Source organism: Adiantum capillus-veneris, chromosome 11 (genome assembly GCF_014529385.1).
Source record: "Adiantum capillus-veneris isolate H3 chromosome 11, ASM1452938v2, whole genome shotgun sequence".
Taxonomy (NCBI): Eukaryota; Viridiplantae; Streptophyta; class Polypodiopsida; order Polypodiales; family Pteridaceae; genus Adiantum; species Adiantum capillus-veneris.
In genome coordinates this window covers 1,487,153-1,559,241 of record NC_140941.1, presented here as the reverse complement: position 1 = coordinate 1,559,241, position 72,089 = coordinate 1,487,153, and the positions used below count along the sequence as shown (strand labels likewise).

Genomic DNA, 72,089 nt, shown 5'->3' with positions numbered 1-72,089 from the left:
AATTGTAGCATCATTGTGCAAATCCAAACTGGTGAAATCAATCACTCTCTCTTCTACTTGATTATGTTCAGACATAGTGATGGTGCATTGTGAATCAGAAGTTCCTTGTGAAATATAACTATTCTGTGTGAACAATTGCAACTATTCCCCTTTTTTAATCAAGATAAATCTCTTTGGATCTTACACACCCTTGGTTAAAACTCTTTATGCTCAATCGTAAAAACACCCTTTCTTCAAAAAGAAAGAGACAACCTAGATATGCTCTAATACCAATGTCAGAGAATTGGGACTAAGATGCAACCAAAATTATAGATTAACTACAGTAATCAATCAATTGTGTAACATTGAGCATATTTGAGCATGACAGTTGTGAGCATGCAATAACTTAGATTTAATCACACATCACACACATGTATTGAAACTGTAAAGAGAGAGAGAGAGAGAGAGAGAGAGAGAGAGAGAGAGAGAGATTGATTATCGTCCTTGGAGGTCAAATATGACCTATGGGACCAAATACTTACTTACAAAGATAGCTCCATCATATCACTAGTACAACTCAATTGGTTGGTGTAAAGACTCGATGTGGGAGTACTAGCTTTTAAGGGGTCATACAAATGGGCACATGAGCGGCGTATCCTAAAATGGGGAGGAGAGGGACAAAATGACAAAACAAGGGGGAAAAATCTAAGTGGTTACTGTTGCCGATAGCAACGGGGCCAGAAGTTCAAAAATCCTGAATGAGAGCTCACCCATCTCGAGCGTCGTGCATTTTCTTGAGCTCGCTTGCTTTGAGTTTGAGTTGGTTCATAGTTAAATCCTTAGCAATCCAAAAATTCATTCCCTTGAGGAGGCGAGATTGGCGTAAAAGCCTCAACCGCGCCTCTTTCTCCTTGAAGGTAAGTGTGCATTGCCCAGGTGGCAAGCGTCTGTTTGTGTTGTTGAGCCAAGAGACTGTGTCACAGCTCAATACTAGTGATTGGCTACAGGATGTCATTAAGCTTGATGATCGCTTCCTCGAGAGTGTCCTCGGTGGTACACCATGGTGATGGGAGCCCTCCGATCCTCACTTTAAGATCGAGGGATTCTCGTAGCTGGCATTCTTGGAGGGTGGCCTTTAACTTGGTGCCGATCTTCTGTGTGATGCCATCTGTGACTTCTCGGACTTCCTTTTGGACCTTCGTGACAGACTCCGCAATGGAGGCTTCAACCTCTCGTGCTTTTGTAAGGAGATTCTGGCTCTCTTCTTCCTTTACAACCTTGAGCTTGTGTAAGCATTTCTTGGGGGCTACATTTTCCCTAATGAGCTCTTGGATTTGGGTCTCAATAGCCGATATTTTGGATTCTTCACGGGGGAAGGAGTCCTTCCTAGGGGCAGCTGCCACAGCAAGACACTTTGCGTGCACATGAAGCCGGTGTGCTAGGAGTAGTCATCATCGCAAAAGTGTGTGACAGCTAGTGCCTTCAGGAAAAAGATCCAGTAGGTCAAATGACCTAGCCCAAAAACAAAGGAGCCGAGCGATGGAGAGGTCAGCTGAGGCGGCGGACACAGTTTGTTGGCTGTTGAACCCGATTGAGGCCAGTCGGTTGTATCTGAATCTGCAATGTTGCTCGAGACTGGAGCAGGGCATAGTAGGAGTCGTCAGATCTACACGGTTTGGGATGAGAACGCAGGGCATAGTAGGAGTTGCCAGAGCCGCAGGGTGCTAGGATGACAGCTCGAGTACAGCAGTGCAAAGCTTACCTTAACGCCCCCCCCCTCAGGGTTGCCCCTCGCCCAGGGGGAGATTGTGGGAGAGGAAGAAAGGCTAGCGTTAGCGTTGAGCTGAGAGAGAGAGAGAGAGAGAGAGAGAGAGAGAGAGAGAGAGAGAGAGAGAGAGAGAGAGAGAGAGAGAGAGAGAGAGAGTTATATTATCGTCCTCGGAGGTCAAATATGACCTATGGGACCAAATGAACATGCCACGTGGTGTGAGTGGAGGTCATAAGTGACTCTTGATGCTCAAATTTGGCTGAAATGAGCATCGCAATAGAGAGTCCACATCGTGGTTGGGAGAGGAAGGTATGTAGGGAGAGCTCATGGACGAATATATGGGGAAAAGAGGACCTAATGTGGTCAAAAGCTGAGCACTCAAGTAGTGTCTGGTACTCACTCTCTCGCACTTGACGAGGGCATAAGGTCCAGAGTCGATGATACTCTTGGGCAGTGTCCCTACGTCCTTTCTCGCAGCATAGAGAATGGAAGCTAAGATGAATGGAGGCAATGGTGCGGATTGCACTCAACGGAATGGGATGGGCTCAAGGATGTAGGTATTGTAAGGATCGGGAGGGGAAAGGGAGCTCAAGGAGGTTCAAAGTTGAAAGGCTCCATTGTTACACAGTGAGCTGCACACACTTAATAAAAGATGCACTACCACTAAAGGGACAAATTGATGTACACACAAAAGTAGGATATCATATTGCATAGCCTATACTATATGTAGAGCACAAGGCTTTATATAGGGCCTTGATATGACACGGCTGGCACAAATGCCTATACATGGCTTATTCTTGTGTATACAGCAAATATACTAAGGTGTCAACATCAATTCAAATGAGGTGTAGAGGGATGTCCCATGCCTATCTCAACAATCCTCCCCTTAGGCATGGACTATACTGAATGAAGCTGAATCGAGACCTAAGGCCACACAGGCTAATGGTCACACAGACCGAGGTAGTCTCATAGACTATAGTCACACAGACTAAGTGGTCTCATTACATGGTGTCACACAGACTAAGAAGTCCTCCCCTTAAACAGAGAAGGTGGAAGACTATTCATTTTACAGTACATCAGTATATTCGCAAAAGTAGTTGGGGGCGGCACACACATGGAGACAATTCTCTTCCTGTTCAGTTGTATCTCCGTCCTTTTCTTCTGCAAGATTGACTCTATTTTTGTTGCTTCCTTGGCACTTTGATGGTGGATTACCTTTGATGCCGCAATTGCTACAATATTTGTTCTTGTAGCAGTCCTTGGAGAAGTGTCTAGGCTTGCCACATTCATAACACTTCTTGTTATTTAATCTAGGTGATGATGATGACGCCCTAGATGATGATGATGTGAAATAAGCTCCTCCCAGTGATTCAGATTTCTTCTTATTTTTCTTTTCTTCTTCATGGATTGCCCTTGTAACATATTGCAGAGAAGGTATGCGTTCCTTTTGTTCTAAGACTGTTACTATGTTGTCAAAACTTTCAGGTAGAGCTCTTAACAGCACAGCGACTTGATCTTCTTCTGGGACTTGGCACTAAATGTAAGTGAGTTGCGTGATTATGCTCATTAGTCTATTAACAAGGCTTGAAACATCCTCCCCTTGAAGCATAGTAAGTTTGTAAAGATTTTTCTTTAAGCTAATCTTATTTTGCTTTTGTTTAGCACCGAAGTTATGTTCCAGAATATCCCATGCTTGGATTGCAGTGGTACAGCTATCTGTAAAATGCACATAATTATCATGCAGTGATGTGATAATTATGTCGAGTGCCTGTTCATCTTTAGCTTGTGCTTGTGCGATTTGGGCTCTAGTGAGAGTGCCTTCAGCAGAAGTGGATGGTTCGCTTATTCTCGGTTTTACAACAGACCATAGTTGCTTTTTCATAAGATATCCTCGCAGCTTGGTCTGCCAAGTGTGGAAACCGTCTCCATTGAATTTTTCAATCCCCTTCTCTCCCATGATGCAAAGTGCTTCCAAGCGCAGAGGATCTCGGTCTTACCAATAGAGATACTATCTCTATGGCAGTGTCTTGCCCTTTACAGGAGATAATATGAATGCCGGATTATGCTTAACTTGCGAAGTCACTCTTTGCAAGTAGGATTTGCAAAGTTCCTCTTCACAAAAAAAAAAGGTTTAGCCTTGAAGTCGAGGGAGAGCTTTGATTATCTGCTTTGCACTAGCTGCTTGTAGGGAATTTACAAAAGCTTTTAAAAAAAACTTTGTAAAAAAAAAAAAAGCTTGTCGTTTGTTGCTATGTTGCAGAGTTTGTCAAGCTGCCACGAGATGAGGATTTTCTTTGCAAGAGACTTTGTAATGCACAATGCATGTGGGACACACCGCTTAACGAGATAAGTGAGCCAAGGCGTGGGCGGCCGTTTGGAAACAAAATTCACCTTTTTAAATTTTACAAGGAGTTGATAAATTCAAACAGCAGCAAGCAACGAAGGCAAGCAGATACCGTCCAAGAAGGTTCAATGGCGTTCTTCAGCTATTGAGTGGTTTGAGGCTTCAACTGAGGTCGCCTTGCTGTTGAGCTTACATCCGCGAGGTACCAAGTGGACAGGAGCTGCCAGAGGAGAGCCTTGAGTGGCCGCGAGTGTGTGTGTAAATAGCGTTGTAGTAAAGCTTCCGAATTGCATCAATTTGCTTCCAGCTAATTGCTTTGCATTGTGTGAGTGTATAAGGCCAGCGCTGCAAATGAGCTTTCGAATTGCATTGATTTGCTTGAAAATCAGCGCGGAAATATGGTGTGGGCTCACGAGCAAAACAATAGCAAGATGAGGGGTGGTACAAACCAGGTGATAGCGGGCTGCAGTTGAGCTTCGATAGATGCAAGTGGGTGAGATACCTGGCTCGTAGCGGCTCACAAAACAGCTCGGTGTGGCTTGCGAAGTTGAGGGGTTAATAAGCAAAAGAAATACTATGCCAAAGAAAAAGAAATTGAATAGCGAGAGACCTTGGAGTAGCAGACACCGTTCAATTGGTGGAGAAGCTTTATTTTCGATCGCAGTACTCACAAAGCATGAGAGGGGGGTCGCCTTGGTGTGAGCAAATCATCCGCGAACTCCGATTCGATTAATTTAATGCCAGCTTGTTGTTTGAGGCAAATAAGGACGCCAATTTGAGCTCTTAATCACATCTTAATAGATGATTAATTACTTGAAAGACAAGATATTGGGATTCTCTGCGATGCTGATGGGATTGCTAAGCTTGTAGTGGTGCTAACCGGCTTTGATACAAGTTGTAAGGATCGGGAGGGGAAAGGGAGCTCAAGGAGGTTCAAAGTTGAAAGGCTCCATTGTTACACAGTGAGTTGCACACACTTAATAAAAGATGCACTACCACTAAAGGGACAAATTGATGTACACACAAAAGTAGGATATCATATTGCATAGCCTATACTATATGTACAGCACAAGGCTTTATATAGGGCCTTGATATTACACGGCAGGCACAAATGCCTATACATGGATTCTTCTTGTGTATACAGCAAATATACTAAGGTGTCAACATCAACTCAAATGAGGTGTAGAGGGATGTCCCATGCCTATCTCAACAGGTATGGGTTCGGTTACCTCGTTCGGAGAAGCAGAGAGATTTGTAGTTTGGGGCAATATGTGTGGTGTAATGGCTGAAGCCAGAACCTCCGGATTTCTCCCAAGCCGTGATACATTCGCGTTGTAAGAAGGCCTCATTAACTTGGGAGTCGATTGACGCATTCATGACCATCTTCCAAACTATTTCTTCATGTCAAGCATCCACCCCGAACTTAGTATTTTGCTCTTGCATGTCTTTTGGACCTTTTGACTTGCTTCATATGCGATTCTAAGAAGTCGATGCAAAGGGCTACGTTGTGTCTTAAGCATGTACTCCACAACCCTTTGCATACCCAAGACCTCAATGGGAAGCGATCCGGACTCAAGAAGTAAGAGCATGTAGGGTGTTTGTGTCTTCACTTGGAGAAAGTTGGTGAGAAAACACTTTTGAACATTCTCAAACTCTTTCCAAGTAGACTTCCCAATGCTTCCACCCCACACCTCCACTCCATAAAGAAGCACCGGTGTCACCAATGTGTCAAAGAGGTACTTTTTGAGAGCCCAACACTTGATCTCTCCAGCATTGCACATGTTCTCAAATGCATACTAAGCCCTCTTTCCAGCTTCCAAGCGACGCATTGCACAATTCTTCCATTTATGATTGGATGGAACCTCAAGGTCAAGGTACTTGAAGTGATCTACTACTTCAAGTTGCTCATTGTTGTATACAATGCATGGATTTTCGTCATTGAGGATTCTTTACAAGTATAACCTTGGTTTTGGATCCATTCACGATCAGCCTGCTATGTAGGCAAAAGCGTTCCAAGACACTCATAAGCTTTTGTGCATCCTCTAAGGTATGTGCCAAGAGCACTATATCATCGGCATAAACCAAAAGCATGATCACCGCATTTCTGATCTTAACCTCTTCTATGCTTTCTTGCTGCATAAAATCAACAACCATGCATTCTAATTGATCAATGAGTAGCCCAAAGAGGGTTGGGGAAAGTGGGCATCCTTGTTTGACACCAATGGTGCTTGCAAAAAATTCTGAAATTCCATCTCCCATATGTAGTCGACATATCACTTTTTGGTAGATGCGAAAAACTGCATGCATAAATTCTCTCGGCACTTGAAGGTTTTGCATACGTCTCCAAAGATTTCCTCGCGGTACCATGTCGAAAGCTTTTTTGAAATCCAGAAAGCGACAATACAACTTTTTTCCTTTCAATCGAGACACTTCCATAACAACTCGAAAAGTGACAAAGTGATCAATAGTGTTGTGATGATTTTGAAAACCTGCATGGCCAAGCGCACGTTTGCCATTCTTTTCAACCCATTCACTTATCTTCATCTCCATGATACATCCAAATAACTTTGCCATCAAAGAACCAACCATTATAGTGCGATAGTTATTCACATTGTTTACATCTCCTCCTTTGTGCAAACGTTTGATTCAATTTGCACTCCAATCATGAGGCATGCCATGCTAAAGTGCAAGGTTAAACATATCGCATATCCAATATCGTGTTTTCTTGCTTGTCCATTTAATCATTTCAGCCTTGACACCTTGAAGGTCCCCTGCCTTGCGAGTAGCAAGTTTCTCCAGCGGGCGACATACATCTTCAATGGTAAATAAGGGAGACATAAACTGAAGGGAGCTACAACACTCCATCTTATCAACATTGGGTTGCTCATGGAGGTTCTTGCAATGCATATACATATCCTCAAGAGTCAAGTCACCAAAGCTCTCAACGCGCTTGTCTTTTAGATTTTGCCAAAACTTGCCACATGCATGTGCTTTCTCTTGCACTAAAAGAAGTTTTTTTTTACTTCCCACCTTCTCCTCTTCTTTTGAACAAGTGCTTTGTATGTATGTGAACATTCCAAGTAAAATTCCTTGTCTTTGCTAGCATCCAATCTTAGCAAGTGTTTTTGGGCTTGACTACATTACATAAACCATTTCTTCTTGGTGCTACCCTTCTTAGACCTTTTGCAAGACATGTGTTTCATTGAAAAGCATTCCTTCGCACAAGAGCAAATTACTTCTTTGAAAACGTTCCACTTGCATTATAATGTTGGGCTCTCTTGATGCTCTATCATGCTTAACATTTGGTCCACCATATCAGCATGTATAAGTGCTCGTTTGAAGTCTAGACGTAGGTAGAAATGATTCACATCATGATTGGAGGCTACATGCTCTGGCCATTTACCACACTTGAGGTCAACACATAACATCCTATGATCCGATTCCGGATTCCATTCACCAAGTGTAAAGCTTTGTATGCATTCTAGAGTGGCTTCCGAGAATAATATATAGTCAATCACGCTATCACCATTGTGCTTTCTACATGTAAAGTCATCGGTGCCTTGCCATAGAGATACACCATTTGCAATGAGCAGTCCGATACTATTGCACATATGTAGAAGTGACTTTCCATAGTGATCCAGTTCTTTTGCATCATTAGAACTTTGATTATACATGTATGAGTCATCCATTCTTCTTGAGACATGTGGCATGTCTACTTGTTGTGTGTCGTGTTGTAACGTATTTGTGCGAGCATTCATTTCTCCAAAAACAATGACTTCACCTTGATCCTTGTAATGAGCAATGTCTTCCTCTAGTTCAACAAAGGGTTGATCTCTATCCATATCCAAGCGAGCATAAAAGTCGGAGTCATAGTGAGGAATGTAGCAACCAGCCACAAATATGACTTGACCATTTGGTGGGCTGATTTTCAGCCATAAGTAGCGTTTATACTTATCTTCTTTGACAATGGAAACATCTTTCAAACCCTTTTTGGTCATACATGCTACGCCTCCTTGGCCTCTTTGTTGCTTTATATTTTTGGCCCACATCAAAGAATGCACATCTTATTTGTCAAATCCAAGAATTCATTGCGCATCATGCTCCCATATTTCGACAAGAAGTATCACATCGGAGTCATTGGTAAGCTCATCAATGCCAATTCCTGCATTCCATGGATACCCGTTACAATTCCAAAAGCTTATTCGCAGAGAGAGAGAGAGAGAGAGAGAGAGAGGGGGGGGGGGGGAAGAAGAAGAAGAAGAAGAATTCAACACCAATTGAGGGCCGGACTTTTTGGAGCCGACCCCCCCTCCAAAAGGACTTTGTATTAATAAATTCTTCTTCTTCAGAAGAGCTTCTGATCAATACAACTGACTAATCGCAGTTTTAGTTGCATAAATTGAAGAGATGAAATCTCTAAAATTTGGCAGAGTTAAGATTATAATTTTCACCTAAAACACCTCATTGAACTCAATCCCAAGGCCCTAAACACCTCGCGGGTGATAGGATCTTTTGGGGATTAAGCAAAAATCAGGTTGAAAAGAGGATATGTAAGCATTAAGAAGTAGTAGCTTGCATAGTTAAATAGTATAAACTTGATCAGCCATAGCTATAGACTTGTGTGTGTGTGTGTGTGTGTGTGTGTGTGTGTGTGAGAGAGAGAGAGAGAGAGAGAGACAGAGAAGATGATGAGCCTTGAGGAGAGCATGGAGAGATTGTTTTGGCTAAGGATTGCATAGAGCTTCATGAGACACGAAGACAAAAGTTTCCATGCTCTCTCTAGCAATTGGCAAGTGTGGATAATATTACTTGGCTCTCATTCCCACCTTTTGGTTATCCTTTTTACTTTGGAGGCTTTTGGGATCCGTTTTGGACTCTTTTGGACTCGCTAATATCCCGTCTTCACCCCATAAGATCCCGATTGAATCCTTATCAAATTCTATAGCCACTTGTGAAGAATGCATTCAAATTTTGAAACTCTCCTAGTACACAAACACATTCCTTTGCCCATTGCACATAAGTGGCCCATCTACTATTTTTTTCTCTCACTAGAATGGTTAATTCTAGCAAGAGAAAATTCATTTAAGTAGGCCATAAATGAAATTTGGTGACACTCGGCCATGTCTTCAGGTATCCCAGTGCAAAAATGTCGTTTTTGTTCTCCAAAGTCTATCTTTTGGTAGACCGTAGCTTTAAGATGTAAATCAAAAAACTTGTCCACATACTTGTGGATAGACTCGTTGAGAGATAGCTTCAAGCTTCGCCATTCGGTAAGAACTTTGTCTTTGGCTCATCTCTTCTTAAGCAAGTAAAGAGAAATCGATAGCTCTGATACCAATGTAACAGAATATGGCTAATAACATTGATTGTAGCGAAATTAAAGTGACAGTAGTGAGCATTTCCTTAAGAGAATTCTTAGGGAGAGTACTTGATTGAAGATAGCAAAATAAACATTATACCTAGTTAGCTTGGCATGAACAATACTTACGAGAGAGAGAGAGAGAGAGAGAGAGAGAGAGAGAGAGAGAGAGAGAGAGAGAGACAGAGAACTAGAGAAATTGACAACAATTAAGGACCGGATTTACTTGGATGCGATCCCCCTCCAAAAGGCTTTTTTATTATACGCTCTCCCATAAAGAGAGACTTGGTACAATACATTCTTTGTGTTCCTTGAGACCTTGTTGATGCCATGAAGATGGTAATATTCATGCACCAATACTATGCCGTAATTAACTTGCAATAAACATAAACTTGTCCCCGGCCTCAATCCCAACACCTCAAACACATTCAAAGGTGAAAAGAGCTAGTAGAGAGTGAGGGAAGAGAAGAGAAGAAGATGTATTCTTACAAGAAAGACGTAGTCTCCTCACATACCATCACTCTTAGAGCATAGCATAGCATAGTAATGGAGATGAAGAAGATGATAAGCATTGCTTTGAATCTTGACTCTTGGTTGGATTTGCATTTCATAGCCAAGAGCTGTTGGTGTAGGCTCTCTACTTCTCAATCTTGGAGAAGGAGATGGAGTTCTTGCTCAACACATGAGAGAATGTGTGAGTGTGTGGGAGAGTATGCCAAAAGTAAGAGCTTCCTCTTGCCTTGGTTGACCTCTCTCCCCCCTAGCACTAGCTTGCACCCCATTGGTCCATGCCAGGGCCTAGCCAATCAAAGGCTTTGGCCATAACTAGCAATAGAGGTAGCATTTAGACACGTGTCCTTCTTTCCCCCTTTGAGATAGAGAGCTTAATTAATTATTTAATTGAATCCAAATTCTCATTGGACCTTCCTAAAGGCCATCCAATAAGATTCAGGTACACTATGTGGGCAACATGGCTTGGCGCATGACATGTGTCCTTTATGCCTCTTGAGTCTTGGGCATGCCTTGTGTGTGTGAGTGTGTGTGTGTGTGTGTGTGTGTGTGTGTGTGTGTGTGTGTGTGTGTGTGTGTGTGTGTGTGTGTTCTCTCTCATCCCCTACCTTTAGGGATCGCCCCCTCCTTTGTAGGCATCATGTTTGACTTGAATACCTCAAGCACCTTGGTCATCAAGCACATCAAGCATCTTAGTCCTAAAGCACCTCAAGCACCTTAGTCACTAAGCACCTCAAGTACCTTAGTCACTAAGCACCTCTAGCACAGGCCTAACTTGCCTAAGGTCTAAATTACCTAAAGGTCCTAGGTCTAAGGACTTTTAAGACTAACCTTTGGAGGTCTTTCATGAAGCTAACCCTAAGGTCTTTTAAGCTCCATTATTTGCACATTGTTCTTAGTAGACCATCTCCTTTTGAACCCCTTTTGAGATGTAACCATCTCTCCTTTTTCGGTCTGTGTTGAGGTAGGTCTAACAACACATATCTATGTTCTAGCTCTTGTTCCCCTTTTATCTTCCCATATTAAATGATCAGTTTAACATGAGAAAATCATTTTTTAAAGTTAGATATTAGATTTTATGACATAATATTTTGTACCCATGGAGGTCTCAAGGGTGATGGCCCTCATAACTGCCCTATGGTAATAGTAAGATCCCATATTTGAAGATGAGAGCTCATTTTGTGTGGTATATAAATAGAGTTGGGAGCTCCGTTAGGTATCACAATTGAGTGAGAGGAAGCTCCATCCTCCCATGAGCTATGGTGTCATCTCCTCCTTGCTCATGGTCAAGCACGCTAGCACCTATGTGGGCATTGGTGGCCATGATAGCGGTAGCTTCCCGATGGCATTGTTGGCACGCATCCTTTGGTGTCTTTCCGTTGGGGGGGGGGGGGGGGGGGGGATGGCCCACCCCTTACCCTCACCAAACAAGGTGGGCATGCGGATGTTGTAAGTGGACTTTGATGGTGGAAAAAGTGGGGGTAGATTTTACAAAAACACTTTTTCTATTTTTGGATGGCACGAAGGCATGAATAACAACCGGAAAAAGAAGCCCTCTTACAGAAGTTTTTATGCAGCATGCAAGTTTTGTGAGAAGAAGGAGCAACAAGTAGAGATAGAGAGAGAGAGAGAGAGAGAGACAGAGAGAGAGAGAGAGAGAGATTTTGAAGAGAAGTTTTCAATGAAACAAGTGAGGAAAGAGAAAAGTGTGCCCTTCTTCTCTTTCCTCACTTGTTTCATTGAAAACTTCTCTTCAAAATCTCTCTCTCTCTCTCTCTCTCTCTCTCTCTCTCTCTCTCTCTCTCTCTCACACACACACACACACACACACACACACACACAATCGAAGAGCACGAAGCCCTCTACGCATTGATGTAAAGATAGAATTTTTCTGTTGGGAGAAGAGGGGGAGATCGACCGCTTAAAATATTCAACAAAAGCTTTCAAGCAATCACCATCAACCTGTCCACCTCTTCTTCCAATTTCCAAGCACACACACTCACCTAGACTATGACACACACACACACACACACACACACACACACACACACAGAGTAAACATAGAATTGACATAGACATGCTTGTAAGAGAGTGTAAGAGATGTGTAAGAGATGGAGACTAGATTAGAGAGTATACAGTAAATAACCATAGCATAAGAGAGTAGAGAAGAGAATCTGCAAGAGAAAGGCCTAAATCTAGCCCCAAACACCACAGCACCTCTCTTGTGGAGTTGGTATTTAATATATTATTTTGAGTTTAAGGTGCCAAAAATTGAGGCCCCTCTTTTTACAACCACTTTACGTTTGCAAATGAGTGAAGCTCATTAGTTTTTGCATGACCCATAAGGAGAGTTCCCACTACAACTATTTACACAGCCATAGTGGCTTATTGCAATGATGTTCTAAGATACTGTGCAAATATAAAATGGCCAAGAGTAATTGCCGTCGCCCCTTCATCAACTCCCCGCATTCCACTCTACAAAATCATCATCAACTCAATTAGTAAAATAAATAGACAGCACATAATTAACCATTACGCCAGCTATCCCAATTGCATCTAACCACTACAACAGGAGGGTGCCCAATCTCGTAACATCCCTCCCACCAGGAATAGCAATTGTCCTCAGTTGCTCAATAGAGAAATCAACTAGACCGTGAGTGATGGAAAGTGTGGAGAAGGTCGAGAAAGTTGCGAAAAAAAAATTCAGGCATCCATTTGGCATCCTCTCTAGGGTGGCCCTTGAAAGTGAAAAGGTAACGGTTATAAAGCATTCCAGTGCGTGTAGTGGTGGTCTCATGGTCAACTATTTTATCAGGGATGAGTTTCTCTTCTTGGTCTATAAGTGAAGGTGGGTCTTCATAAATGTGGTGTGTAGGTAGGGGTCCTCGGAATGGGCATAAGAGACTGATGTGAAAGGCATTGTGAATGTGCCAATGTGCAGGTAGTTCTAAACGGAAAGAAACATCATTAATGACAGCTGAAATTTTGAAGGGTCCATAAAAACGAGGAGCAAGCTTAACAAAGACATTAGTATCAACACTTTTGATCCTTCGTTTTTCGATGCGAAGTAAAACATGATCACCTTCTTTGAATTGGTGTGCCTTGCGGTGCTTGTTAGCATGCTTGGTGTAAAGTTCTTGTGAGTGTTTAATGGCAGAATGCACGCTTGCATAAATATCATGAAATTCAATAGTGAAATCATCAGCGCAGGCACAACATTAGAAAGACGTGAAGCAGGAGTAGGAAGAGAATGACCATATACAATTTCAAATGGAGACTTACCCGTGGCAGTGTGAGTGGTGTTGTTGTATGCAAATTGCAAAATATGTAGGTAATCATCCCATTTCTTAGGTTGAGAAGAAACATAAGCCTTTAACAAGTCAATAATAGTGCGGTTGGTGACTTCGGTTTGACCATTAGATTCAGGATGAAATGCAAAAGTGAAGTCAAGTGTAGTGCCAAGATTTTCAAACACAGTAGTCCAAAAAGCACTACAAAATTTTGAATCTCGATCACAAATAATCACTTTAGGCAAACCATGATGTGGGAAAACAATCTTAAGAAACAAAAGTGCAGCTTGATGTGCTGTGAGTGTTTTCTTACACGGAACAAAATACGCTTGTTTAGAGAAACGATCAATAATAGTCCATATCATGTCATGTTTGTGCACTGTGAGTGGGAAACCAGTAACAAAATCCATTGAAATATGTTCCCAAGGCCTTTCAGGAATGGGGAGAGGGTGTAAAAGTCCCAATTTCTTACCTGTAGAGCTGCTTTGATTTTTTGACAAATCAAACAAGTTGAAACATACTGTTTAACATCCATTCTCATAGTAGGCCAATAGAAATCATGACATAAATTTTGAAAAGTTGCAGCGAATCCTCTGTGTCCAGCATAAGGTTGTTTGTGCAATTCTTCAATAATTAATGTATGGAAGGGTTTAGTCACACACAATTTTTGTTTGAAATAAAGGAAGTTTTCTTGAATAGTGTATTCGAGAAATGTGTGTACAGAATTATCAAGCATGTGCAACCATGTCGTTTTGAAGTCATCATCATGTGCATAAGTGTCAGGCATAATGTCAAATGAAGTTCCCGTAATGGTTGATAGATTATTAAGTGAGGGTCTTCTACTCAAAGCATCAGCTACAACGTTTTCTTTACCAGTTTGGTATTGAATGTTGGGCTGAAAACTTTGAATAAAAGCGGCCCACTTAATATGTCTATCATCTATTAAGGGCTGAGAAAGTAAATATTTGATACTTTGTTGATCAGTTTTAATGATCAAGTCAATACCCATTACATAGTGTTTCCAAATTTTCAATGCATGTACCACAACAGTCAACTCTTTATCATAAGTACTGAACTTGGTTTCTGATGGTTTGAATTTATGACTTTAGAAAGCAATTGGATGGTTATCTTGCATAAGGACTGCACCGATACCTTTTCCACTAGCATCAGTGACTACCACAAAGAATGGTCTTTCAAAATCAGGCAATTGCAATACAGGTGCATTAGTCAAAGCATGTTTAAGTGCATTAAATGAGCTTTCTTGCAAATCAATCCATTCATAAGGCGTATTTTTCTTCAACAAGAGCATCAAATAATGTGATTTGTAAGCAAAATTACGAACAAATTTTCTATAATAGCTACAAAGACCAATAAAAGATCGTAGCTCATGCAAGTTTTTGGGTCTAGGCCATGATTGAATGGCTTCAATTTTCTTTGGAACGACATGTATTCCCTTACCTGATACAATGTGTCCCAAATATTCAATTTCAGATTGGAAAAATTAACTCTTTTCAGGATTCAAATACACGTGATTTTGTGTAAGCAGATCGAATACACGTATTAAATGTTGTTTATGTTCTTCTTCAGATTTACTGAATACCAAAATTTCATCAAAAAATACAATCACAAAATCTTGATGGTCAATGAAAATTCGATTCATCATGCGTGTGAATGTAGCTGGTGCATTTGTCAAACCAAATGGCATGACAAGAAATTCATAGTGTCTAGTTTGTGTTCTGAAAGCAGTTTTGTAGACATCATGTTCAAACATTTTGACTTGGTGATACCCTGATTTAAGGTCAATTTTGCTAAAGATGTTTGCCCCTTTCAGTTTGTCTATTAGATCATCTACTCTAGGAATAGGAAACCTATTCTTAATGGTGTTCTTGTTTAAAGCCCTGTAGTCGATACACATACGAAAGGTTCCATTTTTCTTCTTGACAAGAAGTACTGGAGCTCCGTATGGTGAACTACTAGGTCGGATTAGGCCTCGGTCAAGTAAATCAGTGATTTGAGTTTGTATTTCCCTATGTGCGGTAGGATTTACACGATAAGGTGCTCTACAAGGAGGTTCACTACCCGGTATGATGTCAATTTTGTGGTCTTCTGGACGTGATGGTGAAATTCCAAGTGGCAGATCATGCATGAAACAATCTTTAAATTGTGGGAGAAATTCATTGTGGGTGGAGTTACATGAAGTTTCCATTTCAGCAGAAATTTGATTTACCAACACTAGATATGTATTCCCCTGTTTTCGAATTGATCGTTTGGCTTGAGTGTGAGAGAGGAGTGGAAATTTTTGATGTGCCAGTGTTGCTTGGATGGAGAAATTTTTATTATTATGAGTGAGAGACATTGTACGTTTTTTATAATTAATCAACGGGTCAAATTCATGACGAAATGGAATTCCCAAAATCATATCAAGACCATGCAATGGTTCTACCAAAAATGTACGTGCTTGAGTGAACTCACCAATGCAAACTTCAACAGTGACTTGAGTTTTACAATTAAAACGTTGATTATTAAAAACAGTTTTGACCTTGTGAGGTGATGAAATTTCAGAGAGTGATAGTTGTTGTGCCAATCGTGTGGAAATGAAATCATGGCTACTACCATGATCTAATAGAATGGTGTCATTTTCACCCTTAACAATGCCTTGCACTTTAAACAAAGTGTGAGGAGATAAAGGAGTACCTGAGGATGGGTTGTCATCGTTATCATAATCAGGATCATATCCCTCACCGTAGTTAACTTCGACTTCATTGTCGTCAGGTGTAGCATCTTCAATGAGGTTAAGAGTAGCTCCATTGGGGCGGTTGTTGTTGAAGGGTTTTTGACTTGAATTCCTGTTGAGTCCATTTGAATGGCCATTGGATTGACCATTGCCCTTAGCATGACCATTTGGGCACTTATCTGCATAGTGACCATACTGAAAGCATTTAAAACACTTCACCTTTTTGTTACCATTAGAGTTTGGAGGAGAATGCTGGTTGAAAGAATTTTGGTTGCCTCGTTGCAGGGTGTTGTTGTTGTTGTTGCTCGTATGAGGTTGAGCAGTTGTAGGAGAATTGTCGAATCTACGTCTTTTGAAAAAAGTACGGCTTTGGTGTTTGTTTCTGTCAAAGTTAGTAGAGAAAGGAGGTCTCTTGTTGCGGTTAGTGTTAGCAGGTTGATCAATGTGAGAGGAATGTCCACCTTTCTTCTTTTCTGCGTTGAGAGCCAAATTAATAGCCTTTGACAGAGAATCTGGTTCGAACATATCTACCTCAGCACTAATTTGTAGTGCCAAGCCTGATATGTACTTTCGCTTTAATTTCCTGCGACTAACATGTTCAATGGCTTGCAATTGAATTAAACAATTCCAAAAACGGTCAGTGTAACCCTGTACGTCTTCATTTCTACCCTGTCGAATTAAATCCCATTGACGTCGTGCTTTAGCTTTGTACTGTGTGGGCAAAAATTGGGGTAAAAACACTTTTTTAAATGCATTCCAGGTGTGTGGTCTTCTTCCATGTTGTTTGGTGGCGTTCCACCACAATGCAGCACTGCTAGTGAGATAATTTGATGCACACTTTAACATTTCACGCTCGGGAAAGTCTTCATCATGAAAATAGTCATCTAGTTGACTAACCCATGCTAGAACCGTGCTAGCATCTTTAGTGCCATCAAAATCCTTGAAAGTAAAGGCTTTTCTGCTAATTTTGTTTTTCTTGGGTACCTGTGCAGATTCGGTGCATGCAGAATGCAATAATTTATCTTCAAGTTCTTGCCTTCGCATGCATTCATATGTGAGGGACTGTTGCAGATTTTGAAGTTGTTCCGCAATCGTGGGTGCCTGAGGAAGATGTGCCATGATTGCGTGCTTTTTTTTTCTTTTTTTTTGTTTGGTTTTTTTTAATTGATAGATAATACTGTTTAAAAGGGCTATTTGATGATATTTATAGATGCATTATGCGGAATAAATAAAAGAGAGTAAAATAAATAACAGAAATGAAATGTACTTAGCTGAGAATTTGCGGTGGCGCCCAGTCCGGAATGGCGATGTGCTAGGAAATTGCTAGAAGAGTGAGCGGTCCGATGGTGCGTCTGCGAGTCGGTCGAATTTCGTGGCTCCCGATCTCCCGTATCCCAAAAGCAATAGCAATCGGCAATATGATGGTGAATTCAAGACCAAGTAATCACCACAGTTGTCCCTTGATATATATATATATATATATATATTGTCATGTGCTTGCGATGATAATTGGTAACCGGTTATTCGAAGGTATGAGGTCATAGACAAGGTGTTTAATGGAAGTGGCTTTTTCGATGAGATCTCGGAATCGTCGACAAGGTTTATGTCTTTGGCTAAGCGAAATGGATTACGCTGAAAATCATGCCCAAATTGGAGCGAGGGAGAAACAAGGTCAATGAGCTTTGGGAAATTCAACCTTAAAGGTTAAGGCTTAAGCTCTTTCTTTTTCTTTTTATAGAGTGGGCTTACGGGACATCCACCAAAAAGATAAGTAAAGTAAGCCACACCTTTTAGCTTTAAAAGGTGTGAAGTACATGAATTAAAAGGGGAAGCAGACGGAGAGGGCCAGCGTCGTGGAGAAAGTGAAGAGAGGAGGGGGGGGGGGGGGGGGGGGGGGGGGAAACGCTTCACCTTTTTTGTTCTTTTCTTTTTTTAGGTACTCTTGTTTATGCAGACTTTGCAGTACTTGGTGATGGTCGACGACAAAGCTCCCTTGCATGCAAGAGATGTCTCCCGTGGTATTCGTCGGACCCTCAAGTTTTTTCTCTTGTTATCCGTTGGTGCTCGAGCTTTCGAGTTTGCAAATCCTCTTTCAAGAAAGCCTCCGAATATCTCACAAGCCTTCTTGCCGGTTAACCATGCTTCTAATCTCCTAATTTTCCTTCTTAATCCTCTTGCTTAAGCCGAAACCAACTCTTTTCGAAACTCATTTAAGCACATTAATGGCCACTCTTGTTAAGCTCCTCTTCAAAGTCTTCGAGGCCTTTTGCTTCTTTAACTCTCGTTATTCTTTCTTCATGTTAAGTATGGAGCCTGATTTACCCTTGTAATTTTCTATGGTAAAAGAGCACATTTATAAGGCCCCCATTATGAGGAGAAGCCATCGTGCGTGAAGGAAAATCACTCACCGGAAACCAAAATTTTCACGAACAAGAATCAGGGGCAACTTTAGAGGCCTCGGGAGCGGAGGCCCCCGAGACTTTTTTTTTCGCCGGAATATTCTTTTTCGCCAGAATATTATGGCCGGACGGCAGCCGAAAAGTGGTCGGAAAACAACCGATCGGTTGGCCAGTGGCCGGAAGTCAATGGCCGGTGGCCGAATTCAATGGCCGGTGGCTGAATTCAAAAGCGGACTTGTCTTCTCAAGGGCGGACACACATGGGCGGATTGGAGGGTCCGATTTGGACTTATTCGCACAAGGGCGGCTACACATGGCTGTCTCTCATAAGAGAGGGCAGCTCTTTGGCCTATAAAAGGAGGCCATTTCTACACACATTTCATAGTGTGAAGTTGATGCAACAAGGTGAGTGTGAGGTGGTGAGAGTGAAGCAAGGCGAGATCTCCATTAAGGGTATAATCCCTTTGTAAACTACTTCTTGTTTTGAAGTACTAAAGCCATTGAGTGGCTGCTTTTCCGTGGACGTAGCCCACATTGGGTGAACCACGTATATCGTGTGTACTCTCTCTCTCTCTCTCTCTCTCTCTCTACTCTATAATCTTTTGTGTGTGAAATTTATCTCTCTCCATTAAGTAATCTACTCAAATATCTATTTAGCTACGTCTTATTTCCTAACAACTGGTATCAGAGCAAGGTTTGCTCGTAGCTAAATTATCTCAAGGAAAGGATTCCTTGAATTGAGTGGGAGTTATGGCGGAGGAAGGGAAGCTCAAGATTGAGAAGTTCAACGGCAAAAACTACCAACATTGGAAGATGCAGATTGAAGACTATCTTTACCAGAAGGACCTCTATTTGCCACTAGGCGGTCTTGCGAAGAAGCCCGCAACAATGGCAGATGAAGCATGGATTGATCGAAAGGCACTGGGAACAATCCGGTTAAGCTTGGCGTCAACGGTGGCCTTCAATGTTTCGGAGATGAAGACCACGGAGGACTTGATGAAGTCACTTGACGACTTCTACGAGAAACCATCGGCATCCAATAAGGTATTTCTTATGAAGCGCTTGTTCAATCTAAAGATGGCAGAGAATGGTTCAGTTGCAGAACACCTAAATGACTTTAACACAAACATAAGTCAACTTCGATCAGTGAAAATCAATTTCGATGACGAAGTGCGAGCTCTCCTTATACTATCATCTCTACCGGATAGTTGGGACAGCCTTGTGATGGCTGTAAGTAATTCTATCTCTAGCACAAATACTCTTAAGTTTGATGATGTTGTGGGTGTTCTCCTAAGCGAGGAAATGCGAAGGAGAAGCACAATAGAATCATCAAGTGTTGCACTATCAATGGAAACAAGAGGAAGGCTTAAGGAGAGGTTCAAAAACCAAAAGGGTCGTGATCGCTCAAGGCAGAGCAAGTCACGCACAAAGTCAGTTCTTGAATGTTGGAACTACGGCAAGAAGGGCCACGTCAAGAAGGATTGCTGGTCCAAGAAAAAGAAGGAGACACAGTCTCAAGACAACAAGCCAACATCGGAGGCCAATGTGGTAGGTAAAGTAGAGCAAGATGCTCTAATTCTCTCATTAGACAATGTGTCTAATTCTTGGATAGTAGATTCCGGGGCTTCATTCCATGCGACACCACACAAGCAACATTTCCAAGACTACACCAAAGGTAATTTTGGGTATGTATACTTGGGAGATGATGAAGCTTGTGAGATTGTCGGCAAAGGTACAGTTTCTGTCAAAACTGCTAACGGAAATGAATGGAAGCTTAAAGATGTTAGGCATGTTCCTTCTCTTCGCAAAAATTTGATCTCTACAGGACAATTGGACGATGAAGGTCACAACATTGCATTCGAAAACAAACGGTGGAAGATCTCAAAGGGATCTTTGGTGGTTGCCAAGGGAGAAAAAGTCGATACACTTTACTTGTGTACTGTTAGCACGCAACCTTCAACTTGTGCAGCAACTACAGAAGTTGACAGTGCGGTGTGGAACTATCGACTTGGGCATATGAGTGCCAAAGGAATGCAAATCCTTCAAACAAATAAGCTTCTACCAGGTTTGAAAGAAGTGGACTTAGAGTTCTGTGAAGATTGTGTTTATGGTAAACAAAAGAGGGTAAAATTTCAAAAATCAGGAAATGAAAGAAAAAATAAAAAACTTGAGTTGGTTCATTCTGATGTTTGGGGTCCTGCAAGTACACCATCACTTGGTGGCTCATTGTACTATGTAACATTCATAGACGATGCGACTAGAAAAACATGGGTTTATGTCATGAAGAATAAATCCGATGTATTTTCCATATTTCAAAGGTGGAAAGCCTTTGTGGAGAATGAAATAGGTACCAAGGTTAAATGCCTCAGATCCGACAATGGAGGCGAATATTGCAGCCAAGCTTTTGAAATCTTTTCTGCTAGCAATGGCATTCGGAGGCAAAGGACAACCCCAAGGACACCTCAACAAAATGGGATTTCGGAAAGGATGAACAGGACAATCATGGAACGAGCACGAAGCATGCGGCTACATGCAGGCCTACTGCTTGAGCTTTGGGCGGAAGCTGTAAGTACGTCTATGTACTTAATCAATCGGTCACCCTCAACGGCATTGGATGGGGGGAGTTCCAGAAGAGGCATGGACAGGTAAACCGGTGAATTATGCATTTCTCAAAGTGTTTGGGTGTGAAGCTTTCATGCACATAGATAGAAGCCTAAGATCAAAGTTAGATGTAAAGTCCAAAAAGTGTTTCTTCATTGGCTATGGAGAAGGAGACTTTGGGTATCGCCTATGGAATCCTGAAGATGGTAAAATCTTAAGGAGTAGGGATGTAATTTTTAACGAACAAAATATGTACAAAGATTACTTGGAAAGAAAAAAAACAAAAGAAATAGGTGATGAGTACATGGAGCTTGAGGACGGTGAAGACTCAAAGACTGCAAACGGTGACAATGTGCAACAACGTCAACCAAATGAGGAGCCTCAACCTATTCCCCGAAGATCTACAAGATCAACTAGACCTCCAGAAAGGTTTGTTCCTTCCTTCAACCATCTCTTGATCTCAGATTCTGGAGAGCCAGAATCATACGAAGAAGCTATGCAACATGAATCCAAAGAAGAATGGACGAAGAGCATGCAAGTGGAGATGGACTCACTACATCGCAACCAAACATGGGAGTTGGTTGAGTTGCCTAAAGGTAAGCGGGCACTTCAAAACAAATGGGTGTACAAGCTGAAGGAAGAAGAAGGTGGGAAGAAAAGGTACAAGTCTAGGCTTGTGGTAAAAGGGTTTTCTCAAAAGAAAGGTATTGACTTTAATGAAATATCTTCTCCTGTTGTAAAAATGAACTCAATTAGGCTTGTCTTAAGCCTTGTGGCTGCTCATGATCTAAATCTCGAGCAAATGGATGTAAATACGACATTCCCTCACGGTGACTTAGAGGAGGAAATCTACATGCTTCAACCAAAGGGGTATGAAGTAAAAGGTAAGGAGAAAATGGTTTGCAGATTAAAGAAGAGCTTGTATGGTTTAAAGCAAGCATCAAGACAATGGTACTTGAAGTTTGATCGATGGATGTTGGATCATGGATTCACAAGACGCAACTCGGATCACTGCGTCTACACGAAGAATTTGGGAGATGGTAAATTCATCATCCTAATGTTTTATGTTGATGACATGTTGATTGCAAGTGCTAACATGCAGGACATCAAAGACCTAAAAGAGGAGCTGTCCAAATCTTTTTCAATGAAAGATTTAGGTGCTGCAAAGAGGATACTTGGTATGAAAATATCAAGGGACAGGACGAAGAAGACAATAAAGCTATCTCAAGAAGATTACATCAAGAAGGTACTAGAAAGGTTTGCAATGCAAAATGCAAAACCAATTTCTACACCTTTGGCTGGTCATTTTAAACTAACAAAGGATATGTGTTTAAAGACACAAGAGGAGATAGCCTATATGTCTAAAGTTCCATATGCTGCAGCAGTAGGTTCTCTAATGTATGCTATGGTCTGGACAAGGCCAGACATTGCACATGCAGTGGGAGTTGTGAGTAGGTTCATGGACAACCCAGGTAAAGAGCATTGGCCAGCTGTGAAGTGGATACTTAGGTATCTAAAAGGGACAACAACAAATGCTTTGTATTTTGGAGGAACTGATATTTTTCTAGAAGGGTATGCTGATGCAGATATGGCAGGTGACAAAGATACTCGAAGGAGCACTACTGGCTATGTGTTCACGGTTGGAGGCACAGCAGTAAGCTGGGCTTCAAAGCTGCAGAAAGTGGTTTCACTTTCTACCACGGAAGCAGAGTATGTAGCAATGACGGAGGCAAGCAAAGAAATTATGTGGCTTCACAGATTCTTAGAAGAGCTTGGATTCAAACAAGACAATTGTGTCTTGTACAGTGATAGCCAAAGCGCTATCCATCTTGCGAAGAACTCAGCCTTTCATTCAAGGACAAAGCACATTGAGGTGAGATATCACTTCATACGCACTCTTTTGGAAGAGGGAAAACTAAAGCTAAGAAAGGTGCATACAAGTGAAAATTCTGCAGACATGTTTACAAAGGTGGTCAACAAGGAGAAGTTGACCTTTTGCTCATCTTCAATCGGCATTCAAAGATAAGAAGCGAGGATGGAAAGCAGTCACAAGTTTGGTTTGGAGATCAGTCTCCAAGTGGGAGATTGTTAAGTATGGAGCCTGATTTACCCTTGTAATTTTCTGTGGTAAAAGAGCACATTTGTAAGGCCCCCATTATGAGGAGAAGCCATCGTGCGTGAAGGAAAATCACTCATCGGAAACCAAAATTTTCACGGACAAGAATCAGGGGCAACTTTAGAGGCCTCGGGGGCGGAGGCCCCCGAGACTTTTTTTTCCGCCGGAATATTCTTTTTTGCCAGAATATTATGGCCGGACGGCAGCCGGAAAGTGGTCGGAAAACAACCGGTCGGTTGGCCGGTGGCCGGAAGTCAATGGCCGGTGGCCGAATTCAAAAGCGGACTTGTCTTCTCAAGGGCAGCCACACATGGACGGATTGGAGGGTCCGATTTGGACTTATTCGCACAAGGGCGGCTACACATGGCTGTCTCTCATAAGAGAGGGCAGCCCTTTTGGCCTATAAAAGGAGGCCATTTCTACACACATTTCATAGTGTGAAGTTGATGCAACAAGGTGAGTGTGAGGTGGTGAGAGTGAAGCAAGGCGAGATCTCCATTAAGGGTATAATCCCTTTGTAAACTACTTCTTGTTTTGAAGTACTAAAGCCATTGAGTGGCTGCTTTTCCGTGGACGTAGCCCACATTGGGTGAACCACGTATATCGTGTGTACTCTCTCTCTCTCTCTCTCTCTCTCTCTCTCTCTCTCTCTCTCTCTCTCTCTACTCTATAATCTTTTGTGTGTGAAATTTATCTCTCTCCATTAAGTAATCTACTCAAATATCTATTTAGCTACGTTTTATTTCCTAACACTTCACACTCCACAAAAGTTAGCCATCTCTTTAAATCAAGTGCTACACATACCCGTTTTCGGTAGCCGATAAGAGAAAATTATTGAATTAATTTGCCAATTAATTCTCCGATTAAGCCTTGATGTGAAAAACTGTTGTTGCCAATTCGAGGGTTCCTCTTCAAATTTGAAAATTGATTGTCGATTTCTCGAACTTGATGCTCTGATACCACTGTTGGGAGAAGAGGGGGAGATCGACCGCTTAAAATATTCAACACAAGCTTTCAAGCAATCATCATCAACCTGTCCACTTCTTCTTCCAATTTCCAAGCACACACACTCACCTAGACTATGACACACACACACACAGTAAACATAGAATTGACATGGACATGCTTGTAAGAGAGTGTAAGAGATGTGTAAGAGATGGAGACTAGATTAGAGAGTACACAGCAAATAACCATAGCATAAGAGAGTAGAGAAGAGAATCTACAAGAGAAAGGCCTAAATCTAGCCCCAAACTCCACGGCACCTCTCTTGTGGAGTTGGTATTTAATATATTATTTTGAGTTTAAGGTGCCAAAAATTGAGGCCCCTCTTTTTACAACCACTTTACGTTTGCAAATGAGTGAAGCTCATTAGTTCTTGCATGACCCATAAGGGGAGTTCCCACTACAACTATTTACAGAGCCATAGTGGCTTATTGCAATGATGTTCTAAGATATTGTGCAAATATAAAATGGCCAAGAGTAATTGTCGTCGCCTCTTCATCAACTCCCCGCATTCCACTCTACAAAATCATCATCAACTCAATTAGTAAAATAAATAGACAGCACATAATTAACCATTACGCCAGCTATCCCAATTGCAGCTAACCACTACAACAGGAGGGTGCCCAGTCTCGTAACATTTTCTGTGTAATGGAAGGCTTTGCTGTAGCAGCATCTCAGAATGTAACAGCATCTCAGAACTAAAAAACTATCAAAACTTTTCATTTTTGTTGCCGACTTGAAGGCAATGTCAGGCAAAACTCACAAGGGTGGAAAATCCACACTCGCCATGGAGAATGATGCAAAATCTCCAAGGAATTTGGATGCTAATCCAACCACGTCGTCTACAACAACGGAAGCAATGATCATGGCTTACTTGATCTCATTATAAGAAACCGTCAACAAGCAAGGTGAAGAGTTGTGCGCACTTGCAATGGAGAATGGCACTTTAAGAGTTCTTGTTGTGGAGAATAAGCACCTCAAGAAGGTTCTTGAAATGCAAACAACACGCTTGATGCATCTTGAGAATGAATTTCAAGAATGTAAACGCTCTCTTGTTGACATGAATGTATTGAAAGAGCGCTTGAGCAAAGTTGAGAGTGATCATGTATTGAAAGAGGAAACAATAGATACAATACGACATTATGTATGTGAGATGAGAAATGCATCCAAATCATGGGCTGATATATGTAAGGACAATGTGGTTTCTACATCTCCTATCACGCAAGCCGTTGTCCAAGCAAAGAATGTAGAGAATGTGGAGACTCAAGAATTGCAAGAATGACAAAAACGCTCAAAGAACGTCGTCATTCGTGGCATCAAGGAGGAAAGCATGGAAACACCCCAATCTCTTGCGATCGCTATGGAAGAGTTTTTTGCTACACACTTTGGCATGTCAGGAATCATGGCTTATGGTGCACATCGAGTTGGAAAACAAGGAGTCCCTTGCTCGGGAGAAAGACCTATTGTATGCACCATGGCTGATGAGGTAAAGAGAAATATCATCCTTGGCAATAGTTGGATCTACCTCAAAGGAACGGGTTGTAATGTATATGAGGATCGCCCTCTTATGCAACAAAATGTACGTCACAAAGAATATGAGGAAAGAAACAAGAATATTAAGGTGTCATCTCAAGAAGAAAAACCGCTTGAGGAGGATGCAAATCCACCCAACAAATAGGGACACATGATCTATGAGACCAACTCACGCTTGCGAATAAGCTTTTGGAACTGTAACGGGTATCCATGGAATGCGGGAATTGGCATTGATGAGCTTAACAATGACTCCGATGTGATACTTCTTGTCGAAACATGGGAGCATGATGTGAAACGAATTCTTGGATTTGACAAATACGATGTGCATTTTTTGATGTGGGCCAAAAATGCAAAGCAATGAAGAGGCCAAGGAGGCGTAGCATGTATGACCAAAAAGGGTTTGAAAGATGTTTCCATTGTCAAAGAAGATACGTATAAACGCTACTTATAGCCGAAAATGAGCCCACCAAATGGTCAAGTCATGTTTGTGGCTGGTTGCTACATTCCTCACTATGACTCCAACTTTTATGCTCGCTTGGATATGGATAGAGATCAGCTCTTTGTTGAACTAGAGGAAGACATTGCTCATTACAAGGATCAAGGTGAAGTCATTGTTTTTGGAGACATGAATGCTCGCACAAATACGTTACAACACGACACACAAGTCGACATGCTGCATGTCTCAAGAAGAACGGATGACTCATACATGTATAATCGAAGTTCTAATGATGCAAAAGAACTGGATCACTATGGAAAGTCACTTCTAAATATGTGCAATAGTATCGGAATGCTCATTGCAAATGGTGTATCTCTATGGCAAGGCACCAATGACTTTACATGTAGAAAGCACAATGGTGATAGCGTGATTGGCTATATGTTGTTCTCGGAAGCCACTCTAGAATGCATACAAAGCTTTACACTTGGTGAATGGAATCCGGAATTGGATCATAGGATGTTATGTATTGACCTCAAGTGTGGTAAACGGCCCAAGCATGTAGCCTCTAATCATGATGTGAATCATTTGTACCTACGTCTAGACTTCAAACGAGCACTTATATATGCTGATATGGTGGACCAAATGTTAATCATGATAGAGCATCAAGAGAGCCCAACATTAGAATGCAAGTGGAAAGTTTTCAAAGAAGTAATTTGCTCTTGTGCGAAGGAATGCTTTTCGGTGAAACACATGTCTTGCAAAAGGATGCAAGCAAAGGCAAGGAAGTTTACTTGGAATGTTCACACACATACAAAGCACGTGTTCAAAAGAAGAGGAGAAGGTGGGAAGTCAAAAAACAACTTCTTTTAGCGCAAGAGAAAGCACATGCATGTGGCAAGTTTTGGCAAAATCTAAAAGGCAAGCGCATTGAAAGCTTTGGTGACTTGACCCTTGAGGATATGTATATGCATTGCAAGAATCTCTATGAGTAACCCAATGTTGATAAGATGGACTTTTGTAGCTCCCTTCCGTTTATGTCCCCCTTCTTTACCATTGAAGATGTATGCCGCGCACTTGAGAAACTTGCTACTCGCAATGGAGGGGACCTTCAAGGTGTCAAGGTTGAAATGACGATATTGGATATGCGATATGTTTAACCTTGCACTTCAGCATGGCATGCCTCATGATTGGAGTGCAAATTGGATCAAACCTTTGCACAAAGGAGGAGATGTAAACAATGTGAACAACTATCGCACTATAATGATTGGTTCTTTGATGGCAAAGTTATTTGGATGTATCATGGAGATGAAGATAAGTGAATGGGCTGAAAAGAATGGCAAACGTGCGCTTGGCCAAGCAGGTTTTCAAAAGCATCATAACACTATTGATCACCTTGTCACTCTTCGAGTTCTTATGGAAGAGTCTCGATCGAAAGAAAAAAAGTTGTATTGTTGCTTTGTGGATTTCAAGAAAGCTTTTGACATGGTACCGCGAGGAAATCTTTGGAGACGTATGCAAAGCCTTCAAGTGCCGAGAGAATTTATGCATGCAGTCTTTCGCATCTACCAAAAAGTGATATGTCGACTACGTATGGGAGATGGAATTTCAGCATTTTTTGCAAGCACCATTGGTGTCAAACAAGGATGCCCACTTTCCCCAACCCTCTTTGGGCTACTTATTGATGAATTAGAATTCATGGTTCTTGATTTTATGTAGCAAGAAAGCATAGAAGAGGTTAAGATCGGAAATGCGGTGATCATGCTTTTGCTTTATGCCGATGATGTAGTGCTCTTGGCACATACCTTAGAAGATGCACAAAAGCTTATGAGTGTCTTGGAACACTTTTGCATACATAGCGGGCTGATCGTGAATGAATCCAAAACCAAGGTTATGCTTGTAAAGACCCTCAATGACGAAAATCCATGCAGTGTATACAACAATGGGCAAGTTGAAGTGGTAGATCACTTCAAGTACCTTGGCCTTGAGGTTCCATCCAATCATAAATGGAAGGATTGTGCAATGCGTCACTTGGAAGCCAGAAAGAGGTCTTATTATGCATTTGAGAACATGTGCAATGCTGGAGAGGTCAAGTGTTGGGCTCTCAAAAAGTACCTCTTTGACACATTGGTGACACCGGTGCTTCTTTATGGAGTGGAGGTGTGGGGTGGAAGCATCGGGAAGTCTACTTGGAAAGAGTTTGAGAATATCCAAAAGCATTTTCTCACCAACTTTCTCCAAGTCAAGACACAAACACCCTACATACTCTTACTTCTTGAGTCCGGATCGCTTCCCATTGAGGTCTTGGACATGCAAAGGGTTGTGGAGTACATCTACTCCCAAGTTAATGAGGCCTTCTTACAACGCCAATGTATCACGGATTGGGAGAAATCCGGAGGTTCTCGCTTCAGCCATTACACCACACACGTTGCCCTAAACTACAAATCTCTCTTCTTCTCCGAACGAGGTAACCGAACCCATCTCTACATCCTTGAGCCCATCCCATTGAGTGCGATCCGCACCATTGCCTCCATTCGTCTTAGCTACCATTCTCAACGCTGCGAGACAGGACGTTGGGGCACTGGCGAGGAGTCTCGTCGACTTTGCACCTTATGCCCTCGTCAAGTGCGAGAGAGTGAGCACCACACACTACTTGAGTGCTCAACTTTTGACCACATTAGGTCCTCTTTTCCCCATATATTCAACCATGAGCTCTCCTACAAACCTTCCTCTCCCAACCACGATGTGGACTCTCTATTGCGATGCTCATTTCAGCCATTTTTGAGCATCGAGAGTCACTTATGACCTCCACTCACACCACGTGACATGTTCATTTGGTCCCATAGGTCATATTTGACCTCCGAGGATGATAATAAAACTATCTATCTATCTCTCTCTCTCTCTCTCTCTCTCTCTCTCTCTCTCTCTCTCTCTCTCTCTTTCTTTTTCTCTTGGTGGACGAGAAGGAAAAGAGGAAACTTAAATATGATTTCTCGCTTGCTCTCTCTTGATCTTTTCTTCTCTATTGGCAAAATAGAAGACAAAGAAAACAAAGAAAATTGCGAATTGGCTTTAGAGATTTGACATCGGCTTGTTTCTCACCTCTAGTGTACGTCATCTGTTGCAAGCTGCATAGAGGGTGAGTTAACTCTAGTGTTTGCTACCATACCAAGCATATGTTGAGATGTCGAGCTCTACACCTTGAGCTGGCATCCACTACGGGTCTTGGCCGCTTACGGCATTTACTCACTGGCGCGTTAGGTGACCGACACGGAGGATCTCTGCCAGTGATTCTACAGCTGGACTACACTTATAGTGCCAGCCTAGTACGCTTCTAGCGAGTTCACACTTAGTGACCGCATGTACATATGTGCTATTTTTCAGCTTTAGCACTTAGTCATTTTGTACTCTCTTTTCTGTGAAGAAGAAGAAGAAGCTTTCCATATCTATGTGCTTTGTGCTTGTCTTGTGTAGCTCTCTTGCATCCTCATTCTTTACATGGTATCAGAGCCTGGTGCAGGCAAGAGAGGCTAAGAGAGCAAGAGCATCACAATCCCTTCGTTTGCAATCCATGACCAGATGCACAAGGGGTTTTTCGCACAAGTTTCTGAACAGGTCTCCAAAGTGCAGTATACAGAGATTTACTGTACAAGTACAGTGGTTGTATGTACGCTTGATTGTGGACACTCCTTGAGTGTAGAAAGCGTTGCAGGTACCACGATAGCAGGTTCAGTAGATTTGCAGGTTTTTGCAAATTGCAGCTATTTTGTCTTAGTGCTTCAAGATGTCTGACGGTTTCAGTCAGATTGTTACTGAGAAGCTTGAGAAAAATAACTACCCTGCATGGAAGTTCAGAATAACAAATTTCCTAAAAGGAAAAGGTTATTGGGACTATGTAGAAGGAGACAATGAAAAGGAACCAGAGATTCCCGAGGCAAATGCTACAGCAGAACAAAGGAATGCTTTGAGGGACTGGCAACAAGGCCAGAGCAAAGTGATGTATTGGCTTTCTATGAGCATCACAGATGGCATGATGGGCTATCTACAGGATGCTGAAACCCCCGCCATTGCATGGAGAAACTTAGGCAGAGTGTTCGAGGTGAACACCAAGGCCAGGAAGCTTCAACTAAAGTCAAAGCTAAATCAGGTTAAGAGGAACAACCTCTCAATCAATGATTATGCCTTGAAGATCAAGAGTATCATTGAGGCTCTTGGATCTATTAAAGTCTCAGTGGAAGACGATGACATTGTTCGTGCATGCTTGGATGGTCTAGGAGATGAGTATGTACATTTTAGGTCTTCCATGAATACAAGAGACGACATCCCCGTGTTCCAAGATTTGATTTCTATGCTTATTCTTGAGGAGAAGAACCTTGACACATCTTCTTCTCATGGCAGAAATAATTCTGAACAGGCCTTCTATTCTAACTCCAACAGAGGTAGAGGTAGAGGTCGTGGTCGAGGCCCAAGGGGTTGCAGGGGCCAATTTCTGGAAGGTCAATCAAATCAAAACAATACAGGTGGCAGGGGAAACCAGTCTCAAGGCAGGGGGAGTCAAAGAGGTCGTGGTGCAGGATCAAGCAGGCATCAACATACTCCAGATAGCAGAGAATGTTGGACTTGTGGTGAAAGAGGTCACATGTCACGTGACTGTCCAAAGGGAAAAGCAAGTGGAAAGAGAGAACAGGGCAACTATGCATCTACTAGCAGAGATGCAGATGACAGCAAAAACGAGCGCATGTTTGTTATGCAGCATGTAATGAATACAATGACTGCAGAGAATTCCACCCAAGATGATGTTTGGTATGTGGATTCAGGTGCCTCTAATCACATGACGTCTCGTGGAGAGTGGTTTAGAGATATGCGCAAACCAGATGTGTCAGGCTATGTGCAGACAAGAGATGACACAGCTCACCCCATTGCTCATGTAGGGGACATACCTCTAAATACGAAGAGTGAAAAATCAAAGTACTTAGCAGATGTACTTCATGTCCCAAACATTACAAAGAATCTTGTTTCTGTTGGACAAATGGTTGAGCAGGGTTTGCAGGTTCGCTTCAATCTAAATGGTTGTTATGTAGAAGATTTCCAGAATGGCTGTAAGCTGATCACAGAGGGCAAATGTGTGGGCAGAATGTTTACGCTGAATGTAGACATGCCTGAGGTAAAAGCTGCATTATTTGCACATGGCACAGGTGTTGTGGCTGATGTTGACATTTGGCACAAACGCATTGGCCATGTCAATGAGCAGAGATTGCGCAGCATGCAATCAAAACAGATTGTAAAAGGTTTGCCCAAATTCAAGGTGGATGGTATGCATAAAGTGTGTGCAGCATGCCAGTTTGGAAAACAATCAAAGGGCTCATTTCCACATGAGTGCAATGTATGTAAAAAGCCACTTGAGGTGGTGCACACAGATGTTTGGGGTCCAACCGATACTGCAAGTATACATGGTTGCAGGTATTATGTCTCTTTCATTGATGACCATACAAGGAAAGTATGGGTCTACTTCATGCGCAACAAAAGTGAAGTGTTTGGTCACTTTCAAGACTTCAAAGTCATGATTCAGAAGGAGACAGATATGCAAATCAAGACATTGAAGTCAGATGGAGGGGGAGAGTACTTCTCCAATGATTTTTCAGATTTTCTGTGAATGCATGGTATACGCAGGCAGTTTACATGCAGATATACTCCACAACAGAATGGGGTCGCAGAAAGGAAAAACATGCACATTACAGAGGTTGCACGTGCATTGATGAATGAGAAGAACATGCCCCATCATTTCTGGGCTGAAGCCGTAAATACAGCTGTGTACATTATGAACAGAACACCTACAGCTGCGGTGCATGATGTAACACCTGAGGAAAAGTTTACAGGTACAAAGCCTGATTTGGCACACTTGAAATTTTTTGGCTGCATAGCTTACGTGCATGTACCAGATGAGTTGCGTAGGAAATTGGATCCTAAAGCAGAGAAATGTATTCTTGTGGGATATTCCCTTGAACAAAAGGGATACAGGTGCTACAATCCTACTACACGAGAATTACGAGTGAGCAGAGATGTAGTCTTTGATGAGATGAGTAGCTGGTACAGTAATGCACATGGCACTATTGGGGATGATGTAAAAGATGATGTGGTTGTACAAAATGTGAGGCCACAGTCACAGGTTTTGAGTGGACCACAAGAGTCCTCTTCTCGTGGCTCTGTTGAGAAACCATGTAATGGTAGACTACGTACGCAGGTTACTCCACCAACAGGTACAGGGAATGTATCACGAAAAGGAAAGGAAAAGGTTGATGAACCTCCCTTTATGGCTGATGCATCATCAGGTTTTTCACATGTAGACATGGATTCAAATGGTTCTCAACAAAGTCTTGATGAGGAATTTGGAATTCCGGCTGTCAGGACACCTAGTGTAAGGAAAGTACAAGAAGATGCTAGAGGGCAAAGGAGTGACCCAGGACCGCGCAGATCTAATAGAGTCAGAAATCCAGTTCAGAAATTGACTTATGATGGGTATCTAGTGCATCACCAAGCCTACATGGCTAAGGTGATACAGGATGTGGAGCCCACATGTTTTGAGGATGCAGTTGGAAATGTGCATTGGGATGATGCAATGAATGAAGAGATGGCTGCATTGGAAGCAAACGACACATGGGAGTTGGTGCCATTGACAAGTGGCAAGAAAGCTATTGGCTGTAAATGGGTGTATAAAACCAAGCATAAGGCTGATGGTAACATTGAGCGTCACAAGGCAAGGCTGGTCGCAAAGGGTTATGCACAGACGTATGGCATAGACTATGAGGAGACCTTTGCTCCAGTGGCAAAGATGAAGACTGTGAGAGCTGTCATAGCAGTGGCTGCATCTAGAGGATGGATTATGCATCAAATGGATGTAAAGAATGCCTTCTTGAATGGTGAGTTGCAAGAGGAAGTGTATATGGATCATCCACCTGGTTATGTCGATCCAGGTTACCCAGATTATGTATGCAGACTTCTCAAAGCTTTGTATGGTTTGAAGCAGGGCTCTAGAGCATGGTATGACAGGATTGCCAAGTATCTTGTCAGTATTGGTTTTAGGAGAGATCATGCTGATCATTCACTCTATGTACGTGAGAGTGATGTGGGGATTGTAGTCATTACCATATATGTAGATGACCTTATTATTGTTGGTGACAATGCTATGGAGATTGACCATGTGAAGGGTCTTCTCAAACAGGAGTTTGAAATGAAAGATTTAGGCGAGTTGCGCTACTTTCTTGGCATTGAGGTGATCAGGACTCCAGAGGGTGTATGGCTATCACAAAGACAGTATGCTTAGGACATGTTGTCAAAGTATGGTATGACTGATTGTAAGCCAATTTCTATTCCCTTGGATGTGAATGCAAAGCTGAGTGCAGAGAAGGGTGATGTTGTTGAGGATGTCAACATGTACAGGAAGATTGTGGGTAGTCTAATCTACTTGACTATCACGAGGCCAGACTTGAGCTACACAATAGGCTTGGAGAGTCAGTTCATGCAGCTTTCGAGGAAGCCACATTTGGATGGAGTACGATGCACACTTAGGTATGTGCAAGGTACTCTTGACTACGCATTGTTCTATGCAGCAGATGCACCATTAGCATTGTATGGGTATACAGATGCAGATTGGGCAGGTAGCATTGTTGATAGGAGATCTACGAGTGGCTTCATGTTCTCTTTTGGGAGTGCTGCTATTACTTGGAGCAGCAAAAAGTAGCCTACGGTTGCTTTATCGAGCACAGAGGCCGAGTACAGAGGTGCAGCAGTTGCGGCGTGCGAGGTAGCTTGGCTACGCACATTACTTGAGGACTTGGGAGTGCAGGTGGAGCAGCAGATTTTCATCCATTGTGACAACCTCAGCAGCATGCAATTGGCTAGGAACCCAGTGTTCCATGCCAGGACCAAACACATAGAGGTCCATTACCACTATGTTTGAGAGCGAGTGTTAGCGGGCGACATCGACTTGGTCTACGTCAGCACAGAGGAGCAGATAGCGGATATCTTTACCAAGGCCCTCGGAGCTGAGAAGCTTCGACGTTTCCGGACTATGCTTGGACTCTGCGACATGCAGAGCTCGAGGGGGAGTGTTGAGATGTCGAGCTCTACACCTTGAGCTGGCATCCACTACGGGTCTTGGCCGCTTACGGCATTTACTCACTGGCGCGTTAGGTGACCGACACGATGGATCTCTACCAGTGATTCTACAGCTCGACTACACTTATAGTGCCAGCCTAGTACGCTTCTAGCGAGTTCACACTTAGTGACCGCATGTACATATGTGCTATTTTTCAGCTTTAGCACTTAGTCATTTTGTACTCTCTTTTCTGTGAAGAAGAAGAAGAAGCTTTCCATCTCTGTGTGCTTTGTGCTTGTCTTGTGTAGCTCTTTTGCATCCTCATTCTTTACAGCATACCTAGGGCCCTGTTTGTGGCAATTTCTTGTAAACAATTTCCATTTCAATTAGTAATATAGCTCTTGGATCTAGCTTGCGATTTTTGCATCTTCTCATGTGTTTTCAATCTTCTCAGTCACTCTCTCACATTCAAAGGCCCAGTCCGTGCTTTCCCAGTGGCTCCTCTCTCTAACCACTTAATCCTCTGCCATCTACTACTCAACCCACGGATTTCAAATCCCTCACATGAGTCCCACTACGCAATTGTACCACAAAAGCTTCACATTCGCACACAATGAGGCTATTGTTTGTGCTTTGATGCCAATCGGGAGTGGGCCACCTAAATTCCCAAAGTTTGCGCTACGATCTAGCCTGGAGTTTTGTATATAAGAGGGTGACAAAAACCTCTATCCTCTTGTTAGAACCTAGAGTTTTGTATATAAGAGGGTGACAAAAAAACTCTATGCTTTTGTTAGAACCTTTCAAATGTATGGATCGCTTCAAAATTATTAGGAATTCTATGACATAAGGATAACTCATTGTCCATAAAATTTTATTTCACTTTAAGAATGATTGGCAACGTGTTGTTGTGGATTCCGTGTGGTGTGTGCCTTGTTGCCTACAATCGAGGGCTCTTTTGTTGGCAAAGGTTCAAGGTTCCTTAAGAAGGTGCTCGGCTCACCTCAAGAGCATGTGGGAGGCGGTCTGTAGGTCTGGTTCGTGGTGGTTTTGACTTCATTATTCCGGTGGTGATGGAGCATCAGGGCTCCCCCCACATGTGGCTACATGTGTATGGACTATGTTTGTTATTCTCTATGTTTATGTATGCTCATATGGAAACTTGGGAAGGGTGTATCTGGTGGGAGCAGGTATACTCCTTAATGCACTCAGTCAAGGTCTAGTCCTATTTTGATGGGTTGCTCCCTTAGCATCCGATGTACTCAGGTTGTTTGTTTGGGTATGCTTCTATTGGTGGTTTTTGTATCCGAAGTCAATTTGGGGTGCCATGGCTCAGTTTGAGCATGGCATGTCTATGTAATTTTTTGGTTTAGTTAATATATCTTACTCAGAATTGTGAGTTTTGCAAAAAAAAAACTTGGCCTTGTTCATACATAGCTCACTCTCCTTTCGGAATAACCTCGGTGCTTTGCCTTAAGTATTCATACGCCTTTCCACTATGCATAGTCATGGATGAACTCGACCATCGTCCTTAAATTTGTCATTTCTTTATCGCTTCTCTAACTTACAGTATTTAAATGCGAATCATTACTAGTGACGAGAAACATTCCTCCCTAATACAGAAGCAATTATTGTCAATTGTTGAACTAACAAAGAAATTGGGAATCCTTTTTTTTTCAAAATTTGATGCTTCGTATCATCTAATTTTCTGGGAAGGGTGTATCTGATGGGAGCAGGTATACTCCTTATGGCACTCAGTCAAGGTCTAGTCCTCTTTTGATGGTTGCTCCCTTAACATCGGATGTACTCACGTTGTGTGTTTGGGCATGCTTCTATTGGTGGTTTTTGTATCCGCCGAAGTCAATTTGGGGTGCCATGGCTTAGTTTGAGCATGGCCTATCTATGTAATTTTTTGGTTTTGTTAATATTTTACTCGCATGTCGCAGGGGTTGAACCATAGCGGGCACGCTTGAAGCCCTTGGCCTTTACACTAGGCCAACTCCCTTTGACAAGAAACTAGCAATGTTAAAAATGAATGTCTATGTAATTTTTTGGTTTTGTTAATATTTTACTCGCATGTCATAGGGGTTGAACCATAGCGGGCACGTTTGAAGCCCCTGGCCTTTACCACTAGGCCAACTCCCCTTGACAAGAAACTAGCAATGTTAAAAATTTATATTGTAAGGTCCCCAACCCAGATATTGGGGTCCCTTGATAGTTAGGCCTTCCTTTGTTCTTGGGCTCCATTGATGACACCTTGCTCCAATCTAGAGAAGCAAAGATACAAACACTAGAAGTGAGGGAAGCCTCTATCCTTCATGATTGTGGATATAAGGATTCTACACCAGAAGCTAGGTCGATAACATGAAGGAAGCTAAATTCCTATTATAACTAAACTAAAGTCTCATTATGCGTAGGATCTATAATGTTAAGAGGCACGGTTGCCATCCATAATCGACTAGACATGGGAGTAGACTTATCCTTAGAGAAAAAAAGTCTTGTGAAAAGTATCTAACTAATTGGGTCCAAACATCCACAAACTTACGGGGAGATATAGCCAAGATCTCTAACATTCAAGAATTTTGTAAGAAGCATAGAGTCAAAATGGCACCTCCTGGATCCACGAAACCAAGCCACTAGGTAAATGCAATCCTCTTGAAAAATGGGTAAGGAAAGGACAAGAGAAACATTACCCTTCATGTGGAACACGCGGGTGAAAGTGTGATTGCTATATTGGATATGGGAGGTAGGATGAGCATAACAACAAAATCTATGTGAACGATGAGAAAACCAAGGTATCGTGAACCTCAAAAGTATTTAAAAAGCTTAATGACACTACCATCAACTAGAGTTGCCTTCCTCAATCTCGAGTTCGTGTTTCATGTCAGTAAATAAAGAGATATATTTGGAAAGTTGCTATTTTAGTTGATGGTACTATTCTTTTACACAAATCAGACATTTTGATCATAGCCCTAATAAGATGCTAAACAAGAGACATAAACACTTGAGGAGTCGTGACATTCAAGAGTTTATAGTTGGCTAGAAGGGTCTATCTCTTAGTGATGCGACTTTGAAATAGAAAATTTCACCCACAAACACTTTCTCGCATTGATCATTGAGGACAAAGGTCTTACTGAAGGAGAGAATTTTAGAGGACAGACCAAGAAAATATGAGTTATAAGGATGGTGACAAGGCCAATTACTCTGAATAAATTGGATGGATAAGTTAAATTATGACCACGATGCATGTACATAGACCCCAATATGTTACACTACTTTATAGTACATATGAAAATAGAATCAGTAACTCAACTTCCTGCCACACTCTCGTAGAGATATTCACACACACCCCTTAAAAACTCCAAATCAGAGGCCAAAACACTCCCCTGCTGCCAGTAGATGGCCTTGGTTGAGGGAGTAGCATTGAGGGCCAACATGGTCACGCACTGTTTTGTATCCGAGCTTATCATGTAATTTTACCCTTCTAATTTTATTCACAAGCGCCCGCGCCCCCCTTGCATCCAAAATGATAACGTGGCCACAAATAAAGGAGAGGGGTTAAACTCTAGCAAGCACATGCAAGAGACCAAGAGACCACACGCAGAGAGATGAAAGCTAAACTTCGATTCTCCTCAAAATCCGAAAATGATGAGATGGGTTTACTAAACATAAGTAGGAAAGATACACCACAAAATATAGGATATAGGGGTAAAGGGATCCAGTTAGAGACGATTAACTTGTACTGGCCATTCCTCCCATTTTCTTCTTCATGCGAATACAGCGAAGAAGATGCGCGCATAAGAGCGACAGCTGCTGAAGAAATCTGATGGCCGATTTTTCTACAGAGAAGCGTGATTTTGAATGCAACTTGGCGCCTCACAAGCATTATTAGATATGTTGAGGCGTTTGCCACATACGGTGGATAATGAAAAGCTCCAATCTTGGGCACATGTAGCGAAGCCTTTTTTGTGTCAACCATTTTATGCCATCTCAAAGAGACCTGCTTTACCACCTGGATTCTCTATTTCATTGAGCGTGTAGAAAAACCTTAATTTCAATCCAAAGCATACCATCTCCATGAGGGAATTAACTTGATTCCTTGGTAATACTGAGGAATATGTACATTTTAACCCACGTTTAGCCCAAATTGTATGTTTGAGCTGGTTCACGAGGCTTGCCGATGTCAAGTATTGAATGCAAAATTATGTTAAACCCATCACCTCCTAGGAATCAACGTACTGTCTTTCATTAAAGGGATAAGAATCATCACATGTACCAAGGCCACACAGAGGAGACTATCACAAACTTTTGTAGGAAAAATATTGTTAAGAAATGAGATCTTTGTTTCTCAACCAATAGCAAAAACTTCTTAACACTAAGCCAAAACGGCTGAACCACTCTATGTAGGCCAAAATATTAGGACACTCTTGAAGCATTACTGACCTAGCTTGTAAACCCGTGCTTGCTTAGAGCAACCATCAAGAAGGTGACAACATCGGTCTACAAAAGGACTACAAAACATCATCCTTGGCGAGGTGGTAAAGATGCCACATCAAAATGTATTAAGCACAGAAAAAATTAAAGCTCATACAACCACAAATTGTCCAGGTAGATTTTGTATAGAGACTTAAAACTGCATTCGTTTGCCCATCTACACTCCTACTCCTAGCCTTCCACAAATTTGAAGCCAGTGGATCCCTTATCACAAGGAGTGAAATGGAGGATGAGAAAGTGAGAAGGTGGCAAAAAACAAGCGATTATAATCTTCTCTCCAACCCTGCAAAATGTTTACCGAGGGAAATAAAGGATTCCATTTCAAGCCTTGCTTGCACATGCCAGATGTGACCATCCCAAGTATGCAGGTTTCAACAACTTCACAACACAGACAAAACCTTGGCGAAGGGGAACAACATGGACAGGGAATACATCTCTGAAAATGCATTTTGAACTGCTTCCATACCCTGGCAAAAATTCTTCCCTTCACAATTCGAAAATAGATGCTTTCTTATTGGTTACACCTGGCCACAAGAGCTAGCAGGACTACTAGAGAGGTCAAACTCCGAGGAAGGGCCACCGCAGCTGCTGCCACCACCACCACTTGAGGCTAGCTTGTGGACAAGCGCCATTAATGTTGCACTGTCGTGATGAGATTGCCCGTGATCTGTGACCTGTGCTCTCTCTTCATCTTGCCGTTGCATCCTCATCTCTATGTCCTGCTCTTCATCTCCATTTTGCATCTCCATTCTTGTAGAACCACGCTCGTTATGGTGAGCATCCACCTGATGGTTCTCATAGAGAGGTGGTTGTTGCTGGATCTCCATCATCTCTCTCAAAAAGTGAGAGTGCGAACCTGAGCTCACACCTAGCATCCCCGAACTCACACTGCAAGACATGTTATCCTCATGAGGTAGCTGGCCCTCATGGCTCCTCTCACTAGCAGTGAAATGCTGAGGGGGATGGCAATTCACATTGATCTGGTCTGATGGACTTAAAAAGCGGCCCAACTCAGACTTGACAGTATTGCCAATAGCACCCATATCATGCACATGAGCACAATCTCGAAGCAAAGCCACTTTTCCGCTGCTGCTGCAGGTAGTAGAGGGAAACCTTGCCATGTCCACCACCATGCCTCTTCCATCTACAGTTGTCGGCAGATTAGAAGGCATATGCACATTGGAGATGCTGCTGCCTGGGGGGTGATCGGCAATACCACTCCCACTTCCTTCGTGAGTCTGCTGGCTTTCATCCCTACTGCTGCTTTCCAGCAACTCTCCAGATGTCTGTGATCCATCAAGCTTGCAAGCAGACTTGTTACTGTTGGGGGATGCCAAGATGCCGCGCTCGTAGAGAAGCTCAAGCTGATGGAAATAAGGGCAGGTCTTGGTAGCATTCTCAGGGCGAAGCTTGCGACCTACGTTGTCTTTAGTTTTGCGGTAGTATTTGTTGATATTCTCCCATTTTTCCTTACAGCGCTTGGCACTGCGACTGAAGCCCAGGGAAACCATAGAGGAGGATACCTCCTCCCAAAGCTGAGCTTTGGGGCCTGCCTCTTGGAAGCGGGGCTCAAGGCTGGTCCGTACACGAATAAGAGCTAGCACTTCCACCTTGGGCCATCGCCTACTGTTGGCATCAATGCCACCGTCCTTCATGCAATCTGTAGAAACATCTAACTCTCCCGAGGGCGTGCTTGCAACCTCCCCCGCAGCCACAGCAGCGGCGGCGGCGGCAGCAGCTTCGGTTGTCATAGATTGAGTTGCCATCTCCGGCAGGTGGAATGTCTCTCCCGTAACTTTCTGCAAGAATGCCACCAATGCTGCATCCCTTGTCGCTGCCAGCACTTGCTCCTGTACCCTCAAATCCTGCTCCCTGCTCATCCTTGCCATCTCCTGCCTCTTGTATGACTCTTCCCTCCTTGCCCTCTCCTCCTCCCTCTTCTCTATCGCTTCCAAGAATTTCTTGTGCAACGCATCTTGTCTCTCCATCAATTGTGTAGCCAAGTCTTCAAAGAAAGACCTCATCGTTCGCCAAGAAGTGTTTCGTTTCCTCTTCCTACCACACAACTGCGGCTCGACGGGGGGATCCCCACATGATATCGAGGATGGAGAGTTGGGAGCAGGGCTTATCTCCTGGGCCTGCGCAGGTGTGTTCCCCTCAAGCTTTTGCATTTCTGAGGCCTCGATGGAAGCAAATATCATGGCACTATCTCCTCCACCTGCCATGGCAGAAATCTCTCCGGCTTCCACGTCGCGCTCTTGACTAGCTGCATAAATAGCCTGTAGCTCTGTCTGAAACAGGTAAGCTTTGCCATCCTGCTTCTCCGCTTTGCCGTCCTTCGTTTTCTTGTAGTATTTATGCACGTTCTCAAACTTCTCTTTACATTTCTTGGCGCTCCTATGAAACCCAGACTCTTGAAGCTTCCTGCGAGTAAGAATGGGAGTACATTTTACCACGATGCGCAGAACTCTCAGAAGTACACCTAGCTTGAACTCTCAACCAAGATCGAAAGGAAAGTTGACAGAAGAAAGTTCAAGAATGCGTACCTGGATACCTCTTCCCAAAGAGCTTCTTTAATGGCAGGAGAGTCGTGAAACACGGCTTCCATTTCTGATTTGATGCGAAGAAGGGCAAGAGTTTCTTCACGATGCCAGCAGCCTGAGGCGTTGTCGGTATCATCTGCAGCAGCACTAAGCTCGACGAAATCTTCGACAGTTAGTGACTTGTAATGGGGCGCGAGGTCGTGACCGTTGGCGGTGGAAGCCTGTTTCTTGGAGGCTGCTGGCGCCAAAGACGCAGACTCCGAACCCAGGCTGATGTGGTGAGGGAGAGGTAAATGCAAGGACGAAGAGTCCAGCAAAGAAGGTGTTTTCTGTTGAAGCTGTTGATGGTGATGAAGACCGAGTAGCATATGAGTGCTGGCCTCCACTCCATGCTCTTGCAGGCTAGCTGCCTGGCGGTGATAGAACTCCACGAAGTCTTGCGGTTGTAAGCTTTGCTGATATTGCTGATGCTGATGGTGGAGCTGCTGCTGGTGCTGCTGCTGATAATGATGATGAGGAGGCGCATCGGAAAACATATTGTGATGCGAGGCGGCAGCTAGCACCAGCTGTTGCATGTCGGAAACGCCGTAAGGAGCGCCGCTATAGTACTGCATTGCCTGAAATGTAAGCTACTAGGCCGGACTTCTTCTCTACAGGAGACGTGCGTTGCAGCGAAGGCAGGAAGCCATGGCCGCTGGCCCTGCTGGCATTCTTGTGCGAGAGAGCAAGCTAAGGGTGGAGGTGGAGGGTGGGCGAAGGATTGGGGGGATAGGCTATGGTATCGTTGTATGATAGTAAGCCCAGACTTGAGGCCGCTGATTCTGGGGTTTATGAATTCGTGGGCGCTGAGTGTGAAACCATGTGGAGAGAGAGAGAGAGAGAGGCTCCCAGAACGATGCTTTGAGAAGCGTCTGCACACGAGGACTCTGGTACATGTCACCGGGCGCGCTGACCTCACGATTCTACCTTTCCAAAGAGGCTGTGCAGCACGTGTGACCTCTCTCCTCTTCGCTTTCAAGTTTCGAGTCTCGACACTCTCCTCTTCTCTTCTTCAATCAAACAAAATTTCCACGCGCCAAAGGGAGCAGTCTTGGAAGTTGGGACCACTGTTGTGTATGGCTCTGGTTATTGGTAGGAGATGGGCTGGCCGCTAGCTGCGCAGTGCGCAGGGGCAGGGCAAAACACTGCGTCTCTCTCTCTCTCTCTCTCTCTCTCTCTCTCTCTCTCTGTGAGATGCCAGAAAACAAAACCCTCTCGAGACTCTGGAGGGTGGGCCTGGGACCTGTAGGCTGTGAGGCTGCGGCAGCACTGCGTGTGATGAGAGAGATGATGTGAGCACCCCACAGCCAGCCGAGGCAGTGTGTGTCCTCGCGCACAGTGAGTGAGTGTGGCCAGCAGTGCACTCTGTACAGCGTCTCTCTCTGCTGATCAGCGATGACTCCATGAGTCATGCATGAGAGAGAGAGAGAGAGGCCTTGATTGAGCCTTGCGTCCAGTCCACCGCGGGTGCCAGCTTTTGCAGTACTGCATACGTCTCTCTCCTCCGCTGGCGCCTGCCGCCTGTGCCCCTCTCATCACTTTTCTCCGTCACCGTCTGTCTGTCTCGCAGGAGCCACTCGAGTACATCTCGCAATTTGAGTCCAGCCTCGGCCAGATCCAGGAATCACTCCTCGATCCTATTTATCTATAGCTAGTGAGAGGAGAGAGAATGATCCGAGAGCCTCCAATAAAAAATTTTAAACGGCTTTCTTCCTCTTTTCGAAACAAGGCTCAAGCATTCTCGACCTGTCAACAAGGCCACGTGTAGGTAGCTTGTCCAGCCTTTCAAGTTTCAACTCTGATGAGTCATCTGCAGAGCCCGACGTACCCAACACCAGCAGGCAAGCCCGTGATGAATCATGCTCCTGAATCCTGATAAGAGCCCGTTCGCATAATAGTCTCCATTTGCATACACTCTCACAACTTGACTAGGCCCCTTACAAGGCCAAACAGTACAACGCTTTGATGCTACACCAACTTCAATAGGGCCGATAGGGTAGAGGAGCCAGTAAAAAGACGGGTCCCTTTTTAGGGACTCATCGACCCCCGCAAATGTGTGCCTCTGTAAGAGGCATGGCAAGTTGAACGCCTCCATGGTTAGCTTGGCTACAAGAAGATCATCGCCGTCTGATCATGTGCTCCATGGAGCCTTGCTGGAATTGCCGACTCAAATTACCCCCCTCATTCGTATTTTCAATGGTGCCCCTTTTTTTTACACAGGTTTTCGTAATCTGTGCTGATCTGTGTGTGTGTGTGTGTGGGTTGGGGGGGGGGGACGCACATGCAATGTAACAAGCGAAGTCACGTTCACGGAGCATCGGTTACTGCCATCCCTCTCTCTTGCGCACATGCTAGTTGTTGTAGAGCGAGAAGACTACAAAGAGAGCGTGTGCTCTAACAATTGACCCCCTTTTTTAGAAGCTTTTACAAACGATCACACCTATTGCCAAGCAAACGGTTCGCCAACACCTACAATCATGAAGGCGTAGGCTATGCAATTTTAATGGAGCTCTTGCTAGAGGTGGTCACTTGAGTAGGGGTAAGGTGAGGTGGTGGTGGGACTCCCACTTTTTTTAGCTCTTTGAACCACGAAATGCACGCATGTGCATGCTCTCTCTCTCTCTCTCTCTCTCTCTCTCTCTCTCTCTCACACACACACACACACACACACACACACTCACTCACACACACACACACACACACACACACACACTGTTAACCCTCACGGCTCACGGACACCCTATCACCTACGACGGATGATTGTATTATTTACTTGGTAGAGTCAGGTACCGGGCTTGTCGGTCCAATAGGAAAAAGGTAAGAGTGAGCGCCGATGAGAGGCGAACTCTAACTGGAACATTCAAGGGATTAGTTGGCTAAGCATGGGCGCCCAAGTGTGAATGGGGCGAGCTCATATAAAAGTCAATTAAACTCTCATTTGTGCAATAGAAGAGTGCTCTTGCTCCATCTCCATCTTCTTCTTCTTCATCTCCTTGTGTGTGTGTGTGTGTGTGTGTGTGTGTATGTGTGTGAGAGAGAGAGAGAGTGTGCGATCGAGCATTGCGACGACGGCACGGCGACGGCGAAGCGGTTGAGCGCGGCGAAGCGGCGGCTCCTTCTTCTTCACAACGAGGAATCCTCCACGAAGCAAGCGTAGAGCGGTGAGTGACACACCATCGCCTTCTTTGAGCTTACTAGTTTATGCTTGTTGTGTGCTTGGAGCCATTTGTGGCTCGCACGCGGTGTATCGGCAAGTTCCTTGCATTGACATGTGCGACATAAGCGCACATTTTTGGCGCCATTGTTGGGGAATGTCGTGCATTAAGCTCGAGTAGCATTCTGTGCTTCTCCGTGGTGCAATTTCAATTATAGGAAAGGTAGGGAAGGAGTGTGTGTGTGTGTGTTGAGAAGAGGGATTTGGTATTATACTTTGTGTTTTTTTTGTTACTGAGTTTTCAAAGGTACTGTGTTTATTCTCTATGTATTAAGGTAGTTAGTTTTCTTTGTTAATGGAGATTTCAAATGTAGTGTGTTTATTCTTTGTGTATTAAGGTAGTTAGTTTTCTGTCTACCGTAAGTAGGAAGTAGATTAGTGAGAGTTAATAGAGTGTGTTAGTGTATAAGAGTAGGTGTATTAGTTAGAAGTAGGTAGATAGAGTGTGTGTGTGTGTGTGTGTGCTCTCACGCAGGCCGCGGCGACCTTATCCTTTTTTTTAAAAATAATTTAAAAAAAATTTACAAAATCTTTTTTAAAAAAAATTTAAAGGTAGGACCGGGATCGGGAATATCTCCCAGACCCAAGCCCAAGCTCACGCTCAGGCCTAGGCCTCAGTCGCCTTTTTAAAAAACGAATTTTAGCTTCACATGTAGCTAAAAATCGATTTTTTGAGGACCAACGGGACGTCAGATGCCCGAAAATTGTGCTATAAAGCACACAGCGACCCTCTAAGTGATACGCTCATTTCGAGCTATCACACACTTTAATCAAAAAATCAAACATTAAAAAACATTAAAAATGTAAAAAACACGAGTGAAAACGGACACTTAAAAAAGGTAAGCGGTTAACCTTCGAGGTTATTCACCGACGTTTGTAGGGTGCCAAAGACACATGCATCTACGCTCTGGTCGTGTGCTAGAGATGAGGGAGTACGAGCGGAAGTGCGACGCGAGAGAGAGTGCGAGAAGAAGAGCACGATGATATGGTGAACTCGCTCTACTGTAATGTGTAGAGCATAGTGAGTTCTTATTAGGTTTTTACAAAAGAATATGTGTTTTCTTATTAGGTTTGCATGCCTCTGATGCTGCAACATATTCAGCCTCTGTAGTAGACTGAGTAACACAATCTTGTAATCTAGAACGCCATGATACTGCTCCACCAGCCAATGTAAAGACATACCCTGACGTAGACCTTCGGCTGTCTAAGTCACCTGCATAATCTGAGTCTGTAAAACCCTTTACCCTTAGCTCCTGACTCCCATAGCATATACGCATACTCTTTGTAGCTTTCAGGTATCTCAATATTCCTTTCACTGCCTCCCAATGTTTCTTGCCTGGGTTTGACATGTATCGACTTACTACTCCCACTGCAAATGCAATGTCTGGGCGAGTAGCAATCATTGCATACATCAAACTACCCACTGCAGACGCATATGGAATCTTATCCATTTCAGCCTTTTCTTCCTCAGACACAGGACAATCTTGTTTGCTAAGTTTTACATATGGTGGCAATGGAACACTCAGTGCCTTTCCCTTCTCCATATTGAAACGTTGCAAAACCTTGTCAATATACTCTGTTTGAGATAACCAAATCAACTTCTTTGATCTGTCTCTCTCAATGCGCATACCAAGTATATGACTTGCCTCACCCATGTCTTTCATGTCAAACGATTTTGCCATCTTTGACTTCAAAGATGAAATTTCTTCCAAGTGCTTGCCAGCAATCAACATGTCATCCACATACAAAATAAGGATCAGCCAACTACCATCCTTATCCTTCTTTGTATATAGACAGTGATCGAACTCACTACGTTTGTATAATGACATGAAAGACATGGGTGACTTGCCTCACCCATGTCTTTCATGTCAAACGATTTTGCCATCTTTGACTTCAAAGCTGAAATTTCTTCCAAGTGCTTGCCAGCAATCAACATGTCATCCACATACAAAATAAGGATCAGCCAACTACCATCCTTAGCCTTCTTTGTATATAGACAGTGATCGAACTCACTACGTTTGTAGCCTTGAGAAAGCATAAACTTGTGGAACTTATGGTACCATGCCCTCGGTGATTGTTTTAAGCCATAAAGACTCTTTAACAACTGGCATACCAAGTCTTCCTTGCCTTTCTCAACAAACCCTTCTGGCTGCTGCATGTAAATTTCCACATCTAAATCACCATGCAAGAACGTTGTCTTGACATCCATTTGGTGCAACACCAAATCTAATATGGCAACCAATGCAAGAAAGCATCTCAATGTAGTCATCTTGACCACCAGAGAGAAGAATTCATCAAAGTCAATGCCTTCTTCTTGCTTAAAGCCCTTGGCAACAAGCCTTGCTTTGTACTTTGGCTGACTATCATGAGTGGTGATCTTATACCTGTAAACCCATTTACAAGGTAGAGCCTTTTGCCCTGTGGTAATTTAACTAGCTTCCATGTCTGGTTTTTATGCAGAGCTGTCATCTCTGACTGCATGGCCAATTGCCAATTCCCGGAGTCCTTCATTTGCACTGCTTCCTTGTAACATGAAGGCTCATTGCAATCAGTCAACATGACATAGTTCATAGATGGAACAAACCTATCAGGAGGTCGCGTGATACGTCCAGATCTACACACAATAGGTGGCTCAGGCTCAGCCACAGCCTGTGGTTCCAATCTATCCTGTCCTTGCTCCTCTTGAGCCTTGACATTTTGTCTTGCACGTGCAGGTCCATCTTCTTGGAAGACAACTCTTCTAATCTCCTCAACCCTCTCTGGTTTAGAATGATATTTGGATTCATTAAAGTGAACATCATTGCTGCGGATAACCTTTCTCGATTCGGGATCCCAAAGTCTGTACCCCATCTCACCAGAATTACCATAGCCTAGAAAGATGCACTTTCTACTCTTTGGCTCAAGTTTGTTCCTAAATTCCTTTGCAATGTGAGTATATGCCTCACAGCCAAAGACTCTGAGATGCTTGTATGAGGGCACCTTGCCTGACCATACCATCTCTGGCACTGAATCCTTCTGCAAAACCTTGCTAGGAGATCTATTTACAAGATGAACAGCTGTTGATACAGCTTCAGCCCAAAACCCATTTGGCAGCTGTGCATTAGACAACATACTTCTGACCTTCTCTTGTATGGTCCTATTCATCCTCTAAGCAACACCATTTTGAGGAGGATTGTAAGGAGCAGTAAGTTCACGTTTTATACCTTTTGACTCACAAAAGTCCTGAAAGGCCTTTGAAACATACTCTCCACCATTATCAGTGCGTAAGCATTTAAGCTTCTTTCCACTCTGATTCTCCACAAGTGTCACAAACGTTTTGAAAACACTAAACGCTTCATCCTTGTGCTTGAGAAAGTAAACCCATACTTTCCTCGAGTAATCATCTATAAATTTCATAAAGTAAGAAGCTCCCCCTAGAGATAGGTTAGGCATAGGTCCACACAAATCACTATGAACAAGTGCCAACTGTGTATCTCTTCTACTGCTTCTATGCTTATGTGGCTGCTGTGTTTGCTTACCATACAGACAATGTTCACAGAATTCAAAATCATTAAATGAAAAGCCAGGAAAATAACCAGAACGAGACAAGATTTCCATTCCCTTCTTGGACATATGTCCTAACCGGCAATGCCACAAAGAAACGTTCGGCTACTCGGTTACATTGATTACATTTTTAGAGACATTTGATACATAAATCATGTAAAGTCCTCTAGACTTTACTCCATGTGCTACTGTCATAGAACCCTTGGATATCTTCCACATGTTCTGTCCAAAAGTGGTGTACAATGTAGCCAGCATCATCAAGTAAACCTGTGCTGATCAAGCTCTTTGTAATTGCGGGAACATGTCTCACATTCTTCAACGTGAAAGAAGAGCCATTCTGAAACTTCAATTGAACATCTCCAACACCTAAGATCTCACATGTCTGCCCATTGCCTAGCCGAACATGATCTTTAGTGGTCACATAAGAAGTAAACCACTCCTTGTTTGGAGACACATGAAGTGATGCCCCTGAGTCTATAATCCAGTCACTCAGTGCATTTCCATCAGATGCTGTAAGAAGAGCTGAGTCCATTGTATTCTTCAAGAAGTAGATGTCTCCTGACACTAGACTGTCATCCTCTGCAACAGTGTTTGTCACATTTATTTCTTGAATCTTCACTAAGGACTTGTTCCTCTCACCATGGTCTTCAGCTTTCTCTTTGCCTTTTTCTGCTTTCCATTCTCTGCAGTCTCTTTTCATGTGACCCTTCTTGCCACAATGGTAGCATTCTATGTCACTCTTGCCTTTAGCACTGCGGGACTTGCTACGATACTGATTCCTCTTTCCACCTTTGTACTTTTCTTTGGTCCTTCCCCTGACAAATAAGGTTGTTCCTTTGCCTTTGTCCATTGTCTTTCTATTGGTTTCTTCAGTAAGCAGACTTCCTTCTACACCTGCTATGTTCAAACCATCTGGAGGTGCATAATTACTCAAAGCTGTGCGAAAAGTGTCCCAACTTTCCGGCAATGTGATCAACAGGAACATAGCTCTAATAGGTTCATCAAACTTGACACCTTGAGCTGACAACTGACTATAGATTGTGTTGAATTCATTCAGATGATTGGACATAGGTGTCCCTTCTTTCATCTTCAAGTCAACAAGCTTCTTAAGCCAGTATACCTGTGAAGCTGCACTCTGCTTCTCATAAAGATCACTCAGCTTTAACCATGCTTGATAAGTCGACATCTCGTCTGCTACATTGAAGTAAACGCTTTCTGCCAAAGTCAACATAATGGTAGAAAGTGCCAATTCATCCATTTCGCTCCATTCATCTTCGTCCATATCTTCTAGTTTTATCCCCTTGAGCTTTATAGGTTTTATTTGCTTCTTTTGTACCAACACATGCCCAATTTGCTGCTTCCACAATGGGAAATTGGTTCCATCTAGCTTCTTGATATTGTAAAGAGCGGTGTCCTGTGATCCAGCCATAGCTACGCTTCACAGTAGTTTACTTTCCTGGGAAAAATTCGGCAGAGTTTCCCCTGTAAACTGAGCTCTGAACCAATATCAACCTGTCAAATGAACCAAGAAAGCTTCAGATTTTGCATAAATTTTGGCAGAGTCTCCTTTGTAAAATGGCTCTGGTGTACTAAAAAACAGACCAAAAAACAGCTCAAAAACACTGTCTCTCTGACACCGTAAGCTGTGGGTAAACCTGTCCTGCACCTGTACTGTCTCTGACTGTCCTGTCACTGTTCTGTAAGCATAGACTGCGACAATGCCTCAACGGCAGTAAAGCAAAGATGCAATCCCAACTGTCTAACTCACAGTCAATACATCCTAGCTGCCTATCTAAGGGTGCTCGAGGGATCGCTCCAAGACCTGTATCACCGAAAGGATCTCAACATTCGAGAATCCCCCAACTCAATAAAACCTCACTCGATCCTCAACAAAGGCTGCAGTAAATTTGACAGTACATAGACTTCCCACAAAGTCATACATCCACAAATTTCCCACTGTATGCTGCAACCGCTGCAGCGGTTGTTTGCTGCGTGACTCACAGCAAGCAAACCCTCAACAGACATACATCATCTCTGACAATACATCCCATGTGGAAGTACCTGCAATGTCAGGATGAAATCTAGAATATCAAGCAGCAAACACAAGCTACCTGATGAACTAGTGGATGTCGCCTACAGTCTGTGTGTAGATGCACCCGTGTCGTATGTGACACGCCTCCAAGAACTGTGAGCCGTCCTTCGATGTGTAGACAACCACAAATCAGCACTCTGGGAGTGTCGATATCCTCAGCACCTGCTGTCGTAGGTCGAAAACCCCAAATTTGCAGAGTCAGATCTGCACCCGTTGAGACCACGTAGTCGAAAATGGCTTGCGCAGAACTTTGTCGAAGCCGAACGGTAACCGAGATGACCTCAGAATGAAATTCTGAGCACACCCAGTCCTACGGTCATCGCCACAAGATTTGGGGCCGTGTCTTTGCCTGTCGAATTTCACTCCAATCTGAGCTGGTGACTCTAGCCTCCTGCAGCGCTGCCCCGAGCCTCGATCTGAGCTCTGATACCAGTTGAAGGAGTACGAGCGGAAGTGCGACGCGAGAGAGAGTGCGAGAAGAAGAGCACGACGATATGGTGAACTCGCTCTACTGTAATGTGTAGAGCATAGTGAGTTCTTATTAGGTTTTTACAAAATAATATGTGTACATAACTGGCGGCCCGCCCACTTACCTGGGCGACCACATTGGGCTTTATACCCCAACAAGAGACGGAGCAACTAGAGAGAATTTCGACTTACACGAGTTCTCAATATCCACCTACTTTAGGTTCCGGGCCCTCGGCAGGGACCCAAGGTAGTACAAACCAAGACCCGAACATAGCGGCTAGTGACTCTTCTTCTGACTACGACGTCATGGAGGGTTTCCCAATGTCTAATCCCAATAGCTCGAGCCAAGACATGCATGCCATGGGTCCTCGGTCCGGGCCGAGCATGCTTAGCCACCTGAAGGAAACCTTTAGTAGAGCCACTCGCTCCGAACATGGAGCTAATGATGTAAATGAGGGGGGTGGGAAAGTAAATTTTCCATTCGTGACAAACGTAGACCCTATACCGTTAGAGAATGTGCACGTGAATACTTCATTCACTGCACCTCTTGACTCTTCAGAGTTATTTCCCTCCGAGGTAATATTACCCGATGGTAGAAGCCTTGCCGAAGTGCAAGAGGTTGAGCGATATATCCTTGCAGCAAGGGAAAAGGAAGTCGAGAGCTTACGCAAGGCGGAGCAACGAAGAGAGTTAAAAGCGAAAGCTCCTATGTCAATATCCTTGCTAAGGGATCAATCAAGTGCTTCTGATTTAGCAACCGCTAAGGGCCAACCCCTAGAAAGCAACATTGCATCTAGCTCAAAGGACACCCCTAGCACCTCAATCTTAGATGGAGTGTTCTTAAATGAGAACTGGGAGTACGAATTACAAACAGAGACTTTGACCGACCTATACACAGGTCACACCTATCACGTGGGTTGGTTAGATGTCCTACAATCCATAATGGGTGCTACTAGTGTGGAGGATCAACAAGGGAACATGCATAGTAAAACACCACTACATGGTAGCACAATGCCTGTAACAGTACCTACAAGTGTGTACCAATCGTATGCATCTATGGGTCATCGCACTCATGTAGTCCCTACCCCTCCCATTGTTTCAACTACCTATGCTCCACAACCACAATACACAAGTTCTTATTTTCATGGGACTATACTGGCTAGCATTAGCATGTCACATTCGATGTCTACTATGCCTAGGGCCACCCATATGAACTATGGACCACCACATGGCACAACATCGTACCCAACGTGGAACCCAAGGGCTTCCTATGCGCCAAGCCCAATGCCAATACCTACTCTACATGTAGTCTCTGGAGTGCCTTCACCCACGGTGCCTGCTCATTTAGGTGACTTGGCAACATTTGCTCAAACTATTGGTCGATCTATTGCTAAGAATATGCGTAACACGCCTGATAGAGAGCCTAGAAGTAAGGCAGTACAAATAGCCAAGCTCACACAAAAATTTAGTGGAGACAGGGATGTGAGAAAGCATATCAAAGTGTTTGAACAAATATGCGATTCTCTAGGAGAACACAATGACCTGCAGAAGAGCAATGCATTAAGCCTAACCTTAAGTGGAAAGGCTGGGGATTGGTATAGAACCCTAAGGGTGGAGCTGGGGAGATGCCAATAGAGGAGGAACACATAGATCCACAACCCAACCTAGATGAGAACTTTGTTATAAAAATACCTGTTAACAAGTTGGGACAATACTTTGAGGGTGATGAATCCAATGCGACTATACCAATCACTACTAAGGGATTAACTGTGAAGGGAATCTTTGATGGTGGTGCTGGGGTTAGCATTGTGACTAAAAATTGCTGGGAAACTATGGGAAGACCTCACCTTGAGACCACAACCATAGTAGTGAAGATGCCCAATGGGTCTATTGTTAAACCTATTGGGATGCTAGAAGATCTCAAGATCAAGGTCTTTGGACATAAAATAAGGATTACCTTTATTGTTATGGATTTCTCCAAACACACTATGGCATCGGAGATGATCTTAGGACGTCCTTTCATGAGGGAAGCAAAAATGGTGCATGACTGGTCCAAAAACCATGTCTACCTGTAGTTCCAAGATTCTGTCATTCGAGTGGATCTTGTGATGGGTCGAGCACATCCTGTAGGAAACAAGTTTATAATTGATCATAGATCTGACACCACAGTTCACTCGGCCCCATTGCAGTATTGTTACACGTGTAAAGCGGACACTGATGTTGGGGAAGATTCTCCTTATATGGGTGTACTACCTAGGATGACTGAGTCGGACAATGTGGATTGGGTCCACCTAGCAGCAACCATAGACACTTGGGAAAATAGGGGGACGACTTGGGTAACACTTGAGGGGGATGAAATACCACCACTGGTACCCTTAAATATGCTAGAGGCAATGCATATAGCTTTTGATGATCTACAAGATGAAAGTTTGACTGACATTGTAACCAGTAGTGCCTCACAAGACTATAGTCCACACGATTTGGGGTCAGAATCATCAGTTGAAATTGACTTTGAGGACAAAGAATCTGAGTTAAATCTTAGTGCAAATGTGGGGACAAACCATTCATGGCCCAATGGTAACCTAGATGATAATCTATCCAAGGGAGCAGAAGACACAAGTAGTGAATCATCTAGTGAGTCTTCACTAGAAATCGACCGTAATCGAGAATTAAACAAGAAGAGTAAGAGATATAAGACGCGACGATATCGAGCAAATGTGCGTGCTAGAATAAATGAAAAGAAATCTACCACAGAATGGCTTAATTATATAGGGGCATGTGATACTCATCGAAAGTTGGTAGAGAACTGGGGTCGTGGCTTGGACACGGTGCTCGGCAAGTCCCTAGCTCCGACACGTGCGGCAGACGCGTACATTTTTGGCACCGTTGCCTGGGAGTTGCCCTGCACCAAGCTCCAGGAAGCACTCTGTGCTGCCCTGTGGAGACACTAAGCTTAAGTAGGAAGGTTGTGCTGTGTCGTGGGTTAGCTCATTTCGTTTTCTGCATAGTTAGCTTATTTCGGTTTCTGCACAAAAACAAAGAATATTTGTTCATTTCGTTTTCTGCACAACTAGTCCATTTCGTTTTCTGCACAGAAAAACAGAAAATAAAAAACAAAAATGACAAAAAACGTAAAAAATGCAATGGCTAAAAAATAAATTTGATTTATTGGCGGGGGGGAATATTTTAAGTTTGGGATCATTTGATGAGCTTGAGCTTGGGCTTGGGTATAAGGTAAATGCTATTCACTATATATAGGCTAATGCTCAAGTGAAAGGAGAAAGCATGTGGGGCAAAGCCTTCACCTTTCCCTCCACAAGTCACCCTTCAACTTTCTATTTTAAGCCATGTGCCCAAGTAGAAACTAGGAGAAATTGACTATTTTAGGGACTTTGGGAGCTTTCTATAGTCAAACAATGTTCTGTAAAGTGCGCCTAGATCTCCTAAGCGATACGCTCGTTTCGAGCTATCACACGTCCCAATCCGTTTTTCAAACCTTAAAAAACATCAAAAACAAGAAAAAATCAAGTAGAAAACGGGGTGCAAAACACCCACAAAACAAAGCAAGTAACCTTTAAGGGTACTTGCCGACACTTGTAGGGCGCCCAAAGCACATGTATCTACGCTCTGGTCCTGTGCTAGAGTCCGAACAACTAGCTAGTGCTTCGATTTACGGGGGTACTCACTATCCTTCCACGCTAGGGTCTAGGCCCTCGACGGGGACCCAAGGTAGTGCAACCCAAGACCCAAATATAGCGGCTAGCGACTCTTTCTCTGACTACGATATTATGGAAGAGCATCTCACGCAAAGCCCCGGGTGAACAAATGAAACCGTACCTAGCTAGGCCCAACAACCTGGAACTAGTGTTTTTAGCCGTTTGATGGAAACTTTTAGTAGAGCTACGCGCTCTGAACCTGCGGCTAGTGAAGTAAACGAAGGGGGTGGGGAAGTAGAATCACCATTCACATCTCCTGTAGACCCCTCACTCCCTCAGAGTGTCCACGTGGACATTCTACCTACCTCATTTAATGAGGGCCCTACTAAGCTACCACCTTCCAAACTCGCCTCTAAGGTAGCGGTGACTAAAAGTCAAAACACGGGAAGCAACATTGCATCCACCTCACGGTAACCCTCTAGTACACCAAGTTTGGACGGGATATTTCTCAATGAAAATTGGGAATATGACCTACACACGGAGACTTTGACCGACCTATACATGGGATACACATACCATGTGGGTTGGTTAGAAGTTGTACAATCCACATCTAGTGCCACTAGTATAGAGGAACAACAACACATGATCTGCAATGTCATCCATAGGATTATCCAGTCCGAGAGGCAAAATCGAGGAATGAACATACCTTCGACGGGTCCTATGCGATTTTTAGAAATGGGCAAAGGGAAACAACCCACTCTATCACAAATGGAGACTCCCCCAGTGAGTCCCATCAATCCCCCATATGTTGTTTCGCCAGGGGTCTCAATGCAATCTGAGCCCACAGGTGATAGATTTACTTTTCCAAGTCTCGCTAATCTTTCCCTGGATGACACCACGGATACCATGCCTACCCCAATGATGGGCATGCCAAGAAACACGCCATGGACCTCCTTTGTTAGTAAAGCACCGCTACATGGTAGCTCAATGCCTGCAATAGTACCTACAAGTGCGTACCAATCGTATGAACCTATGGGCCCACGTACTCATGTAGTCCCTACCCCTCTCATTGTTTCAACTACCTATGCTCCACAACCACAATACACAAGTTCTTATTTCCATGGGACTATACCGGCTAGCATTAGCATGTCACATCCGACGTCTGCTATGCCTAGGGCCACTCATATGAACTATGGACCACCACATGGCACAACATCGTACCCAACGTGTTTGTATGGATTGCCTATCATATTTAACTTGTTGATTGCTTCTCTCTCAGCTCACTAAAAATGTTTTTCTACAGGCAAGCTTAAATGGATGGTATAATGCACTTGCAACCCTTGAGTATGATGGTAGACTACCGGCTCCTCCATCTATTGTGCAAGGCTTACTACTCTGCATTAAGGATCCATCCTTTCATAAAACTCTAATGGATGCAGATAAGGCTGCTTTGTCTTTGGATGACTCCACTAATTTACTGGTTCTTGCTCAATTGGATATCCCGGCTGGTTCAACATTTATGCATTGGCTAAGGATAACCCTATTGCTGCTGTGTCAAGGATCATGGATATCGCTGCTAATCTTGGGAGCATCCAACATGATGATGGCAGGGAACACCGTGAGTGGCTTGAAAACACCCCTTATACCATGCAGAAGTTTATGGGCATGCACGGAAAGAAGCTGGGTAATGCCCCCCTTATCAAGAAAAGGAAGAAACACCTTCTCAAAGGCGCCCCTTCCTTATCTATGTCACCCCCCACCGCATCTGCAAATTGGCCAATCCTGATGGAATTGATGAAGACAAGGTGGCTAATCTACACAAAACTTCTCCATAAATAGCCCCTCATTTGGTATTGCTAAGAAGCCCTTTGAAACCTATACTGATCCATATATCCTTGCTCGGTTGCTAGAAGTCTATTTGGGTGATGCTAATCACAAGCCATGGATACTTGGAAACTTTGCCTTACTTGCCCCGTTAACTGAAGGTCTGTTGCTTACACTCATCAATGATAGGGACAAAGAGGCTGTGAAGATTGGGCTGCAACAAATTTTGCATAATAATTGTTCCACGATTATTGAGTCTTATTTAATGGCTTGCCCTTTTTTTATGCATATCTTTGAAACCCAAAGATGTAATGCCATTGTGGGATGCCTACTTGGATTAAAAGGCTTAATCAGTACTACTGGTTGAGATTCTAACTATACTACCCAAATTTGGAATGTACATCGCCCATTCATTAAATGTGGATGTGACCATGTGGGAGAAGGGGATTTTTGCAAAGATGCCAACATCTTATGGTTTGACCATGCCCTATGGATGATCATGCATAACCTATTAGTCTTCTTCTCGGCCCCTTCCCTTAAGAAATCCATGTTGACCTTCTTAAGGTGGATAGCAATTGAAGCTCGAGAGACTATCAAAGCTAATCCATGTCTTCTACCGAGAAAAGCTCAAGGGTGCAGTAAAGAATGTGGCTTTATTCGGACAGCTGCATGCTTCTAGCAGTAACATCTTGGAGGTAGATGTCTTCATCAGAAAGGCTATCTCCCCAAGAAAGGACTTGTGCATGATGGCAGGACTCCAAAACGATCCCAATGTGACTTTCAGAAAAATAATCGTGGTAGGAGAAGGTTCATGGGCTCTAATAGGATGGCATATTCTGCTCCTCCCCCTAATCAAAACTGGAATGCCACTTCACCAGTGGATTTTGATGGTAGCTACATGACCCCTACAACCTCTCACACCCCCAACTTCCCTGCAAACCTTGGACAGCCGTCGACCAACTCCAATGGACATGTGCGACAGGCCTTTAACCGAAGATGCCTTCCTAGTGCTAGATCGCTTCTCTATAACTGATGTTTGATTACTATTGTAGGTTACAAAAGAAGCTACTAGACGTTTATCTCTAGCCCCCTTGCAACGGAAAAAGGATTGCCTTTTTGTTAACATTTTGTACTGCAACTCTCGGATGGACTTACGTAGTCTGAGGTCTTTCTTTGGGGTGTTCTTTTTTGGATTAAACTTTGGTTTGTCCCCTTCTTGGGAAAAATGTATGTTCACCTAGAGCTTTAAACCTCCCCTAAAGCTTTTACTTTATAACTAGAAGCTTGTGTTTACCTCCACAACTGAGCCTTTCTCTTGTCCTTGTACCCCTAATGACCCTAGTTTTGTTCCTAATCTTGGCCATGTTTTGGCTAGTGTGGAGCACCTACTTGTTCCCACAAAGGTTAAGAGGGTACTCGTGTTGGGGTTACACCACATACCTTCTTGTCCCCCTGATCTACATGAGGCTTTTAATGAACTTTATTTGGTCTTGTTAAAACTTCTTTCTGGCAAAATAGTCTTTTTACCTCATAATCTAGATATCAACTTGGTTAGGCAAGCTTTTTATGATTATTGTCTGGGCTGGCTACCTCAAAAGTTTGGTTATGATACTGATGTAGATATGAATGTCATCTTTGCCTCTCTTAAACATCGATACCTGATTACATCTATTGACAAGGCCCCAAACAACCCTATTTTTATTTGTAAAGCACTAGTTCAAAAGGAAATTCAATAGAGACTCACCAGTAGTGACCTATCTCATTGCTTAGAGGACCCTTCTAAGACTATCATGGATATGCTTAAAAGGATGAACTTACCATCCTTGGCACCTTTGCCCTTCCTAATGGCATCTTTCAAATTACACAAGAATAGTTTCAGATGGCTAACTTGTGGTGCTTCTAGTATTTACTCAAAAGCCTCGATGCTTATGGCATGCCTCTTGAAATCTTGCCTCCAAAATTTAAAACAAAGAGCAAGGATGCTTAACCAAAAAACTCTTCTCTGCCATAACTTAAGGATACAATCCTGGTGGATTATCGAATCCATCTATGATTGGAATTGGAGCTGATCTCTTGAGATAGCTAATTCCAGTGTTAGAAGCTTACAACTACTGGTGATGTATTAGTTCAGACAGTAGACTGGACAAAGGAACAGAAACTAAACTGGAATACATCTATTGGAATAAGAGCTAGACTAAGTACTGAGAATGATATTCAGATTCAGAGTCAAAGTCAGATTTAGAGTAACTGAGTACAGAGTAGGTATAACTGGAATATACTGCACTGTTGTAATTGGAATTACAGATGAAGGATTGCAATGAAGATGATGTGGCTTATGGACCAAAAGATGAACAGAGTACAGCCGACAAATACTTAATGCCTACCTGTAACTTATGTTGCAACTGCCAACAACAACTGCCAACCTGATTACAATGTAATGGGTCCTATTTATATGCCTTGGGTTTACCATGGTAATTGCTGAATGATCTACTGCCCGTCTCATAGGAGCCGATTTCCACATAGTGAAACTGTCTCAGCCATCTACAACCTTCCCTCCTTTCTTGAATTTTGGCAAGATTCCAAAATTTCTGAAAAGAAAATTCCCCCGTCTGATACTGGTTTGAAGAGAAAAAAAATCCACCGTCTGATTCTGATTCTGGAGAGTGGACTTGACCAATGATAGAGAGACAGCTGAAAAGGCCAGTGTAGAGCTCTCATCATCTACATAGATTGATATCAACCTTCCAGCTGAGAAGGAAAAGCCCTTGACTGAATTCAGAGATGGAACTACCTAGTATCCTTCCACTAAACCAGCTTTTGTTTACCCTTTGGCATGGATGGCATTTGAGAAGTCCGAGTGCTAGCATTCTCCTTCTGAATGAGTCTGTAAATGGCCTCCTGCTCAAGCTGATCCCGCCTTTCCGTGGTCATCTCCACTTCATAAGGTGTAAGAGGATGATAGGTTTTGGTGTCAGGATCATAGAGCGTGCGTCTACCTTTGGTGATCCCAGTTTTGGCCAGTTTGTGACAGTGCAAAGTTGTATGGATCCATCCTTCTGGGAGAGGCTGATTGGTTTTGATCCGAGCTTCAAAAAGAATCTCCGCCATCTCACTATACTGTGTTCATAGGCCTGGTTTAGCCGTAATATCCTTTTCAGGTAGTTTAGAGGACTACACAGTAAGTTGCAGCAATTGATTGGTGATCTTGGTGAGGCCTCTGATCTGAATCTTCCATTGACCCATACACATTCTGATCCTCTGCACCTCCTATTTCAACTCTTGAAGATCATTTAGTCAGAGAGCATCATTGAGTTGGAGAGCATCATTGAACAATGTTTGCCAAGTTTTCCATTCCACAATCGATCACTCATACCAATCCTGGAGGTCATCAATAATCTTGAAATATGTAAGGCGATCGCCTGGTTCTGTATGTTGAGGGTAAAGTGCTGGAAAAATTATTGGCAATTCTATCTCTCTTGCTGGTAAAGCATACAAGAGAACTGGGGAATCAGGCACAAATTCTAAGAAGTTGAGAACAGCCTGGTTCTCTTGCTGCATCATTTTTCTGGTTACTCTCACCAGCTGAAACAGTTTCCGGAGAGCAGTTGCATGTTCTCCAACTAACATTCTAGTCTAAGGTCCTTTGTTGGTGGTCGTCTGATCTTCAAGAATGGCCCGCACCCTTTGATCCAAAACTCCTCTAGCAATTTGCATCTGCACCAAAACCTCTTTCAACTGATTCTTGGCATCCTTCATATATTTGTATGTTGGCTTATTTCCCAACAGAAGTTCTAATTCTATAGCCAAAGAGCGACAATCTGCATTAGACTGTTGTTGCCAATGTGGATTGGTCACTCTCTCTTCAGTAGTGATTATCCATTCAGGCACCCTTTCCAACAGTTGGATTGTGTTGGGATGCGCAGGTAAGTGGCAGGTCTTCTGATCATGAAAAGCAACTAATTTCCAGTGCTCAACCATTTCCCTAGCATCGACATACAATCACTGAAAGCGTTCCAGATCAGATAGGAGATCATCATCCTCCAGATATTGCCTGGTTATGGAACCTCTTGATGTCTCAATCTCCTATTTAGTGTGATAAGCTGTAATGAATGCTGCTTATCAGCTGTTGGTCCCTCAGCAACAATAACTTTATTTTTCCCTTTAACCTCCCTACTGTGTTGTGACTGTTGTGGATTCCTAGTGTTACTGGGTCGTTGTTCTTCTAGTTGCTGATTCCCTGACTTCTATCCTTCATACTGGTCTGGCTGGTCTGTATATGACTGATTTTCTCCAGTTGGCCTTGTACCACCAATACCAGGTCCTGGAGATGGAGATGGAGGAGAGGCATCATCATCATCATCATCATCATCATCATTAGTATGCCCTTCGTCGAGATTTTCCTCCTCCTTACCTGCTTCTTCTTCCTTATCCTCATCTTCTTCAAGGGAAGTCTGCTATTCAATATAATCTAGGATGGCTTGATTTGTCAGAGCATTATTATACTCAGCAACTTTGTCCTGCAAGTCACTCTGCATGGTCTCCATAAGAGACTTCAAGTTATCCATATCAAAATCATCATTGCATGATGGATTTAAAATCTCAGCCAAGTTATTATAGATATATATTTCAGTGAGGGTAGTCTTCAGAGCTTTATGATGAAGCATCAATGAGTTGAAGTCAACTCTCTTCATTCTCAACATAGTTTCAAACCGATCCGCAGCTCTTTGTGCTTCATCCTTTTCTTCCTTCATAATCTGCATATGAGACTCCGCCTTAGCTAGCTTACTTTCCAGTAGCTTAATGGTTCTCTATGAATGAGGTTCAAGTAGATTGTGGTGCCGATTCTGGGATTCTCTTGCTTCCTCCAGCTTCTCAATGTGGTCCTCAGCCTCCTTCAATTCAGCTTTAATCTTATTCAATTCATCTTCTGACCCTGCAGCGTCTAGCATTTGTCCCATACAATTGACAATAGTGTTCCATGAGGACTGAACATCCATCATTGACTATTGTTGGGTCAAAATCAGTTGGCTCATACACTGTAACAGGAGCCATATAGGGTAAAGCAACATAATCAAATTTTTGTAGAAGAAGACGCCCTTTAAGTGGATGGGTCTGCAACTGCTGTAACCTGTCCTTCTTCATCAGGTGCAGAGCTTCTTCATTGTTTGGGATGGAGACGCCGCCCAGTAGGGCTGGAGATGCTAGACATTTGCCGTTATCCAACTGTTTTGCTGACTTTTCAGAAGTAGTCTCTTTTGCCCGATCTTGGCCAGTACTGGTAGTGACTGTAATCTATCGTGTTGACTGGTTGATTTCAGTGGTCTGATCAGTTTGTTTGTCAGACTGGCTAACTAGAGTCTTGCCAGTAGTCACTATTTTGACTTGACTCTCCAACTGCGTCAAAAAAGCACTACTCTTCGTCAGTGTCATCCTCTATTTCTTTGAGCTGCCAGATTCATCTAGGTTAGCCTTCCTTTTCAGTCTAGTCGGAGTGGTCTGACTGTCAGTTGCTTCTTCATTTGAAGACAAATCGATATTTTTTGACACTAGAAATGGCTTCTCACTCCAAGCCATTCTCACCTGGTCATGGGAATCTGGAGCAGTTGCCCAATACAAAAATTGCCAAACATACCAGGCCTTGAATACACTTTGGGATTTTAGTTTGGCAGTTTGCTGAAGCACCTTATGTGACAAGATCTGACAAAGTTTGATAGAAACTTTTGAATCCAGTCTTTTTGCTAGCAGCATAGCAAAAATCTTCTCTGACACATATGTCGGATTATTCTTTAGACTGACAGCTTCAGCTACAAATCTATAAGTAGCGGGAGCTTCCAGTCCGGCCACTGGAATTCCTTGACCACTAGCTTTTCTTTTTTGCTTGGCAGCATCATCCTCCTTCAAGACTGTGCTGATCTTCTCTGGAGTTGCCACAGACAGCTTGGCTCATTTGGAATACGAAATGCAAAAGCTATGTTGTCTGGTGTGACAGACACCTTCTTGCCATATATCATAGCACTACCATCTTCAGCATTGAAAGAGTCTAGAACCTGCCTGATGATGGATGTGTCAAAGTCAATTCTTGTGGCTTGTCGAACCACATGTAAATCCCACAGTTGCAGCAGAGCCATATCTTGGTCAATGAACACATAACACTGAATCTTGCTATAAGGAATGAGGGGAAGTCTTGCCTTTGCAGCATTGACAAGAGCTTGGGTTTCATTGAGAGAGTCCTGCATCTTTTCAGAGCGTCTCCTCCTACCCATACATTGTGAAGATGATGAAACAGGTGAGGAAGAGGAAGACTTACTTGATTCTCCAAAGCCGTACCCAGGTGTTGCTGGGAAAGCTAGACGACAGTCCACTATCTCCTCAGAAGACGAAGTCTGCGGCTATAGCGAAGATACCCCAGAGCTTGGCGACGGCGAATGGACAACAAGAGGGAATCGTCGCGCAGGAGATTTGTGAGGAAAAATGCCGACTCGCCTTACTATTATACGCGTTCGCACCATAAAAGCTCCACCACTTACCGTTCCTAGACTTTTGTGCATCGCAACTGTCATGGCAAACATGCATTGGACAAGACTTCTACCCATCCTTGAAATGATTACTACTGAAGTGTCATCTGACCATTGGGTGCCTAAAAATTGATAACTGCTTTCACACTGTTCTGGTCCTAGTACCAGTCTGTCTTGGTCATACTAGTACTGGTCTGAGACTGGGTCTGGAACTGGGTGCACAAAAAATAACCCCAAGATATCTGATTGTGGTATTTCTTGGTCTTCAGTTCCCAGATCCTTAATATTCTCGTTTATATCTTCGGAATAGAAGATCTTGATCTTCGCTCCCTTATACAACCCTGACAGTAGCAGTAATCCAGATAAGTCTTTCAATCTTACTATGCCATTGGAGAAAACCCAATCTACTTCAAATGGTCCTGCCCAGGCAATCTTTAGATTCGGCTTCTTAGGCCCAATCTAGACTGATATAGGATCACCAGATCCCCTTTCTGAAACTTCGGGAGCTTAATTCTACAATCATGTCAGTGCTTCCTTCGTTGTTGAACAATCTCTTGTTCTAGCATAGCCCGTCGCCTGAGTTCATCTAACTGGGTAAGCTCCTCCAGGCTTTTTTTCAGATTGTGGTTGAAGTCTAACCCATATTCCATAGCCATTCTGAGACTTGGGATAACAAACTCTATAGAAACAACAGCTTCAATGCCATACACCATTCTGAATGGTGTCAATCCTGTAGTGACCTTGTAAGCTGTCCTATACGCCCGTAAAGCAGTCTGGAGCTTCAAATCCCACTGGTCTGGCTTCTTTTGCACAACCTTAGTGAGAATAGTTTTAATTGTCTTGTTACTACTTTTAGCCTGTCCATTGTATCTGGGATAATGAGGGGTAGATTTCTGATGCTTGACTGAAATCATATCCAGTAGGATCTCCATGGTGTCATTGATAATGTCCCTTGGTCCGACACAATCTCCACAGGACATCCATAGCGACAGACAATATTCTCAAATAGAAATCTTGCAATGGACATGGCTATGTTGTCAGGAACAGCCTTATCTTCTACCCACTTAGTGACATAGCAAGTAGCCATCAATATATACTTATGTTTCCTAGGGGTAACCTTCTTAAAAGGTCCCATAAAATTCCAAGCGCCATTTCATGAAAACACCCAGTGGTTGTACTGGTGTTAAGGGAGTCATGTCTGCAACTGTAGGTCTACCCATTCTTTGGCATATGTCACAAGTTTTGCAAAAACTTCTAACATCAGCTATCAATGTTTGCCACCATAAACCAGCCTGCAGAATCTTCTTGTAGGTAACCTCATTGGAAAAATGTCTACCAAATTTGCCCTTATATGTGCCTCTGAGATGACTTGCATTCTCCCTTCCATAGGCACACAGCGTCGAAGAATACCATCAACACCTAATCGATAGAGTGAACCCCCGATGATCGTAAACTTCAAGATCTTGATAAACAAATCCTTCTTCTGGTTCTGCTTCCAGTCATCTGGGAAAGCACCCTGAGAAAGAAACTGATAAACGTCATACCATTCAGGGTCAACTGATTCGCCTGCTTCTAGCTGAAATAATTCAGCATCCACTAGTTTGTCCCTCAAAGATGCTTCTGAATAACCCTATGTACTCCTAGATAGAAAATCAGCGCCACACTGATTCTTGCCAGGCTTATGAAAAATTCAAAATTCAAACTCCATGAGGAACATCATCCACCGTATTAGCCTCTTGAATAATTACTTTATTAATCAAGAACAAAAGAGCCTGATGATCCACATAGAAATGAAACAGTTTGCCTAGCAGGTAATGCCTGAACTTTGTAGCACTGAGAACCATTCCTAGGGCTTCTCGTTCAGTGGTCATATAACCTTGTTCAGCCTGATTGAATCTGCGACTGGCAAAATAAACAGGATAATCAATCCTTCCATTTGGTTGAGCTAATATCACCCCCATTGCCAATCCCGAAGCGTCACATGTACATGGAAGATAACATCCCAGTTTGGTTGCATGAGGACTGGTTTACTGATAATGGCTTTTTTTAAGTTCTGAAAACTTTCCTTGCACTCAGCAGTCCATTGAACTTATTGGTTTTCTTTGTGAGCTCATACAATGGTACATCTTGGGAGGCAAATTTATGCACAAACCTTCTGTAAAAGTTAATATAACCCAAGAAAGAGCTTAACTCAAATGCATTTCTGGGCGCTTTGGCTTGCTGAACACACTGGATTTTGTCGTTGGCCATTTCTATTCCATTGCGGGATACTACATGTCCCAGTAGCTGTCCCTTCCAGACTAGGAAAACGAATTTAAATGGATTCAGACAAATCCGCTTCTCCTGACAGCATTTGAAAACCATTTCCAAGAATAGTAAATGTTGTTCCTCATCAGAATGTACGATGAAATCATCCATGAATATGGCGAGGAACCGATGAAGAAACTCATTGAATATCTCCATCATACATCGTTGAAAAGTAACTGGTGCATTGCATAGGCCGAATGGCATTACCAAATACATAAAGGCTCCCCACTCAGCAATAAAAGTGGTCTTCCCCCAGTCCTCAAGAGCAATCTGTAATTGGTTATAGCCACTATATCCATCCATAAAGCTGTACATTTCATACCCTGCAATCTCATCAAGCAACATATCTGTGAAAGGAAATGGAAATGGCTCCTTGATGGTTTGAGCATTAAGTTTCCTATAATCTACACATACTCTCAATTTCCCATTCTTTTTAGGAACAACTACAATAGGAAATAGCCAATCACTACTAGCCACTTCAGTGATGAACCCAGCTTTGAGAAGGTTGTCAATCTCTTCCTTAACCTTCTTAGCATAATTGGGATTCATTCTATACCGTTGCAGTCTGACTGGCCTAGCGTCTGGTTTCAATAGTATTCTGTGTTGGCAAACTTCTGGGTCCACTCCTTTGAGATCAGTATGTTCCCAGGCAAAAACATCTTTGTAATTCTGGAACATTTTACGTGCTTTCTCCTTCATTGCTGGATTGAGATGTTTGTTCACTTTGATCATTCGAGGATTGTCTTCAGATCCTAGATTCCATTCCTCTATTTCTTGGTCATTTGGGAGAAACCAGTTAGGCCCACCACCTTTTCTCTTGGTTGACTCTTCAGCATAATCCCAAGACAGCCCCTTGAACTTCGAATCATTGTTTTGATTTGTCGTGTCCTCCCCAGCATGTACTGGCTCCTCTGGCGTATTGAATTCAGCTGATCCTTCCAGTCTTCCAGTTAACTGAACTGATCGTTCTTCTGAATTGAGTTCAGTAAACTGGTCTAGAAACTGCTTCTTCTGTTTATCAGCTTGCTCCTTGTTGAGTAGAACTGCATTGAGGTCAATTTCTACTAAAGGAAAAATATTCAGAGCTACTAACATCCTTTCAATCTTCTTTCTCTTATACTTCTGGCATAACTCTTTAGGTCTCGACTCCTTTCTCTAGCTTCTAGTATTGTTTGTCTGGATCTGGATTCTGTCATTGGCCCCTTGTACAGTCAGAGTTTGATTAGCATAGTCTTGAACATCTTGTGCCATTCGCAACCATGGGCATCCTAGTAGCATCCCATATGCCCCTTGCACATCAAGAACTAGGAAGCTAGTTTTGAACTTCTCCTTGCCTACTCGTATCGGCAGATTTTCGATCATACCAGTAGCTTGCACTACTCGATCTGCCATCCGCACTTTGAAAGGTGCTGGCTTCAAATTTGTAATGCCCATCCTCTGCTGAAGATGTACTCCCATTATATTAACTCGTGCTCCTCCATCCAAGATGACACTTGAAAGTGGTTCCCATTGTTTTCGAACTTTGTAATCGACCTGAATGAGCGGTACTTCATCATCTCGGACAGCCGTCAAATCAATTGTTCTGGCCTCCGCTTCAGCTTTCCTTTGTTGTCTGATGAATTTCGCCACTTCAGGCAAAGTTCTTCTGATATCTTCTAACTACAGAGTGAGTTTCTGAATTCTGTCATAGATTTTAACATGGATTTATTCTTTCTCCTGATCAGACTGGTTGTCAGAGCTCGAAGAACTGGTCGTATCTTCACAATGCCATTCCTCCCTTGTAGTGCTTCCAGTTCTTCTATCAACTCCCAATTCTCCAATCATCCCTTGTACTGCAACCAGCATGGTCTCAAGTATGCCAGGCTTTGACTGATATTTCTCAGTAGATTGGGCTGGTATCTTTTGAATGACTCGTGCTTCACAACTTTCTGGCTGCTCTGGCAGCTTCTTGGCTAAATCCTTCGTGATTTTCGTCACTAGTTCTCTCTGCTCCTGCCATTCATCAACCACCTTCTCTTTACCCTTGGCCTTCCATACCTCTCTCTGTTGAGCCCATTTGCTGCTTTCAGTAGTGAATGGTTTTTTTGGAATCTGGAATTTCCTCAATTACTACTCCTTTGCTCCGTGTTATTGCCCGTATTGAAACTGGCTCTGGTGCCTTTGCCTCAGTAGCCGTAGTTGCAGGTGTGTCTCGACATTGAGCCGCGAAATGCCCATACTTTCCACAAGTATAGAATTCAAACTCCGGCTCTGGAAGTTACCATGCCCCCGGCCTCGACCAGTACTCGCTTGGTATCTGCCGCGCCCTGGACCAATACCACTGGTACCTGGTTTCTCCTCTTGAGAAGCTTCGGCGGTTTCCACTCTTGCTAGTTATGTATATGCTACTACTGACAAGTCTTTGCCCTTCTTGAAATGATGAATCCTAATACCACAATTATTCCATAAATGGCCAAATTCTTTACAATAAGTACACTGCGGCACTCGTTAGAAACATGGTCCTTGGATTTGTATTTTGAACACCAAGTCTCCATTTTTCTCACTGGTTGTCTAGTCTGGCTAATCTCAGCAATCTGCCTAGCCATTTCTTCAATCTTCTTAGTCCAGGACCCCTTTTTTGACTTATCCTTGGACCTCTCATTAGAGCTACTCCTCAAAACTGCTGGAAACTTCGTTGGAATCAGAGTTCTCAGTAGAAAAACTACTGATACTAGATCTTCTCTTCTTACGGCCCTTTTCCTTCTTAGCCTGTTGTTCCAACTTCAGTGCTCGTTGTACCAAATCATTGAATTTCTTCGTTGGTGCTGGTACCTCCTGCTCTCTAAGCTTCTTGCTACGAAAGCCATTCAGGAACCATGCATGTAGTTGCTTTTCTGAGGCGGTTCCTTGTCAACTCCTTGATTTTCTCCACATAGCTTCGGACTGACAAATTCCTCTGCTTGATCTTATCTAGTACACAAAGAATATCTTCATCACCTCTATTGCGGAATACTCCAGTCTGAAGGCTTTAAGTAGTTTATTAAGGATCTAACCTGACAAGCGGAGTAATGGTAGTACCACTTTCTCGCTGCCTTCTTCAATGTTTGCGGAAAGTATTCACCCCAGTCATCCTCATCAATATTCGTCAGCTCTGCATACTGCTCAAAAGCCTGGATGTGAACATCCGGATCATCCTTCTTGGCCCCTTTGAGTACTAGAAAAGAGATTTTCAGTGACGATGTGTAATCATGCCAATTACCGCTGGTCCTGCTTCTTCTCTTCTTAGATTCTGAACGTCGCTTTGGAGTCTTCTTACAGTTGTCAGTATCTGCATCCCAATTAATATCTGTTTTTGTCTCTGTGTCATTGTCCTCTCTGGCTTGTCTACTGGAAGTGTGGCTACTGCTTTTACTAACTTTGGTACCCTCATCCCCCTACGTGGACCGAGAACTTTTGGTCTTGCGTACTTCCCTTTCTGCCCGTCTGCGTCTAGTGACTGGAATGTTGTGAGTTGTTAACCCTCACGGCTCACGGACACCCCATCACCTACGACGGACGTGTATTATGTATTTGGTAGAGTCAGGTACCGGGCTTGTCTGACCAATAGGAAAAGGGTAAGAGTGATCGCCAATGAGAGGCGCACTCTAACTGGGACATTCAAGGTATTAGTTGGCTAAGCATGGGCGCCCAAGTGTGAATGGAGTGAGCTCATATAAAAGCCAACTAAACCTGAAATTCACTTATTCTCTCATTTTTGCAATAGAAGAGTGCTCTTGCTCCATCTCCATCTCCATCTTCTTCTTCTTCACCTCCTTGTGTGTGTGTGTGTGTGTGTATGTGTGTGTGTGTGTGTGTGTGTGTGTGTGTGTGTGTGTGTGTGTGTGTGTGAGAGAGAGAGAGAGAGAGAGAGAGAGAGCGATCGAGCATTGCGGCGGCACGACGGCGGTGAAGCGGTTGAGCGCGACGTAGCGGCGTCTCCTTCTTCTTCGCGGCGAGGAATCCTCCACAGCAGGAGCATAGAGCGGTGAGTGACACACCATTTCCCTCTTTTGAGCTTACTAGTTAAGCTAGTTGTGTGCTTGGAGCCGTCTGTGGCTCGCACACGGTGTATTCGCAAGTCCCTTGCTTCGACAGTGCGGCAAGGAGCGCACATTTTTGGCGCCGCTGCCGGGGAAATGCCCTACACTAAGCTCGGTTAAGCACTTTACGCTTTCTTGTGATGCAATTTCAATTGAAGGATTTGTGAAGAAGGAAGGTGTGGTTGTGTGGAGAAGATTTTTGTTACACTGTACTGTCTTTTTTGTTTTCTGTAAAGAAGGAGTTACAATTTTTTTGCAATGTACTGTTAGAATTAAGGTATTAGCTATGGAATGTTAGTTCTGTAAGGTTCAATGTTAGTTCTGTAAGGTTAGTTTTGTAGATCTGTTAGCTACTGTAGTACTGTGTAAACAGTGTTAGAGTGTGTCTGGCAGTATCTCTATTAGCTGTAAGTAGATAAGTTAGGTGTAGGTTAAGTGTGTGTGTGTGTGTGTGCGCGCGTGCGCGTGCGCGGCGCAGCTGCGGTGACTTTTTTAAAAAAAAAAATTAAAAGAAGGATCGAGCTGGGGATCATTCCCCAAGCCCAAGCTCAAACCCAGACCTCAGTCCTCAATTTTAAAATATAGTTTATACACCTTTTTATATTTAAAAACTATTTTAGGATTTCGAGGGCTTCACATAGCGGAATAGGGAGCTTGTAAAGCACGGCACGTTCCTTTAGCCAAAATGCTCGTCTTGAGCTATTACACGTTATATTTTGTGGCTTGGTTACAAAAAATAACCAAGAATAACGAAAAACTTGGGTTATAAACACCTTAAAAAAAAAAAAAAAAAACTAAGTGAGCGGCCTTCACGGGCACTCACCAACGTGCTTAGAGTGTGGAGGTCACATGTACCTACGCTCTGGACGAGTGTTAGAGCACGAGCATATTGGTAGTGCCTCCATTTACGCGGGCACCCATTATTCCTCCACCCTAGGTTCTGGACCTTCGGCCGGGACTCAAGGTAGCGCGAACCAAGATCCTCATATCGCGTCTAGTGATTCTTCCTCTGACTACGAAGTCATGGAGGGGTATCCTACACCAAACCCTGATAGTTCAAGTCCAGACATGCATGCCATGGGCCCACGGCCCGGGTCCAACGTGTTTAGCTGCTTAAAAGAGACCCTTAGTAGAGCTACTCGCTTCGAACATGCGGTTAATGAAATAAATGAAGGGAGTGGGGAAGTAAATTCGTCATTCATGCCTAAAATAGACCCTATGCTTCTTGAGAGTGTGCATGTGAATGTTCCATCCACTGCACCTCCTGATCCTTTAGGACTATCTCCCTCTGAGGTTCTACTACCCGATGGTAGGAGTCTTGCCAAAGTGCAACAGATCGAACGCTATATGCAAGCAACAAGGGAGAGGGAAATTGAGAACCTACGAAGGCTAGAACAAAGTCGAGCCCTAAAAGCAAAGGCTCCTATGACAACAATCATGCTAGCCGAGCAACCGACTGCTCCCAAGGTATCAGTCACGGAGGGGCAAGCGATGGGGAGCAATAATGCTTCCACCTTGAGAAAAACCTCCAGCACGCTAGGCCTAGATGGGATATTCCTAAACAAAAATTGGGAGTATGACCTACAAGCGGAAGCTTTAACTGATCGGTACACAAGACACACATATCATGTGGGTTGGTTAGATGTTCTACAATCCACATCGGGTGCTACTAGCATAGATGAGCAACAACAGAAAGTCTGTGATGTCCTCCATAGGATTGTCGAGTTAGAAAGACAGAACACAGGGATCAACATGCCTTCAATAGGCCTAATGAGATTCTTGGATACAGGAAAGGCCAACCAACCAACCCTATCACAAATGGAGACTCCCTCAGTGAGCCCCATTGATCCTCCATATGTTGTTTCGCCAGGAGCCTCAGTACAATCTGAGCCCACAAGTGGCAGCTTTACCTTCCCAGATCTAGCTCATCTTTCTCTTAATGACACTACGGCTACCATGCATATCCCAGTGGTGAGCATGACAAGAAGTACACCATGGAGTTCATTTGTTAATACTGTGCCGATGCCTAGTAGCACAGTGCCCCCAACTATACCTACATGTATGTATCAATCATGTGCACCTGTCGTACCTCAGCCTCATGTAGCTCCTACACCTCCGATTATTCCAAGAGATTACAATACACAATGGCATTATCCAAGCTCTTATACAAGTGGATCCATGCCATTTAATAATAACATGCCATATCAGGCACCCCCTATGCCTAGGGCCACGCCTGTAAACTTTGGACCACCGTCTGGTAGTTGGCCTTGGCCTTGGGCCCCAAGAGCCGCGCGTATGCCAAGGCGAAGGCCAGCTCCCATCTCACATGTGGTTCCAGGAGCACATACACCCATTATACCTGCTCAAATAGGAGATTTGGCAGCATTTTCTCAAACTATCGGTCGCTCTATTCCGGAAAACATGCGTAGCGCACTTGATAGAGAGCCTAGGAGCAAGGCAGTTCAAGTAGCTAAGCTCACACAGAAATTCAATGGAGACGGAGATGCTAGAAATCATATGGAAGTCTTTGAACATGTGTGCGATTCCTTGGAAGAGCACAATGAGCTACATAAGTGTAAGACTTTGAGTTTGACCCTAAGCGGAAAGGCTGGAGATTGGTATAGAACCTTAAGAGTAGAAGAGAAAACGATCTACTCTACTCTTAGGAGACTGTTCTTAAAAGAATACATACGAGAGGGAGTACTTTGGGGTGTAGCCTCTCAGCTCCAGAAAGCCCAACGAGAAGAAGGTGAATCCGTGAGAGACTTCATTAGTCGCCTAAAGAATTTGAATTCTCGATGCAATCCAAACGAGCGATTCAACAACAACCAATTGCTTGATAGATTCATTAGGGGACTACAACATGAAAGTATTTATAATGGCCTAGTCATTAGAGGTATCACTACTTGGGAAGCAGTCACCATGAATGCAATCCAATTGGAGGATAATTTAATGATTGCAGGAGAAAGAGTGTCTGCCGAGCTGAAGTCTAGTAGCTCGCAAGCATCAGGGCATGAGCCAATGAAGATAAAGCCAATCGTGAAAGAGCAAACGATATCTGAGATGACTTTGGCAGATCTCACCAAGGCCATCCAAGAAAGCCTTAGGGGTAATCGTGCTCCACAAAACACTCATATGTTTTCAAGAAGGGAGCAGCAATGGTGCTCAATCTGCTTG

At 43.3% G+C, this 72,089-nt stretch overlaps 1 protein-coding gene across 1 annotated transcript; it reads right to left on the bottom strand.

The window, feature by feature from the left end:
• Positions 1 to 38,637: 38,637 nt before the first annotated feature.
• On the bottom strand, positions 38,638 to 42,736 carry LOC147446795 (uncharacterized). The gene is made up of 2 exons (XM_086522776.1): positions 41,200 to 42,736; positions 38,638 to 41,077 (listed from the first exon to the last, which is right to left on the bottom strand). The coding sequence occupies exons 1-2, from the start codon at positions 41,808 to 41,810 to the stop codon at positions 39,172 to 39,174; spliced, it is 2,517 nt and encodes an 838-aa protein (XP_086378902.1). The 5' UTR covers positions 41,811 to 42,736; the 3' UTR covers positions 38,638 to 39,171.
• Positions 42,737 to 72,089: the final 29,353 nt, after the last annotated feature.

Coding starts and splice junctions, on each gene's coding strand:
- LOC147446795 (XM_086522776.1), bottom strand. CDS start 41,810: ATGCAGTACTATAGCGGCGCTCCTTACGGCGTTTCCGACATGCAACAG. Junction 41,078..41,199: donor CTTTGGGAAGAGGTATCCAG/GTACGCATTCTT, acceptor TCTTACTCGCAG/GAAGCTTCAAGAGTCTGGGT.